Here is a 66,151-nt window from a genome sequence, read left to right as displayed (position 1 = left end):
CGCCTAGCGGCGCTGGCACCCTGGGTTCTAGTCCTGGTCGGGGCGCCGGATTCTGTCCCGGTTGCCCCTCTTCCAGTCCAGCTCTCTGCTGTGGCCCGGGAGTGCAGTGGAGGATGGCCCAGGTGTTTGGGCCCTGCACCCGCATGGGAGACCAGGAGAAGCACCTGGCTCCTGGCTTCGGATTGGTGCAGTGCCGGCTGTAGCAACCTTTAGGGGGTGAATCAATGGAAGGAAGACCTCTCTCTCTCTCTCTTTCTCTCTCACTGTCTAACTCTGCCTGTCTATAAATAAATAAATAAATTTATAAAAAAAAAAAAGTCCCTTCAAGGGGGGAGGGCATACTGGGGACCCCGGAGTCCTCCCTCCCCCAGGTGACCACTCCTGTGTTCCCTCGTCAGCTCTCGTTTCCACCCGGGTCCGGTAAGAGAATGGTGAGACGCTGACTATCCTCTGAGGGCAACACGAGCGGGGCCCGGGGACGCTGATCAGATCCCTTGCAAGGACTGACACAGCGCCTTCTGATAACGGGAAAGCTGGGGGAGGAGCAGGTCTGGGGGAAGGTAAGCCTGGGGGCGGGGCGAGCTTGCCTTGGCCAGTAGACACCAGGGGGAGGGGCCAAGTAGGCGGTCTGAGAACCCACAGAGGAGGCCGCCCCTGCAGGTGTGCACAGTAGGGAGGTGGGGACGGCCGGGAGCCGGAGGAGCCCACCTGAAGCGGGAGCGGCGCGGTGCGGTGCTGACCGGGGAGATGGCAGCGGCCGCGCCTACCCGGGGGGCTGGGGCCGCTCCAGGTCACACAGCCAGCAAGCGGTAGAATCAGGGTTCAGAAATCAGAATTCAGATCTTGTTTTCCATGGGGCTGACCTGCGCGGGCTGCTGTCGATCTCATCCGACTCCCAATAGTTACAAGACCTGCGAGTGTCTGCTCGGCCCTGAGGCTCTGTGTCGTTTTTTCTCCAGCTTTTGAGAAGAAACGGAGAACCCGGAGGGGCTGTGGCATAGCGGCATCCCATATGGACGACGGTTTGAGTCCCGGCTGCTCCACTTCCCATCCAGCTCTCTGCTGTGGCCTGGGAAAGCAGTAGAAGATGGCCCAAGTCCTTGGGCCCCTGCACCCACGTGGGAGACCCAGAATAAGCTCTTTGCTCTTGGCTTCGGATTGGCGCAGCTCTGGACGTTGTGGCCATTTGGGAAGTGAACCAGCAGAGGGAAGATTCTCTCTCTCTCTCTCTCTCTCTCTCTCTCTGCTCTGTATTTCAAATAAATAAATTAAAATATTGAAAAAGAAAAAAAGAATTAACCTGGGAGGCCTTGGGATGCAGCAAGTTAAACCCTGCATCCCCCCTGGAGTGCTAGTGTGAGTCCTGCCTCTCTGCTTCTGCCCCAGCTTCCTGCTGGTGCATCCTGAGAGGCAGCAGGTGGCTCAAGTGCTGGGGTCCCTCCGTCCATGTGGGAGAGCAGATGGAGCTCCAGGCTCCCGGCTTCAGCCTGGCCCCGCTCTGGCTGTTGCAGGCATCTGGGGAGTGAAGCAGCAGATGGAAGCTCTCTCTTGCTCGCTCGCTCTCTTACTCTCTCTGTTGCTCTGCCTTTTGAGTCAATGAAAATAAATAAACAGACATTAAGACAAGAAGTAACATGATCCCTGGAGAAAGGCAACAATCCCTCTTTTTTTCACTAAGTTGTTTTATTATAAACGAAATAAAACAGGGGGCTACACGAGGGGAGCCAGGGCTGGGAAGGGAGGTGGTTTGGGGTTGATGGGTTAGAGAAATCTCTTGTCTTGAATGCCGCGTGCACGGGAAGACTGGTCCCCGATCTGACGCAGGGCTGCTGCCTCCTCCAGGCTGTCTGCCATCAATCCCTGTTAATAACCTGAGTCACCTCTTGAAGGCCTCAGCCCCTCTCATCATCGTTATATTGGGGACCGAATTTCACATGAAATGCAGAGGGAAATTCAGGCCCTAGCAACCTGCAAGAGAATTAAAACACACACACACACATGCACACATACACACGTGTATATGCACACATACATGCACACACATGCAAACATGCATGTGCACACATACACACATACACAGAGACATACACACATACACATGCACACATACACAGAGACATATACATATACACATACACACATACACATGCACATATACACACATGTATGTACACAATACACATGCAAACATGCATATGCACACACAGACACGCATACACACATACATGCACACATACACGCATGTATATGCACATATACACACGTGCGCATATGCACACATGCAAACATGTATGTGCACACATGCACACGTAAGGCACGTATATACACACATACATATACACACATGCACACACATAACACATACACACACACACAAGCTGGCACCCGAGTGTGTCCAGAGGCCTTGCTTGCAACTGTCAAAAAGAATCAGCCCCCGCGTCCATCAGCTGATGAACGAGCAGACAGAACGCGGAGCAGCCACACATCAGGTGTCATTCGGCTGTCGGAAGGAAGGGAGGAAGCCACGGTCGCACGCGACAGCAGCTTGCAAGTGGGGCGCTAAGTGCAAGAGGCAAACCCCAGAGCAGAGTGCCCTGTGTTGTTTGAGTCCATTTCCATGAAATGTCCAGGAAAGGCAAATCCACAGAAACCGTTGTTACGGGCTGGGGAGGTTAGGGGAGAACCTGCGGATGCTGTTCCTGCCTTTTCATTCTATTTTATTTCTGAAAGATTCGTATATTGATTTGAAAGGCAGAGAGAGAGAGAGAGAGAGAGAGAGAGAGAGAGGTCTTCCATCCGCTGGTTCACTCCCCAGATGGCCACAACGGCCAGAGCTGGGCCGCTCCAAAGTCAGGAGCTTCTTCAGGGTCTCCCACACAGGTGCAAGGGCCCAAGGACTTGGGCCATCCTCTACTGCTTTCCCAGGCCACAGCAGAGAGCTGGATCAGAAGTGGAGCAGCTGGGACTTGAACTGGTGCCCATAAGGGATGCGAGCACTGCAGGCGGCAGCTTTACCTGCTACACCACAGCGCTGACCCCGAGACTGTGGGGTTCTAAGAAGTTAAGCCTTTGGTAGCTGTCCCCCACCCCAGGATCCCTTCCAACAAATAATTTCTTTTTTTTTTTTTAAAGGTCTTCCCTCCATTGGTTCACTCCCCAAATGGCTGCTGCGGCCGGCGCTGCGCTGATCCGAAGCCAGGAGCCAGGTGCTTCCTCCTGGTCTCCCATAGGGTGCAGGGGCCCAAGGACCTGGACCATCCTCCACTGCCTTCCCTGGGCCACAGCAGAGAGCTGGACTGGAAGAGGGGCTACCAGGATAGAACCTGGCGCCCATATGGGTGCCAGCGCCCCAGGCGGAGGATTAACCAAGTGAGCCACGGCGCCGGCCCCCAACAAATATTTTTGAGTACCTGCTACGTGCAGGGCGAGGGCCTCATTGCCGGGATTCTGCCTCCCGGGGGTTCCAGTTCTCACAGAAGCCCTGCAGCAGCGCCCGGGACAGAGAGTGGACCTGTGGGGACACACAGCGGGGAGCCCCGCCACATCTCGGGGGGTCAGCAAAGGGAGGAGGGAAGAGCTACAGCCAAGGAGTGGGCAGCAAAGAGCCTGTGGCGAGGAAGGCGCTCAGGGTGGCAGGAGCACGCCGAGGGGACGTGGACGCCCAGACCTGCGGCTCCTTGGGAAAGCTGACCCCTGCCCTGCCAAGCTGCCCGCTCTGCCGACGTACCCCTTGCAAACATCAAGGTCTTCATGCCTTCCCCGCACCGGCCACGTTCAGCTGGCGCATGCGCACTCGTCCTGGGGGGGGCGCGGGGGTGTCTCAGGGGTTCAAGTACGGAAATCGCTTTGCACCACTTGGTAAATGGCCACTGGCCCAAGCGGCCCCTTCAGGTCCCTTCTCCCTGGTCAGCCTGCCCAGTTCTTCAGGAAATGGCACATGCCAGCTACTCAAAGGTTCACACCCACATAAGAATAGCACGTCCCATCCGGGGTTAGCAGGACTACGGCCTCGTGCGTCACCAAGGCAACCAGACCAAAGCCCATTCAAAGTCCCACAAAACAAACCTCCAGTGGGCTCCCGGAAGGTGTCCCAGGGCCCGCCTCCTAGTAGATGCCACACTAGCTGGTGGCAGCTGGTGGCAGCAGTGTCACAGGGAGCCCATGGCCACGGTTGCTTCCACCCCTGCCGCTGGCCGGCATTGCAGAAATGCTGACAACACAGAGAATGGCGCCCCCTGCTGACCTCTGTGGAGAACTTCGGGGACATTCGTGAGCGTGGAGCTCCCACCACCACCTCCGAGGTCTCCAGGCAGCTCACGCTGGGACACGAGGTGGGGCTGGGCTGGGGAGCAGCGTGAGGAGCCATAAAGCTGGGCTGGGTTTCCACCCGGAATAGAGAAGCAGGGGCCGGCTGTGCCCGTCTCTCTCAGACAAGTAAAAAGCCATGCAAATCTAGGTCTTACAAGACCCTGGCCCCCAGGCGGAGCAGAACAGGGGGCCCTAAGAGAGAAGAGACCCGGGAGATGGGGCCCAGGACGGCTCATCTGCTACGGAGCTCAGAATTCAGGAAAAGTCAGGGCAAGTAGAATTTGCAGGGCAGGGTAAGGCACGCGCGCACACACACTCAGACAACACCAGGCATCTGCAGAGCCTGCATCAGCCCTCAGCTCAGGGCAGATCAGCCCATGTGAGGCCGGCAAAGGACAACCAGAGAAGAGCAGGTGGAACAATCTGTGGTTCCCACAGAGCGGGATCAGGATTAGCGCCGGGTCCCACCAAGCAGAGTGGAGAGATCACTCCCCCCCAACCCTCCACCCCCCAACACACACAGATTTCCCTTTTGCTGATTCATTTGTCAAATGCCCACAACAGCCAGGGCTGGGCCAGATGGGAAGTCAACCCAGGCCTCCCATGTGGGTGGCAGGGACCCAAGGACTTGAGCCAACACCTGCTGCCTCCTAGGGTGCGCGTTGACAGGAAGCTGGAAGCCCTGAGGACTGCCGGCCTCATGGGGTCCACCCAACCTGGACAGACAACTGACACCCACGCCCATGATGTTGTCAGCGGAGGAGACCCCCCCCCCAGGTGGTAAGCAGGTGGGGAGAGCTGCTGGCCAAACTAGCCCGATGTGGCTGCAACTTGCGGCCAGTGTGGAGCTGGCCGAGGCCGTGTGCGCCTGCAGCGGGGAGACCCTGCAGAGGATCGCAGCGAGAAGCCAAGCCAAGGCAGCCTGGAGACCACCCACAGCCAGGTCCCCTGAGAGAGGACAGAACTCCCCCTAGGGCTCAGGGTGACTGGGCACAAACCCTCTCCCATGACTGGCCGATCATCGTGCCACACAGACACAGGGTGCTTCTAGGAATTCAAGCTGACAAATAAAAAGGAGGATTTTTAAAACGGACGAGACGTCAGGGACCACACATCGTGGGGGACTCATCTTTAATCAACAGGAAGCAGCAACACCAACAACTTTCGGGAGCATCTGAGAATCCGGTCTGAACGCAGTGGGGAGACGAAATCAGGAGAGACTGTGTCTGCGCATACCCAGACGCCATGTTTAGCACAGACGTTGAAGCGGCTATTACAGATATGTCCATAGGGCCGTCGTCTGGCACGGCAGGCTAAGGCTGCACCTGGAATGCCCACATGCCCTGTCAGGGCGCTGGCTCAAGTCCCAGCTACTCTGCTTATGATCCAGCTCCCTGTTAATCTGCCTGGGAAGCAGCAGAGGATGGCTTAGGTGCTTGGGCCCCTGCCACATGTGGGAGACCCGGATGGAGTTCCAGGCTCCTGGCTTCCACCTGGCCTAGCCCCAGATGTTGCATGGGAGATTCTCTCTCTCTCTTTCTCTCCCCTCCTCTCATTGTCACTCTGCCTTTCAAATATATAAATATTTTTTTAAATGTTTATAGCATTAAAATAAACCATATTTAAAAACTCAAGACAGGGCGATAACAATGAATCAAAAACAGAAAATAACGAGTTTTTTTTTTTCTTTTAGAAAATGAATGAAATTGTGATACCTGCTACAACAGCAGAAGACAAGTCTTGAAATCATTATACTGGGGCCAGTGGTGTGGTGCAGTAGGCTAAGCCCCTGCCTGCAGTGCCAGCAATGCTGGTTCGAGTCCTGGCTGCTCCACTTCCAATCCAGCTCTCTGCTATGGCCTGGGAAAGCAGTAGAAGATGGCCCAAGTCATTGGGTCCCTGCACCTGTGTGGGAGACCTGGAAGAAGCTTCCGGCTCCTGGCCTCGGATTGGCCCAGCTCTAGCCATTGCAGCCTTTTAGGGAGTGAACCAGCAGATGGAAGATCAATCTCTCTCCCTCTCTCTGTAACTCTGCCTCTCAAATAAATAAAGTCTCTTTTTATTAAAAAAAAAAAGAATAAAGAAAGAAATAGATGAAGATACAAGAGGTTACTTCAAAAAGTTTGTGGGAGAATGGAATTGGAAGATGTCTATGGGGCCAGCATTGTGCCACAGTGGGTTAAGCCAAGTCTGCAACACCATCATCCCATATGAACACCAGTCCAGTTCCTGGCTGCTCCACTTCTGACTCAGCTCCCCACCAATGTGCCTAGGAAAGCAGCAGGAGACGGCCTGAGAGCTCGGGCCCCCACACCCGCATGGGACACCCAGATGGAGCTCCAGGCTCCTGGCTTTAACCTGGCCCAGGCCTGGCTGTTGTGGCCATTTAGAGAGTGAACCAGGGGATGGAAGCTCTCTCCCTCTCTCTCTCTCTCTCTCACTCTGCCCTTCAAATAAATAAATAAAGCTTTTTTTAAAAGTATCCACTTTAATGACAAAAATGTTAAAATCAATGCATAGTTTCATCATTAATATACATTTTCCATTTTTGAAGACCCCTTCATATGTATGGATTTCAACAATTTTTTTCCACCAAAATAAATTTATATATTTTTAAAGATTTATTTACTTGAAAGAGTTACACAGAGAAAGAATGAGAGGCAGAGAGAGAGAGAGAGAGAGAGAGAGAGAGAGGTCTTCCATCTGCTGGTTCACTCCCCAGATGGCCGCAATGGCCGGAGCTGCACCGATTCGAAGCCAGGAGCCGGGAACTTCTTCCAGTCTCCCTCATGGGCGCAGGGGCCCAAGGACTTGGGCCATCCTCCACTGCTTTCCCAAGCCACAGTAGAGAGCTGGATCAGAAGTGGAGCAGCCAGGACTAGAACTGGTGCCCATATGGGATGCCGACACTCCAGGCGGTGGCTTTATCCACTACATCACAGTGCCGGCCCCTAAATTTATTTATTTATTTATTTTTGACAGGCAGAGTGGACAGTGAGAGAGAGAGACAGAGAGAAAGGTCTTCCTTTGCCATTGGTTCACCCTCCAATGGCCGCCACAGCCGGCGCACCGCACTGATCCAATGGCAGGAGCCAGGTGCTTCTCCTGGTCTCCCATGGGGTGCAGGGCCCAAGGACTTAGGCCATCCTCCACTGCACTCCCGGACCACAGCAGAGAGCTGGTCTGGAAGAGGGGCAACCGGGACAGAATCCGGCGCCCTGACCGGGACTAGAACCCAGTGTGCCAGCGCTGCAAGGCGGAGGATTAGCCTAGTGAGCCATGGCGCCGGCCTAAATTTATCTTTTAATTCCATTTTCTACTAACTTTTTGATGTACTTTCACAGAAGGTCGATTGATGCTTGCCAGGGGAGCCAGGGGCAGTTCAATAGAGGAAAGAATCGGCTTCCTAACAAATCGTGCTAGCATGGTGGGGCAGCCACATGCAGGAAAATGTGTATCATAGACAAAGTTAAGCAAGCTACGTCATACTTTCACACAACTTCGAAATTAACTTATCTTTTAATTGCGTATTCCATGAAGTTTTAAAGTGCATCAGAGATCTCAATGTTACAGCTAAAACCAAAATGTCTAGAAGGACTGGGTACCTGGCCTGGTGGGTAAGGGGTCTGCATGCCTGTGTGTCATATGGGTGCGCCTGGGTTGGAGTCCTAGCTCCACTGTCCACTCGGTTTCCTGCTAATGCCCACCCTTGAGGCAGGAGGTGACGGTCTGGGTGGTTGAGTCCTGCCACCTGTTTGGGGGACCTGGCTTGAGTTCCTGGCTCTTAGCTTTGCTCTTGTCCAGCCCCAGCTGGACATAGGAGAGGGAACCAGCAGACAGGAGCTGTCTGTCTGTCTGTTTGGCAAATAAGTTATTTCCAGGGTGGGTGTCTGGTGCAGTGGTTAAGACATCACTTAGGGGGCCAGCGCTGTGGCGTAACAGGTAAAGCCACCACCTGCAGCGTCGGCATCCCATATGGACGCCGGTTCGAGTCCCGGCTGCTCCACTTGCGATCCCACTCTCTGCTATGGCCTGGAGAAGCAGTAGAAGATGGCCCAAGTACTTGGGCCTCTGCACCCGCGTGGGAGACCCGGAGGAAGCTCCTGGCTTCTGGCTTCAGATCGGTATAGCTACAGCCACTGCGGCCATGTAGGGGGTGAACCAGCATATGGAAGACCTCTCTCTCTCTCTCTCTCTCTCTAACACTGCGTTTCAAATAAATAATAAATAAATCTTTAAAAAGAGAGAGACAAGCCATGGACTTCAAGGGAATGTTTGCAAGACAAGTACGTGACAAAGGACCGGGGTCAGAAATTCAGGAAAGTCTCGTAACAGGCAAAACAAAACCAGGAGCAGGTATGTCCCCAACAGTCCTGACTGGGTTTCAATTCTGGTTTCCCCACTTTCAGGTGTGCGACACGGGGTGGGCCGATTCACCTGCTCCGGGATTGTTTTCTCTATCAGCAAAATGGGGACAATGTGTAAGTAGAAATATTGAGGGAAACCCTGGAATCTCCCAGAGGCCCTCCTCTGCCCTCCACAGGGAAGCCTGGGTGGGATCAGATGGAGGGGAAGCGGTGACGCCGGCAGGGCTGCAGGGCAGAGGCGGGAGGTGGCGGCCGGAGCCTGCAGACCCCCGGCCAGCGGGAGCCGGGTCTGATGGCATCAGGACACGGCCCGCATCGGCCACGGGCAGCCCGGGTCTCACCTAAAGGGTAGGCTGGACTGGACAGGGCTCCAGGGGGGAGGGGCAAGGCGGCTGCGACCCCCAGCCAGCCACCTGCTGTGCAGTGGGGGAGAGGTGGAAGGGGACTGGGGTCCTGACCCCAACTCGGAAGAGGCTCCCGGGGACCTGGGGTGTGAGGAGCGCCCCCATAGGGGCTTCGGCCGAGGCGACGGACTCGCCAGAGCAGGGAGCGCAAACTCTCAGCCTTGCGATCAGCGTCTGAGAGGAATCCCCGTCAAAGGCCAGCGCTGCCGGGTCTCCAGCCAGCTATCCAGCCAGCTATCCAGGCAGGTCTAGGCGGGCGCGGACTGCGACTGCGCAAGGCGGTGGAGAAGGGGCGGGGTCAGCCGGCCGGCGGGGGCGTTCTGAGTCTGCGCAGCTGGGCCCCCGACATAGGCAGAGGGGCGTGGCATCCCAGGACCCCGCCCCCTCTGCTGGGCTCCTCCCAAGGCCAGCCTGAGCCCCTGGCGCCATCCGTTGAGCTCAGACTCCCGCTGGCCGAGGGCAAGGGGCTGGGTTTCCCGGGGCCAGGTGTCCCGAAGGCAGCGCTGTGCCCTGCAGCTTTGCCCTTGAGTCCTTCCTGTAATTTGCCCATGACTCAGCCTTGTCCCCGGAGGAGAGAGTCACAGGTCCAGACACCCACCCACGCGGGGCCGCGCTAGCCGGGACACAGCCCCCAACTTTCGGGCTGCCTCACCCAGGGGCTGTCCCCTGACCCCCCGGGGCCGGGAAGGAGCTGACTCACTCCCACAGTCACTCACTCCGCTGTCCCGGGCCGGCTGTGGGAGTCAGACCGGGGAGACACCTGTGCCCTAGGCACTGTGAGGGAAGCAGCGGCTGGGCTGGGAAGCTGGGAGGAAGAGGAGGGCTGAGGCTGAATCACACAGATCAGTAATTGGTCTTTGCCAGACACACAGGGAAGAAAGGCGCTTGGGCCAGGCCAGAGCTGGAGGGTGGGGGTGGAGAGTAGGAAAGGGGAAGGAGCAGTGGCCCCCCAGCTTCGAGCCTTTGACCTTTACCGTGGGGCAATGGGGAACCACTGAAACTTTTTTTTTAAGAGTTCTTTATTATAGAGAGGGAGGGTCGGAGAGCGACATCTTGCACCTGCTGGTTCACTCCCCAGTTGGCCCCAGTGGCCAGAGCCAGGCCAGGCTGAAGCCAGCAGCTGCTTCCAGGTCTCCCACGTGACTGGCAGGGACACAAGCCCTTGCGCCACCCACTGCTGCTTTCCCAGGCCTTCAGCAGGGAGCTGGATGGGAAGGGGAGCAGCCAGGACTCGAACCAGTGCCCTTATGGGGATGCCAGGGTCACAGGCAGCAGCTTTACCCGCTACGCCACAGCACCGGCCCCTCATGGAGGGTTTTAAGTGAGAGTGAGGGCCTACACCTTGGTGGTCTTCCCCCCCAAAGCCCCTGAAACCCAAATGTAATTGTTACCGGAGAAATTGCAGGGTTCTTGTCTTCGCACAAGAAAGAATTCAGGCGTGAGACAGAGAGTAGTGGGAGGTAAAATAGCAAGGTTTATTAGGGAAGGGACATCCGTAAGGATGGATGGGCACCCCTCCAGACAGATCCTGAGAGACTGGGGGGGTGGGGGGGAGTGAGGTTACATGTTGAGAGGAGAGATGACACCTGACCAGGCCAGGCGGGCGGCTCAGCAGAGAGGCAGAGGGCTGAGCGTGCAGTCTGGTTGAGGCCGGGGGTTTTTAAGGAGATGGGTCTCTGTCTTTACACATTTTCTCCTGAAACAAAGGATTTTATGGCTGTAAATACTAAGAAGCTCCTATCTGAGTTTTTCCTTGAAGGTATCAGGAAGGAGGAAGCCTAGCTGGTGCCATCCTGGGTTCAGAGGAAGGGTGAGCAGGACCCCCTAGAGAATGGGGATCTGGAGCAGGGTGTTTGAAATGCAGATACTGGGCTGCATCTGGGAGATTGTGGAAGATTTGTCAGGCAGAAGGGGCAGGGATCTCCGCCTGGCAGGTTATCAGGTAGAAGGGGGCAGGGCAGGATGCGAACACCGGGCTGCCCCTGAAGCATTATCGGGATAACTTTGAGATGTAGATGCATATGCTTGACGCAGAAGTCTTCTCCGGAGGCCTTTGTCACACACACATAAGCTCATACCTAACTTCCTGCCTAACATAATCATGAGGAAAGATCAGGCGAGATCAACTTTTAGGAATTTTCTAGAAAGTTCCTGAACAGCACTCTGCAAACCATCAGGGCCAGCAAACCTGCCAGGCCAGAGGGAGCTAAGGGACACGATAAGGAACGTGATATGGCCTCCTAGAAGGGACCTGGAACAGAACAGGGTACTGGGCGGGCGGGCGAGTGGGAAATACTAAGATCCAAATAAAGCGGAGAGTTTGGCTAACAGTAACCTCCGGGGGTGGGCACGGGGCACAGCAGCTAAGACCCCACTTGCCTGGGTTTGAGCCCCTGCTGGGCTCCTGATCCCAGCTCCCTGCTAATGCGCACCCTGGGGGGCAGCGGGTGACGGCTCAAGGACTTGAGGGGGTCCCTGCCCCCTACATGGGAGACCCAGATTGAATTCTGGGGTCCTGGCTCTGGCCTGGCCCAGCTGTTGTGGTTATTTGGGGGAGAGAACCAGCAAATGGAAACTCTGTCTCTCTGCCTTTCAAATAGATAAAACTATTTTTAAATTAATGTTTTTGAAAGGCAGTTATAGAGAGAGAAGGAGCAGGGGAGAGAGAGAGAGAGATGTCTTCCACCTACTGGTTCACTCCCCAAATGGCCTTAACAACCAGACTGAAGCCACGTCAGGAGCTTATTCCAAGTCCCCCATGTGGGTTCAGGGGCTCAAACACCTGGGCCGTCTTCCACTGCTTTTCCCAGGCGCATTAGCAGGGAGCTGGGTTGGAAGTGGAGCAGCCGGGACTCGCACTGGCGCCTAAATGGGATGCCGGCACTGCAAACACTGGCTTAACCTGCTACAGCCAGACACAAAGGGCCACCTGGAGCAGGATTCTGTTCATCGGAAAGGCCCAGGCAGGCAACTCCAGGGACACGAAGTCACTGAGTGGCTGCCAGGGCTAGAGGGTGAGGTGCTGTGGGGAGAATGGGAAGGGGTTACCAAGGGGTCAGGTTTCTTTTAGGATGAAAAAGGAAAAAAAAAATCTATAATTAGATGTTGGTGATGGTTGCACAACACTGTGCCCATACTGAAACCCAGGAGGTGTGCACTCGCAGTGGGTGGATTCTAGCTAAGGAAAGCTGTTACAAAACAGCCATGTTGGGGCAGGGGTTTGGCCTCTGTTTCCAGCATATCAGAGCACCTGGGTTCAATATCTAGCTCATGCAGCTCCATTCACAATAGCGAAGATATGGAATCAACCCAAATGTCCATCAACTGAAGACTGGATAAAGAAATTATAGGATATGCAGAAAAAAAATTATGGGATATGTACACCATGGAATGCTACAAAGCAGTAAAAAAAATTGAAATCCTGTCATTTGCAACAAAATGGATGCAACTAGAAAACATCATACTAGTGGAATAAGCCAGCACCAAGACAAGCACCACCTGTTCTCCCTGACCTGTGATAACCAATAGAGCGCCTAATAGGTAATCTACAGAAGTGAAATTAACACTCTGCGATGCAGCGACTTTGAACAGCCCTTGTCCGACTGTTGAGGAACAGGTGTTTTTTTTTTTCCAAACTTTTTGTTGAATTCTTAATATACAGTTAATCTTATGTGTATAAAGTTGATTGACAATAGATCTTACTTAGTAAAAAAATAAGAATGGGAATAGGAGAGGGAGAGGAAGGGTGGCAGGGGGGGCAGGGTGGGAAGAATCACTATGTTCCTAAAGTTGTATTTATGAAATGCATGAAGTTTGTATTCCTTAAATAAAAGGATTCGGGGGGGGGGGGGGCTGGCTCAGGCTCCTGCCTGCAGCTTCCTGCTAAGGCAGACACGGGAAGCAGTGGCGATGGCTCCAGCCATCATTCTCTGCCTCTCACTCTCAGCTTTGACCTCGCCCCTCCTGGCCACTGAGCATTTGGGGGAGCAGACCAGCAAGCGGATGAGAGCTTGCTCGCTCGCTCTCTAATAAATACAAATAAATTTTTTTTTTAGGTTTTTGTTTACTTGAAAATCAGAGTTACAGAGAGGCAGAGGCAGAGAGAGGTCTTCCATCTGCTGGTTCACTCTCCAGATGGCCGCAATGGCCAGAGCTGTGCAGATCCAAAGCGAGGAGCCAGGAGCTTCCTCTGAGCCTCCGATGCAGGTGCTTCTACTGCTTTCCCAGGCCATAGCAGAGAATTGGATTGGAAGTGGAGCAGCTGGGACTCGAACCAGCACCCATATGGGATGCCAGCACTGCAGGCAGCAGCTTTACCCGCTATGCCACAGTGCCGGCCCCTAAACACAAATAATTTAATGGATAAAAAGCTATTAAAAAAAAAACATAGCAATGGTTCTCGCTGGTTGGGCCATTGTAAGATGTTAATAGAGGAATGGAATGATTTTTGTAAACTTCCTGTAAATCTAAAACAACTGTTCTAGCATATAGAAAACTTACTCAAATAAAAACAAGCGGAAACAAATGACAATGCATCTCAAGGCTTAAAGCAACATGAATTAGCTTCCCCTCCCAGAGGTCAGAAGTCCAAAACGGCTTCTGCTGGGCCAGGGGTTTTGTCAGTGCCGCCTTTCCCTATGAGGGCCTGGGGAAGTCTGTTCTCCTGCCTTCTCCAGCCCCTGCGAGCCACCCGCATCCCTGGGCCCCGGGGCCAGCAGTGCCAGGTCCTGCACCCTCACTTCCACCTCTGCACCCGAGGCACCTGCAAATCCCTCCTGCCACGGGCAGTCACCTAGTCGCCGGGTTCTAGGGCCAGCAGAGGGCGCACGCAGGCGGTGGCTGTGAGGGGAAGGTGAGGTCAGCTTTGGACAGGTTGAGTCAGAGGCACCTGGCCTGTGGCTTCCACCCATTCCCCACCTACGAAGCACCTCTCAGACACACCCGCTGGGGAATGAAGGCAAACCCTGTCTCTGGCGTCCCACAACCCCCACGTGCTCTTCCTTCTCAACGTTCCTGACAGCAGATCAAGATTAGCCTTTGGGTCAACAGCACTGGCCAGGTTTCTTCTGCCTTAGCTTCTCTCACCACCAACGGCTTCTTCTGGTCTGGTCTGGCACTATAGTGGGACCTAGCAGGCGGCTACTTCCAAAAGTTCATGGGGGAAAAAAGTACTGTTAAGTGTTCTGAATGGGTCCAGCGCTGTGGTTTAGCAAGTAAAGCCACCACTTGCCGTGCCTGCATCCCACATGGCCGCCAGTTTGAATCCTGACTGCTCCACTTCCGATCCAGCTCCCTGCTACCGTGCCTGGGAAAGCAGCAGAAGATGGTCCAAGTCCTCGGGCCCCTGCAGCCCCATGGGAGACCTGGAAGAAGCTCCTGGCTCTTGATCAGCCATTGCAGCCATTTGGGGAGTGAACCAGTAGATGGAAGATCTCTCTCTCAAATAAATCTTTTTTTTTTAAAGTGTTCTGAGCAAGAAATTTTGAAATTCATGCGGTTCTTGCATAATACACACTTGCCGTGAACTTCCGGAGCTCCCCGGAATGCATGGATTTCAAACACTTTTTTGCAACAGGGTGAACTTGTATTTCAACTTCTTATAGAAGTTGAGGGGTAGGGGCATTTGCTGGATGGTTAAAGCATCCACACAGCCCCCCAGTCTCCCAGTGCCTGGCCTAGCTAGGGTGTGGCCCTCAGAGGCTCCATTGTCACTCAACTCCACACCTCCAGCAGGGTCCTGCCTGGCTGAAACTAGGGACCCAAAGAAAAGACCGGAGGCCTGGCCACAGCCTGGATCAAGCCAATCGGAGCCCAAGGGGGAGCACTGCTCGGTGCCCAAGCAGATTCCAAGGGGCAGGCACTGTGGAAAAAGGCTCAATCTACGCTGGCGCACGCGAGGAGAGGCCAAGGGCAGCTCCAGTGGGGCTGGTGGGGGGGAGGGGTTGTCAGGGCCAGACTCCATGATCCCCTTCCAGCAGACGCAGAACCCCGGTTATCTGGGCTTCCTCAGGCGCCAGCCCTGGGCCAAGCACATTGTGGGCGCCCGGGGGGAGGAAGCTGCCACGCCTCCAAGGCCAGGCAGAAGCGGCTTTGTGCCAAGAGAGGCCTGGGAAAGGAACTCACTGGGTGTGGGCCAGCCCTCTGTGTGTCCTCCGATGCGTCACTGCCCCTCTCTCGGTCCCTACAAGGCAGGGCCGGCCCAGGTGGCCCGAGGGGCTCTTCCAGTGGACGTGAAGTTCACACCCCAGCGACGGGAACCCCCAACGCCGCAGACAGACGCATCAGGGAAAATGTTGGGGCTTGGGCTGACCTTGGCTCACCTAGCCCCTTCCTAAGAGGGAGGAGAGCCAGTAGGGGGATTCCTGGGGCCAGCGCTGTGGTGTAGTAGGTTAAGCTTCCACCTGCAGTGCCGGGATCCCACATGGGCACAGGTTCAATTACCGGCTGCTCCACTTCCGATCCAGCTCTCTGCTATGGCCTGGGAAAAGCAGCAGAAGATGGCCCAAGCCTTTGGGTCCCTGCACCCACGTGGGAGACCCAGAAGAAGCTCCTGGCTCCAGATCGGCTCAGTTCCAGCCATTGTGGCTATTAGGGGAGTGAAACAGCGGATGGAAAACCCCTCCCTCCCTGTCTGTCTGTAACTCTGCCTCTCAAATAAATAAACCTTAAAAAAAAAGGGGGGGGGGGGGGCAGCGCTGTGGCACAGCAGGTTAATGCCCTGGCCTGAAGCGCCAGCATCCCATATGGGTGCTGGTTCTAGTCCCAGCTGCTCCACTTCCAATCTAGCTCTCTGCTATGGCCTGGGAAAGAAGTAGAAGATGGCCCAAGTCCCTGGGCCCCTGCACCCACGTGGGAGACCCGGAAGAAGCTCCTGGCTCCTGGCTTTGGATTGGCTCAGCTCCAGCCGTTGCAGCCAACTGGGGAGTGAACCAGCGGATGGAAGACCTCTCTCTGTGTAATTCTGACTTTCAAATAAATAAATAAATCTTTTTTAAAAAAATTAAAAAAAAGAGAATTCCTGCTCATCCTTGGTCTTCGAGACGTCCCACTAACACCTGCAATTCCTGGGCCCGGGGCTCAGGTCCCCAGCGGCTGTGAGGACAGAGGAGGCGAGGTCAGCACAGCGAGAAGCCCGCGCAGGCGCAGATCAGGGCGGGGCCCACACAGGACACCTGCCAGTCAGGGAGGCGGGAAACGAAGGTGAGGAGGGTTCAAGGCACCGGGGAGAGACCACGGCAGAGGAAAAAGCGTACAAACACATAACAGTCTGAAGGGCTGTGGAGACGGCCCCCGGCTCCTGGCCGTCAGCACAGCCGAGGCCCTCGCACACCACTAAAGGCATTTTATTGGGAAAAACAGAAATTGAAAAGTAGCCTCCAATCTTCTCCCTGCCCAAGGCAGCTGGGGGCCGGCTCCCCCAAAGTCCAGCAGAGAACGGGGGAGGTGGGGGGGGCGCCCAACTGGGCCCTCCGCAGGCTCAGGTGTAGAGGTCGAAGTCGATGCGTTTGGAGTTGTAGAACTGACCACCCGGGGGATCCAGCTTCCGGCAGTAGACTCCGTCTGGGAAGTAGCCTTCGCTCACCCAGGTCTGCAGGTAGACAGGGCGGGGCTGACACGGCGGGGCGGGGCGGGCCGGGGGTGGGGCGGGGCGTGCGGGGGAGGGGGGGGGGCGCTCACCTGCATCTGGGCACTGGTGAAGGGTCCGTAGAGCTCGGCCTCCCCGGTGTTCTCCCACTTATATTCCCACATCACGTCCACCAGGCCGTCGCCCGCCGACTCTGCCTCTGCAACCAGAGGCGGAGCCGATTGGAGCTCCACTGCCCGGCCTCCAGTCCACACCGCTGCCCCTCCTCTGCCCTCCAAAGCTCACCTTCTCTCTGGGGAGGGGTCGGGGTCTCCAGCTCCCCCTCAGCCACCTCCTCCGCAAACATGTCCAGGGAGGGCGGGGGCGTGGAATCCTGGGCCCCCTGGGTCCGACACCCCAACCCCTTCAGCCGCATGGCCAGGCGCTCTCGAGTTTCCTGGTAAACGCCAAGGTTGCCCCGGGCCACCATCTGGTCAGCCAACCCAGACAGCCGGTCCAGGCGCTGGGGGGAACTGGGCCGCCCGGGCCCCTTGCTGTTCCCTTTGCCCCCTCCTCGGGCCCCCAGCCGCCTCAGTGCCCCGGCCACTGTCTCCCTGGGCAGCAGCAGCTCTAGAAGTCCCTCGAGGAGGGCTTGGGCGCTCAGTGGTGTCTGGCCCAGGCTGTCCTCCTCCTCCGAGTCTGAAGCCCGGCGCTGATCCGGGGGCCGCTCCCTGATCTTCACCTAGAATGCAAGAAAGGGGTCAGGGTCGGGGGCTGCAGGGGGTTGTTTCCTACAAACCTGCTCCAGGAGCCCAGATCCAGCCCCCCCACCCCACCCCAGCCGTGCTGAGCCCTGGGCCGCACCCAATCAATATTGTCCAGCCAGCTGTCCTGGATTTGAGCGTCCCGGTTCAGGAAGTAGTTGCCATCGGCATCAAAGTGGCCTTCCTCCATCTCCTCCTGCAGGTTGAAGGGAGTGATGCGCACCCCTCCCTCACTGGGGAGCGTGGCTGCTTCCTGACCTGCATCAGAGACAGAGTCGCCCCATGCGAGGCATGCAAAAAAAAGAGAGAGACAGGAACCTCCCTCCCTCAAGTCCCCACTCGTCCCTCCCTGGGTGCTACTCACCTTCCACATCCTCTGAGGCCAGGATGTCATACTTGCTGGACCCCTCGTCGTCATCATCCTCTTCATCGCTGTCCAAGGAGTGCTTGCCTTTGAAGCGGCTCCCGGGACCCCCGGGCCCAGTCACGGGGTCCACCAGCTGAGAGCAGGAAGGGAGAAATGCAGAATTCTCAGCTCCTCCCAGACTCCAGCATCTGCACCCAAGCTGAGCACCCTCCAAACCCAGTCCTGGGGGACCTGCCCTCCTCTTCAGGCTCCGCTCTGCCTCCCCTCCCCCCAACAAAACGGTCTGGCCCCCTCACCTTCTTCCTGGGAACACTGACTTCATCCTCATCCTCGTCTCCCACGCCTTGGAAGGTCACTTTCCGCTTTGGCATGACGGGCCAGGGGGGCTTCCCTTAACCTGATGGGGGAAAAGTTGCAGAGGAAGCGGCCTGAGCGGGAGGCCACCCACTGCAAGAGAACCCTGGCCACAGGACACGCTTCCTGGTGCGTGCCAGGTCCATTGGGAGGGAAGAGCACAGAGAATCGGGGGCCAGAGCGGGAGCTGCAGCCCGGAGGCTCCCACGGCCTCGGCTCGCCATCCCAGAGCTAACGGAGCTGGGACGCCAGGCCAGACGCGGGGAGTATCCCCACCCCGACGACAGGGGCCCGGCTCCCCCACGTGACCACGCCCATATCCGGCCTCCGCAGTCTGAGCGCTACCGGGCTCGGCGGGCACACACACCCGCTCCCGCAACCCCAAAGCCCTCGGAGCCCGCGGGGCCCGGGCCGACCCAGGACCTGGCGCTCCCGGCCGCTCTGCTCCTCCTCCTCGCGCCGAACTCCCAATTCCACGTGGTTGACCCCCCAACTGTCCCGGGGTGTGTACAGATTAGAGGGCGGCACAGCCACGGGGACTCCGGCAGCCAGCCCCGCGCGCGCTCACCTGGGGATCTAGGGGAGGCAGGGGAAGAAAAGGAGAGATGCTTTCACCAGGGCTGTATCCGGGGCACCTGGCCGCCATCACCCGGAAGCGTACGGCGGAGGCCGGAAGTGGCTTCACTCCACTTGAAGGACTAACAGGAAGAGCGGGCGGAAGTAGGTAGTGAGCTAGGCGGCAACCTCCAACCCTGTCCCCCGCCAGGAGTGACGTGAGCCGCGCGGGTCTGCAGCGGCGAGGAGTGTGCGGGCGCCTAGACCCTGATCGGCGCGGAGGATGCCCCGAAGTGGCTTCGATGCCCTCACGCAGCCTCTGGGGGATGCAACTCCACTTAGAGGGGAGCCCAGGGTCAGGATGGAGGGGCAGAGGAGGAGCAGAGCCGATGGGTTCCAGCCCCAGGTGCCCCTTCCGGGGTTCGCACCACCGTTTCCCGCAGACTGGCCAAGTGCCTTACACTTGTCAGAGCTGCGCCCTCTCCTAGCGTGAGGCGCGGCCCTGCTCTTCTCCCTAAGGGAAGCCAGGCTCACCTGATGGCCTCTGAGGGCACTTGGGACACTTTCAGAACCCAGCCGCCTTTAGGACCCAGGGGAAATCACGTGCTCCACGCCTGTCCGCGGAGCCAGTTCCTGATTTCTGAGGCGGGGCAGCCACTGCTGCAGAGGTGGCATTGTCGCGGGTGCCCTGTGGCCAGCCCAGAAGCCCCTGTGCCTGCTCTCAGGTAGGCCTAGGAAAGGGCAATGGTCCCTCCGGCACCACAGCGGTGGGATGAAGCCCCCGCCCCCTTAGCAATCAGGGCCCAGCGACCCTGCCTAGGTGATGGGATTTGAGGCGGGGAGGTGGGCGGGCCTGGCCCTGGGTGGTGGGACAAGACAGCTAACGCCCAAGGGTGTGCAGGCCAAGACTGTGCCCAGGCAGAGCCTGCTGGAGCTAGGAGGGCGTGAGCATCCTCCCAGGCAACCAGGGGACCACTCCTCTCTCCCCCAGGGTCCCTCCAGGGCCACCACCATGAAACTGCACCGCAAGTCTGTGCTCAGTTTCTTCCAAGGCTGCAGAGCCCAGGCCCCAGACCAGGAGGGCATCTTGCTGAAGAAGGGGGCCCGAAACAGCAGCTACCAGCGCCGCTGGTTTGTCCTCCGTGGAAACCTCCTCTTCTACCTGGAACACCAGGAAGCCCACACTCCCCTGGGCCTCATCCTGTTGGAGAGCTGCCGGGTGGAGCCTCGCCTTAAGGCCGCAGAGCCCTTCGCCTTCACCATCGTGACCCCCGGGGGAGAGGGCACAGGGGGGCGGGCCTACAAGCTGGCCGCAGAAAGCCAGGAGGAGCTGAGGGCTTGGCTGTGGGCGCTGGCCGGGGTGAGCTGGAGGCGGCTGGCTAGGCTGCTTCCCCCCATGGAGGCCCAGTACCGGGAGCTCTGCCAGGCGGCTGGCCAAGAACCCAGGTGCCCCGCCGAGGACTGTGGCTTTCTAGCCATCCTCGGGCCCCACTCCAGCTTCCAGGAGCTGCACGAGCGCTTTGGGAAGGAGATCCGGGTGCTGCTGGCAGTGCACAGAGGACTCCGGGAAGCCAGGTCCCAGGCAAAGCTGGAGCAGCTCAACCAGTGTTTGTCGAGTGACTGAGAGGCAGACCAAAGGCCAGGGAGTACCCGTCTGCAGAGATCACCGGAGACCCAGGCCCTGGCTCCTTCCCACCCTGCACCCTAATCCCGGCCCCAAACCCCTTCATCAAATAACACGGCAGGAGACGGCCCAGGGACAACAGCAGGTTCTTTTCCGGTTCCTCAAAGCGCCACAAGGGGTGGGGGCAGAGACAGAAGAAAAATGTAAACATTGGGTTCCACCCCCTGAAGGCCAAGGGAAGACCCCTTACTCAGGGGTTGGAAGGGATGGAGGTGAAGGGGGGGTCCTGGTAAGACGAGGCAGGGGAGGCCTGAGAATACAGAGCGAAGGGGGAGGGGTGGGGGTGTGAGGGGAAGTGGGAGACGTCCTATCCCAGTGCACGTCCCCTTAAATAAACCAGAGCGCAGAGCATTATGGAAACCGAAGGACAGAAGTGGGAGCGGGCACCCCCACCCGCCGGCCCCGTCCTCCATACATAATTACAGCACAGCCTCAGAGACCAGGAGCGAGCCGGGGCCCGGGCTGGCAAGTGGGGGAGACCCCAGGTCCGCAGAAAGGGAAAAGAAACCCAGCTCCCCCCGCCCCACCGTGGGGAGGAGGAGCCACTGGAGTGTAGGAATCCGCGAACTGCTGCCGCCTGCCCCAGGTGGCGGCCCTGTGGTGACAGTCAATCAGGGCAGCACTTGGGGGGGCCGGGGGACTGGGGCAGGAGTGACGGAGACCCCGACTAGTCCTGACGGGGCAGCGGGCTCCAGCCCGGCACGGCCGCCCACGCGCGGCGGCTGCCCTGGCCGCTTTCCTCACGGAGGGTCGGCCGCGGCCCGCTGAGGGGCTGGGGCAGCCTCCCCGGCCAGGCCTGCTCCTGCCCAGCGGCAGAGGGGGTCGCGCAGTCCAGCGCGGGGTCAGAGGTCAGAAGTAGGCGTCCTGCCGGGGCTCGGCGGCCGAGGCCCTGTCCCCGCCGTCCGCGCCGTCCTGGGAGGCCGGGGGCCCGTCGGCCTTGCGCCGCAGCGAGAGCTTGCGGGCCTGGCTCTTCTTCTCCTGCCGCTCCCGCTCCTGCTCCTTCTCGCGCCGCTGCCGCTCCTTCTCCCGCCGCTCGCTCTCGCGCTCCTGCTTCTGCCGCTCCTTCTCCCGCTCCTTCTCCTGCCTCTGCCGCTCCTTCTCCTGCTTCCGGCTCTCCTTGCCGGAGCCCAGGGCGGTGCTGTTGCCGGTAGGTGAGGGCAGGGATGCGTGCAGTCCCTCAGCGGTGACCACGGGCCCTGGCGCCGGCCCGGCACTGGCCCTGCGGGCCGGCGGAGGTGGGGAGGGGGCCCCTGCCGCGGCCCGGGAGCCTCTGCTTTTGAGGCCGGGGAGGCTGAGGAGGCTGGAGGAGGGGCCGAGGGGCGGCTGCTGCCGCCGGCGCTCCTCGTGGATGGCCCGGGAGCCGTGCAAGCGCCGCGAAGGCCGGTACTGCAGCTCGCCCCTGGTCTCTCGCCACTTCTTGAGTTGGGCTGCGTTTTCCCGCTCGATCAGGGCTTCTGTCACCGGGAGATTGGTCACCTGGAGGGAGAGGAAGGGGGTGCTGGAGGAGGGGCAGGGCGGGGACGGGCTGCAGCGGGGGAGGGGCGAGGCCCGCGCCTACCTCGTGCACCAGGAAGTCCTCCTGCATGCACTGCTGGGGCAGGCTGCGCAGCTGCTCCATGGTCTCATACATGCCCTGGCAGGAGCGCAGCTTCTCCACCGAGCCCAGCGTGTGCCGCAGCAGCACCAGGGCCACTCGGAAAATGATCTTAACGCCTGCAGGGTCAGGGCACGGAACGAGGCGGGGTGAGACCCAGGATCTCAGCCTCGGCGCCCCACGCCACGTCACTGAGGGGGAGACCGAGGCCTCGAGCAGGGAGATGAACTGTTTGGGGTGTCAGACCCCTGGGAGGGAGCGACAGAGCCGAGATCAGGCCTCCTGACGACGAAGCCCCGGAGCAAGGACCTGTGGTCCACGGCCCCTGCGAGGGCACAGAACCTCCTGGCAGCCCCCGCAGAAAGCCCAGCCCCCTCCTGGCCCGGCCGGCCACCGAGTTACCTTCACAGAAAAACATGTCCCAGACGCGCAGGACTGACGCCCAGGGCAGCGTGCGGGCAAAGATGCACATGAACCACTCCGTCATGTAGAGCACGGGGTCGATGCGCTGCCGCCGCAGGTGCCGATGAGCCAGCGGGGAGGCCCGGCGCAGGAGCGCGAAGAAGATCTCTCCGTCCAGCTGGATGGCCTCCTGCAGGTGGGGTGAGCCATTCGAGAGGGCCTGGCCTGCTGCAGCCCCCGGGCTCCGCGGCGGGGGGAGGCCCAGAGAAGACAGACGGGCCAGGGGGTAGGGCAAGGCCCCCCCGCCACCTGGGGGAACAGCCACGGCCCCACGCGCCCAGCCTGCACACTCACCAGCCCTGCACTGTAGTAACCGGGGAGGTACTTGTCACAGATCTGCACCAGGCACCAAAAGGCTTGCTGAGGGGGGCAAGGGTAAGGGGAGAGGTGGGGCTGAGACATGGAGCTCCCCCGCCTCCAGCGCAGGCCAAGAGCCCCGCCCCGCCGCGCCCCAAGACCACAGATGCTGACCTCAGCGGGCATGTGCATGAGCAGCACGGCGGCCACGGGGGCCTGGGCCTGGCAGTAGCCCTCGTCGGGCCGGTAGATGGTGTAGGCCTTCAGGATCCGGTACAGGTCCTGCTGCCTGTGGGGATTGCGGGAGAGCTTCAGGGCTGTCGGGGGCTCTGGACCCCCAACCACACTTGCCCCCACAACACACACTGCAGGCCAGACCCCCATGCCGTTCCAGGTCAACCTCAGGGCTTCCCCACCGCATGTGTCCTGCCTATCCAGCGTGAGCCAAAGGTTCAGACCCTGGGCCTCTGCCCGTGGCTGCGCACCCACGTGCTCCAAGCCCAGAACAGGCTGCACCCTCTCCCTGCTTCATCTGCCACCATCCCATAAGCCTCCAAGGTCGTTTTCTCCAGGAAGCCGTCCACAGCCGCAGCATCTGCCTCCTCTAGCACTGCCCGGAGGATGTGTTTATCGCCGCAGGGCAGAGCCCGCCTTATCTCTCCCACTGGCTTTGGCCAGTTCGCCCCGGCCTGGAAGCAGCCGTGCCTCCCGTCTTCCCGGTCTCTGCATCCAGAAGAACCTCTGCCCTAGCCCTGGTCCTCTCCCTCACAGGGGCCCCTCCGCCGGGTCTGGGACCTGCATCCACTCAGCGCCCCACCAGGACAGAGAGCCTTCCTCTCTCCCACGGCCAGTCACCGGGGCCAAGCAACACCACACGCTGAACCCCCTCACGTCTCTTCCTCTGGCTCCACGGCCACTTCCAGCTTAGACCTCCACCTCCTGTCCAGAAAAAAGTGATGCCCCCAGGCCCCGTCCCAGCCTGCATCTCACACACTCCTAACAGGACGGCTTCCCCCAGAAGCCGGCGTGCGCACGTGACCCTCACCTGTGTTTTGCCTGCATCCCACCTCTGCTACTATGAACTGAGCATCTTTTCCCGCTCGGCCAGCGCCTTCTTCCAAGACCAGTTACACAGGTTGGTCTCTAACTCCCACAGGTGCCCACGCGCCCCCCAGCCTGCTGCTTCTCATTCCCGTCTGCTGCACTGGTCCTCCTTATCTCCCCACTCTCAGAACGCTGGAGCAGCAGGGCTCATTCTTGGACATCTACCCTCGTTGCCCCGGAAACCGCATCCAGCCCCGTGGGTAAGGTTCAGTCCCTCTTGAAGTTGACAGCTCCAACTTCCAGTTTCTCTCCAGTTTCACCTTCTCCCCTGAAACCCAGACTTCTGTGCGTGACCCGGCCGAGCTGCTCCCCGCTCCATCTGCGTGTCCAAGGAGCATTCTGAACCAAACACCCAAAGGCGAGCTCCCAATGCACCCAGGCCCACCTCTGCCCGCTTTCCCAGGCGCACCCGCAAACAGTCACCCCATCCTTCTCGACTCCTCAGGCCCCAAATCTCACAAGTCAGATTTAACCTCTCTCTCTCTTACACGCCACGTCTAAACCATTAGCAACTCCTCGAGTCTACCTCAAAATACACTGGGAATTCAGTCACTTCTCCCGACTTCCTCCGCAACCCTCCGGGTTGACCCATCGTCATCTCTCTCCTAGACTAGGAAAGAGCCTCCTCCCAGCTCTCACCCTGCCCTGGCCCCCAGGAGTCTGTTCTCAACGCAGCCGCCACACGCCTGGAGCCTCACCCCCATCGTCTCCTGCTCTGGCGCCTCTTCCACCCCCACCCCCACTTCACACACAACACCCTGCCCTCCTTCTCTGGCGCTAGAATATGACCAACCCCGCGGGGCGGGAGCTTTTGTCTTTTCGACCACTGCCGTCATGGATGCCTCGACCCAGACAGCAGAGAGCGAGCGCTTGGTAGGCCCCGGGAACGGATGGACTTCTTGCTGGAAGCCGGCCACCTGAGGCTGACCTTGTGCGCTCCTCGAGAGCGGTCTGCCAGCCCGTCTTGAGGAAGCTGGGCCGACAGAACAAAACCCGAGTGCCTTGGCCCACCGCCAGGGGCTCCTGACGACTGAGCTCTGCACAGCGCCACTGCCCAGACACACAGCAGCTACGTAACGCCTCGGCCAGCAAAACCCTGCCCCCGGCTCCGGCTCGCATCTCTTTCAGACCACAGCTCCACACACACCCCTCCCCAGACCCTTCATGTGACAGGAGCTGACAGTCCACGACGATCCCTCTGCCAGGCGTCCGGGAGGGCGAGCGCTGCTCTCAGCCCGCCCCGGGTCCCCCTGGAGCCTCGCTCACCACCCGGTGCAGCCAGGCCGCCTTACCCGTGCCCGCCGCGAGCAGCAAACATCTCGTGGAACGGGAACTGGCGGTGCAGGTCCTTCTCAATCACGTCCAGCCACTTGGGGTCCCCGGGGGCCCGTTCCAGCTCCTGCAGCGGACAGCAGGGGTCAGCTGAGGGTGGGGGAATGGGCGCCCCTCGCAGACAGGCCCGCAGGTCCGCACGCACCTCAAACTTGCCCGGGTTCTGCTCCAGGAGCTCCTTGCTGTTGGACAGGTACTGCCAGGCCTTGGCGCGCAGGGAGGAGGGGATCCCTTTCCGGCAGCGCAGCTTCACCTGGGGCGGAGGGGCAGCAGGGCCGGCTTCAGGCCCCGGGACACGCCTCCCACACCCCACCCCTGCACTGTGCTGCCCGCCCCTCAGCCCTCTCAAACCTTCTGGAAGCGCCGCAGCAGCCACTTATCCCAGCTACTGAACATCTCCAGCCACTTGAGCTCCCGCTGCCGCGCCACATCCACGGGAATGGAGCTCTCTCTGCGGGGGGGGGGGCAGGAGGAGGTCAGTGGCCGTGGTATAAAGCCGGGATGGCGGGGAGCCGGGGCCAGCCCCTCCCCGGGCTCCAAGGAGAAGCTGGTCCCTCTACGCGCTGTCCCACACGGGGTGCCTGGCCGTCTGGCCATCGCGGCCCCAGTTCACACCCAGAAAAGGGCTTCCTCCCCAGCTGTCAGCTATACGGAGATGGTGCTCACTCCCACTGTGACACATCCGAATCTGGGGAGTCACGTTTTGGGGACCAGTGTTGTAGCGTAGCCAGTCCAAGTCCCAGCTGCTCCACTCTGCTCCAGCTCCCTGCTAATGGCTCGGAAGGCGGCAGAAGATGGCCAAGCGCACTGCAGCCATCTGGCGAGTGAAGCAATGAACGGAAGCTCTCTCCCCCTCGCTCTGGAACTCTGACTTTCAAATAAATATGTAAATCCTAACCAGAAGAAGTCTTGTTTTGCACTAGACTGGCTTCCAAGCCCTAGTTTCAGCACCTTACTCCCTGTGTGACCTTGGGCAACTCATGTCATCCTCCCAAGCCTGAGTTCCTGGTCTGTAGGGCGTTAATGACAGCACCCACCTGAAAGGGCGTGTTGGCACACAGGGAGCAGCGCAGAGGGCGAGCTGAACCGCCATCATACCAGATCTGGCCTCCTTACAGCCCACTGTTGGCGCTTCACCCACCAGACTCAGACCCCTTGGCCTCCGCAGTCTCCTCTACCCCTCCTCCAGGAAGTCATCCCAGATTTCAGGGGAACAAAGTTCTCCTTGCCCCGTCTGCCCACGGCTGTGTCAGAGCTTGGCCGAGCTCAGCCACCTCGAAGGAGCCAGGACCAGGGCAGAGTGGAGTGGAAGAGCGCGCCTGAGAGCAAACCCAGGGCTGCCCCTTCAAGCTGAGGAGCCTCGGCAGGTGGGGACCAGCCACATCCCAGTCGCGAGGACCACTGAAAACCACAGATCAAGGACCACTAAAGAGCAGGGGCTAGAACTCCCCAAACACAGGCACCCTCTCTCATTCATCCCGACCGCAGGTCAGTTCCAAACTAAGGGCTGGAGGCTAAGCTACTTTTCCTGCCCGCAGGAACGCCCAGCCTAAGAGGGAGACAGCTGCACCCCCCAAGACACACAGGAGAGGAAGCTGATATCAGGGCAGGCTTCCTGGAGGCAGGAAGCTCAGCAGGCACTGAGGACTGAGAACCGAGCGGGAAAGAGGGCAGGAGGGCTCTCCTGGCAGGTAGGAGGCAGGGCCACGCGCACAGTGCCGGGCAAGGAGTGCTGGGAGAGCAGAGGCCGGCAGGGCTGGACAAAGAGGAGTCTGTGTGCAGGCTAAGGAGCTTGGGCTTCGCCCTGGGGACAGTAGGGAGCCGCAATCAGCTTTGCTCAGAGGTGGGCTCCTCGGGCATGGGCGATGGGCTTATAGGGATCCAATGACGAAGCAGGGCAAGAGCACCCCCGCAGCACCTGGCGCACAGGCCGGGCTCTGAAACCAGCGACAGCGCGGTGCTGGGGGGCCGCCGGGACCCAGACCCGGGCTACCCTAGAGCGGTTTACTGAGCAAGTGCTCCGTCTGGGAAAGCACCAGGGTCAAACTTCAGGACCCGGGCGCTGCCACTCAACGGAAGGTTCTCCAGTTTTTACTGCCTTATAACCCCCACCTACAGTCCCCTCCCACAGCCCCCCCCCCTCCCAGGCTCACACAGCCACCTGCTTGGGCTCCACAGTTTAAATCAGCTTCAGCTGAGGTCCCAGGCCAGCCAAAAAGCCCCCTCCCCGTGTGCTCCTGGAACCGTCTGCCGGCCTCTGGGATAAAGCCGGGTATTGCAGTGCAGGCGACTGTCCGAGCACCAGTGTCTGCCCCCAGGTGACGCGATCCTGGGAAGCCGGGTTCATCCTTGGGACCAGGCTCAGGGCCTGGCCACCTGAGGGGCCAGGGGCATGGGGTCGCGGAAGTGACCAGCAGGTTAAAGGGGCACCAGGCCACGGGCAGGATCTGGAGGGAGGCCAGCAGAGGTGAGCAATCCCTCCCTTCTCCCGGTGACTCAGGCCCCCCGGAGGGCACTAGGAAAGAGTCAGCCAGGCTGCAGGAGGTGAGGAAATGGGGAAGAGGACTCGGCCACCCCCTCTCCTCCGGGGAAAGCACAAGCCCCCGCCCCCTCCGTCGCTGCCTGCAGGGTCTCCCTCCATCAACCAGGCTGCCCTCCCCCGCCACCCCCTGGCCGCTGCATCCAACCTGGGGGATGCAGGCCGCGGGCGCCAAGGCCCGTCTCACAGCACAGCGCCAGGGGCAGTGACCTTCCAGTATCACCACACCCGACTCCACCGAGGAGGAAATGGAGGTGCGGGGATGCGAATGCCCCAGAGGTGAGCTCTAGGCTCGGCCCCAGCGCTCCCCACCTCGGGGCTGAAACTCCTGCCAGGATGCTCCCGCTACTCATCGCCACCCCCTGCACCCCCCGGGGAGGCTGCGCTGCCCCGGGCTGGCCCAGGTGTGCCACCTCCCCTCCCCGGGACAGGGACGTTGGGTGGGGGGTACTCACAGGCTGCCCGAGTACTGGCTGCCCCCAAGGAAGCCATACTTGTCCGTCTTGCGCAGGGCCAGCCCGTTGATTTCTGAGTCCGAGCCCATGGAGCTCACATCATCCGCCAAGGACTCCAAGGTCCCGGACATGAGGCTCACGGAGTCCAAGTAGCTGAGGGTGTCCGGGGCCTGCCCCCGAGGCCCGGAGATGCCGGGCCCCAGGCTGGACGTAGAGCCAAGGTCTTGAGAGTTTTCGGCAGGTTCCGGAGCGGGGGTCACCGTCACGACGGCCACGGGAGCCTCACACGTCCCCGGAGGGCCCGCGCCTGGCGCCGAGGGGTCCTCAGGAGCCGGCGATGCCGACGCGGACGGCGCCGCTGCGGCCCCGGGTCCACCTGTCACCACCTGTCCTGCTGCACCCCGCGCGGTCCCTCCGGGGGCCGCCGTGGTTCCCGGCTTCGGGGCAAGCGGGGGTTTGGCGGCCAGGGCCCCAGGAGCCATCCTGGAAGGGGTTCTGGTGGGAGTCCCGCTGGGGGTCCCCGGTGCCGGGGCGGTTCCAGCCTCTTCGGTCTTCGGAGGGTCTGTCCCGGAGGCCGAGGCCATGGACGTCTCGGCCGCGGGCGCGGGCGCGGGCGCGGGCGGCTCCGCGCCGGGGGAGACCTGCTTCTCCGAGGCTTCAGCTGAGGCTTCCAGGGTGAGCACCACCACCGTGCTGCCCGCCGCGGCCGGGGTCTGGGCCGGCCCTGGGACCCAGGCGGGCCGCGCCTCCCCGGGGGCCACCAGGGTGACCGGCGCCGAAGTGGCTGTGGTCACCGGCGGTCCCGGAGCCACCACCAGGACCGGCCCGGCCCGGGAACCCCGGGGCGGCGGCGAAGGGGCCGCGGGGGCGCCGTGACGGCGCGGCGGGGCCACCAGGGGCGCCGGGCCCGTCTCCATGGCCGCGGGCCGCCCCTCACATCCCCCCCGCCGGGGAGGCCGCAGCAGGCACCGCCCCTCAGGCCTCCCCGAGCGGCCCGCCGCGGAAGGGGAGAGGGCGAAGGGCGCGGCTCGGCGCGCGCCGGGGGCGGGGCGGCGCGCGAGCGGCGGCGGAGCGCGCGGAGGCGGGGCAGGGGTCGGGGGGCGCCTGGCGCCGGGGTCTCGCTCGTGCCCTCTCACCCCCGCGCGCGCTCTCGCCGCCGCCCCCTCCCTCTTGCTTGGGGCGAGCGGCCGACGTCGCGCCTGCGCACACGCCGCACGGCCGGCTAAGCGGCCAGCGTCTCCGCGTTCCACGCCTGCGCGCCGGCCGGCCCATCGCGCTCCTTTTTTTTCTCCCGCCTCGTTAGAGGATTTGGACGAATGATAAGAGAGGAGGAACTGGGGTTCTGCCAATCGTTGGAAGGGTGGGTGGGATCGGAGGCGGGAAGGAGGTGGGTAATCTGGAAGGAGGAAACGGAGCTGGCAAAGGTCTAAAGGGCCAATCAGGGGGTGCGTCCAAACAGGAGGAGGCGGGACTAAAGGAGTAACTAATAGCAAAGCGGAAACCTGAATCTTCTGGCCAATAAGCATGGCTGAGGAGGGAATGACCGCGGAAGGGCGGGGACGGGGGCGGGTACTGTGCTGTAGGAGGCGGGGCCTGCGAGTCTCTCGCTAACGAATGGTAGAAAGTGAGCCAATGAAAAGGGGAGTAGGCAGAGGTCGAATGAACAGACAGTGAGCTCTATTTGGGTGGTGACAGACAGCATCCGCAGTCAATCGGAAGAGCTGAGGAATTCTTTAGGTTTCCCAAGATGGTCAAGAAGGAATGACAGCCGGGAGAGGGCGGGCCAAACTTGTGATTAATTTTCCAACGCAGCCAACGGTTGCGTTCTCCTACTTGAGCGCCAGGGTGCGATGATAGATAGCTGTCTCAGCCAATGGTAGCATCGAAAGGGCAGGGATGCTACCAGCAGGCGGTGCCAGCCGGGAGATAGTCGGTGACAACCGGAGACAAGAGCGGGATGGGGGTGACAGTCGGAGACAGCGCGGAGAGCCGGGGGGCACTAGCGCAGCGCTTAACCAATAGGAGCGCCGCTCTGTCCTTCCCGAGTCCTCTCTGGGCCGCGTTCTGCCGTCAGCTCGGGAGCCCCCTCGGCTCTCACCCCGGTGGGCTGTGCGATCCAAGGCCGTGGTCCATCACGCCTGACTTCTCACCGTCCTTAATTCTCCAGCCCCGGCGCCCCGCCAAGCCCAGGCGACTCCAGCCAGAGCCCCCCAGTCCTCTAACCGGCCCATCCCTCTGGATCCCTCATTTCCTGCGGGAATCCGCAGCTGCATCCTCCTGGGTTCCTCCCCAGAATCCAGGCTCCCAGCCCTCAGCCCTGACTGCCCCGCACCCCTTCTGGATCCCAGAAACCAAGTCCGTGAACCCCCAGCACCAGGAGCACCCCATATCTGCGTCCCTAGTCTTTGGGGGAGCTAGGACCCCAGTCCCATCAGTCTTCCCTCTTTGCCACATCTCTACTCCCCATTTTCTTCTAAGAACTCAATACCAGAGGCCCCACAGGACGCCCTAAGGACCTGACCATAGGAGCTCCAACCTTCGGGTTCCTTAACACCTGCTTCTCTCTCTGACCCTGCAATTCTCCCGAGGCTGGGGGCTGCAGCTTCGAAGTTCCCCAGTCCCAGTGCAGGCGCAGCTCCTGGCCTCTTCGGTTCCAAGTCCGACCTCCTCCTCTTCAACTTCCCCACCTTCCACTTGGCCCCCGCTTCCTGAGCACGCCCCCAGTCCTCTTTTTGGAGTCCTGCTCCCCACCACCCAGGAATCAGTGGGCCCTTCCGGGGCCTGGACCCCCCACAGTAACCATATAAGGCGAGGCAGCTGCCATCCAAGGCCGGGAGGGGCTGGAGCAGGAGGCCAAAGGCAGCTGCTAAGTTTAGGGCAGCTCCTTCTCTCTTCTTAGACAACAGGTGGCTAGGCCCCAGTGCTCAGAAAAGAAAATGTCTTAGAGGCATTGGCATGGGGCGAAGGAGGGGGAAGGGAGGAGGCCTCTTTCTCAGGACATCAGGTCCTAGAGGGAGCAGGAGGAGGAGGAGTGTCCTTGCCAACCCGGGGCTCCCTCAACCACCGTTTCCCACTGCAGGGAGGGAGTTGGGGCGTTGAGGCCTGGCGGGTAAGATAGGGCACCCCAGAAGCACCAAGAGTGATGACGAGAGAAACCATGGCCATCCCAGCCAGCCAGGATGCCTCCCACCCCAGGACCCTGAGAGACGAGACCATGTCCTTCTCCTGGTTCAAACCTTCCCAAGGCTCCCCAGGGGCTCCTACGGCCCTCCAGCATCTGGGCGCTGGCTCAATTCTCACAACCTGAACACCTCTGACTTTTCCAGGCCTTGTCCACGCCATGGCCTCTGCCTAGCTGGCCTGCCCCTCCACCTCCACCTGACCTTCAAGGAGCCATTGTCATACCCCCCCTCCAAGACAGGGCTGCTCGGCCCCCACTTCTGGGCCCCCGAGCAGAACAGCTGGGATGTCACTTTATGCATTTATTTCTGTCTCTGGGGCAAGACTGTAAATCCACCTCCACCGCCACCGGGGCCAGGCCACTTGTTAATTGTAATGCGAGATCTACGGGATGGCCATTTCATCCCCATTTTATAGGGAGACACCGGGGGCCCACGGAGGAAGAGAAGCATCATTACTCAAAACTCCCCCTGACCTTGATAGGTGATGTGGAAGACCCTCTCTGGACCCCCACCTGCCACCCATAGCTCTCTCCACCCTTAGGCTCTACCCCGGGCCCCTCCCTCCCACACAGACACATCCATGCACTTGACTTCCAACTCCACAATGTGGGGGAATGGGGGGGAGTGTATTTGCTGAAGTGCACCCCAAAAGCTCAGCACACTGCCTGGCACGCCGCCAGTGCTCACAACACTTCTATGGGGTTTAGATCTGGGCCCAGCACACGGAGTAGGTGCAGGATCCTGGTTCTTGTCTCTCTCAGCGCTGGGCCTTGGTGTGTGCCCCCCCTGTAGGAGGAAAGAACCCCTCTTCCTGCCCTGGTCCTAGTAAGAAACACATCTCAAGACCCACTCCCTCCTCCCTCCCTCTGTGCGGCTCCAGCTGCTGTGGGCCCTCCAAGAAAGGAGAGGCCCTGAGCTGGGCTATTTTGGTATCTGGGGTGGGCACCCACAGGGCTAAGGTTACCCTGGTATGCTAAGGGCTCCCTGGGGCAAGAGTATAAAACCCCAAAGGGAGCGCCCTACACCGACTCTGCCTCTCTGCTCCTCTCCAGCAAGAGCCACTGCCTTGCCCCCAGGAGACCGAAGACATGGTAAGTGTGAATGCCCCCTGCCCCTGCCCTATCCCCTAGTCCTCAGGGCAGCCTCACCCTTTGGAAGAAAAGAGCTGGTTCCTAATTCAACAAAAGGTAAAAAAAATTAAAAAAGACTATTCCCTCTCTAGCTGTCCCTAAAGGGGAAAAGAACAGATGGACAGTCACCTGTCAAAGGACCCAGCCACTCTCACAAGGGTCCACTCCATCCCTTACCGCCCTCCACCTTCTGGGAGTAGCCAACCCAGGGGCCCCTCTACCTCCCGTTTTATACTTGAGAAAGGGGAGGTTCAGACAGGGGAAAATGAGTTGGATCAGGTTCAAACAGCAAGTTGGAGCTCAGGGGACCAAGAAGGGAAGGAAGCTTCCGCCGATCCATCGGCCGCTTGGGCAGGGTGGAGGGATGCAGACTTAGGGCATCCAGATGGGGAGCCGGGAGACACAACCTATCAGCCCCTTCCGCAAAAAAAATAGTCCCAAGGAGGAGGCGCCCCAGGCCAGAGAAGCGCTGTAGCAGAAGGGACTCAGAGACCCCTGAATCTAATCGCTCGCCCCCACAGAGAGGTGTGTGGCCCCGCTCACGGACCCCTTTGCCCAACCCTCACCTCCCAGGCACCCAAGAAGGCCAAGAGAAGGGCAGCAGCAGAGGGCGGCAGCTCCAACGTCTTCTCCATGTTCGACCAGACTCAGATCCAGGAGTTCAAGGAGGTGAGTGGGGGGGGGGGGGGTCGGGGTGAGGGGGATTGAAGGCTGCCTAGACACACGGCCTCTGCTGCCCCTCCCCCCCACAGCCCCCTCCCTGGAATGTGCACCTGTTGGGGGCGGGGGAGGGGAAGGGTTTAGAATTCCCTCCTCCCCTCCCTGCTGTGGGGTGGCGGAGGACAGCTGGCAGGGGGCCAGGATCTGATCTGCCCAGGGTAGGGGGTGCTGGAGCCCGGCCTTGCGGGACCCCCACTCCCTCACGCCATTGCTCTCCGCAGGCCTTCACCGTCATCGATCAGAACCGCGATGGCATCATCGACAAGGAAGACCTCCGGGACACCTTCGCAGCCATGGGTGAGCCGCCTGCCCCCACCCGCAGAGGGCCCGGGCATTCCGTGTGGCCCTGGGGTTCGGTTTCCACCCTGTGCGGTCCATTTGGGGCCTCAGTCTACCAAGCTGGAGAAATGGGCGGGATGATCCAAAGTGATGGGAGCAAGCAGAGCCCTGGCAGCCCCAGGACCCTGCTCCAGCTCGTGCCCCCCTCCCACCCCCACCCCAGGCCGCCTCAATGTGAAAAATGAGGAGCTGGACGCCATGATGAAGGAAGCCAGCGGCCCCATCAACTTCACGGTCTTCCTGACCATGTTCGGGGAGAAGCTCAAGGGTAAGCCAAGTGTCCGGGGTCCAGGCTCCTGGCTGCGTCTCCCTGGGTGTGGCGGGGTGGGGGTGGGGGACGCCCGGGGCTCATGTGCCCTCTGACCCCCGCCCAGGTGCGGACCCTGAGGATGTCATCACTGGCGCCTTCAAAGTGCTGGACCCCGAGGGAAAGGGCACAATCAAGAAGCAGTTGTAAGTGACCGCTTCCGCTGCCCCCATGCGGCCGCCTTCGCGTCCCACTTAGGGCTGGGCACTGCTAGAGGCAGGGAGGGACCGTGGACAGGGCGACACGGCCACATATTCACAGCCAATATGGGACAAGCGCCAAAGTGGGGAGGCCGGCGTGTTTGGGAGGCATCCAGAGTGAGCCCGGCCTTCCTCACTCCCCCCCTCCCCCTGCAGCTTGGAGGAGCTGCTGACCACGCAGTGTGACCGCTTCTCCCAGGAGGAGGTGAGCAGGGAGGGGCCCCGCAGCGGCGAAGGGGCGGGCGGGGAGGGGTCGCGTCGGGATCGCTGCGAGCTGCTGCCCGCGTCTCTCTCGCAGATCAAGAACATGTGGGCGGCCTTCCCCCCGGACGTGGGCGGCAACGTGGACTACAAGAACATCTGCTACGTCATCACGCACGGGGACGCCAAGGACCAGGAGTAGGCGAGCGTCTGGCGCCTCCGCTGACCCGCGCTCCCGGCTAGCCCGAGCCCCCGCCCCGACTCCCAATAAAATTCGGCTGGTCTCTGTTTCTTATGGGTGGCGTCCCCCGCAGTGTCTGGCGGCCGGGCTGGGGTGGGGCGTGCGGGCTCGCGCCCCGCGGAGGCTCGTTCCCGCTCGCAAGGAAGCTCGGGGCGGGGGCTGGGGTGGGGGGCGCGCCGTCTTTATTCAGTCAGCGAACGCTCGGGCCCGGAGGGGCGGCGCCGGGGGACGGGGCGGGGCGGGGGCGGGGCCGCCAACTCCGGGCCGGGGGAGAGGCAGGCGTTCGGCCCGGGAGCCCGCAACAAAGCGGACGCCAGGGCGGGTCTGCCGGCGGGGGGCTCCGGGCTTAGGCGCTGGGCAGTGTAGGACCCGGGATTGGACGAGAGAGAGACCGAAGGCGGAGCCGAGGTAAGTCAGGGCCGGGGCGGGGGTCCTCAGAGAGCGTCCGACTGCTCGCCCTGAGCCTGGCTCTGCTGCATCTGGGCCTGCATCTTCTCCAACATCTCCTGCATGCGGCGCAGCTGTGCGGGACGAGAGTGCGGGCGGTGGGACCGCGCGAGGCCGGAGGCGCCCTTCCAGGAGGACCTGGGGCCTCGAGTCGGGGGGAGTGGGGGGTGGGAGGCGAGGCGCCGGCTCACCTCCTCGTCTTTCTCGCGGATCAACTTCTCCGTCTCGGCCAGGGGCAGCATGGGCAGAGGGATTTCCGTGGCGCTCTGGCGGGAGAGCTTACTGGGGGGCAGCGGGAGAGGGGCATGGGAGTCAGGGGTGTCGAGGCCGAGAGGCGGGGATCTAGCCGCCTGAGAGCCGGACCCGAGGCGCAGTGGGTGGAGAAAGTCGAAGAGCGAGGCCTGGGCGACACAGGCGGGGCCGGGGCGGGGGCGGGGGCGGGGGCTTGGCAGCGCTCACCTGCGGCTGGCTCGGGCCCCGGGCCGGGCCAGGCTCTGTAGACAGCGGGCCCGGTAGCCCTCGTAAAGCAGATCGTGCGTCACCTCCTTCAGGTCCTGCAGGTGCGTCTGCACCAGCATGCGTCTCAGGTTCAGGAAATCGCAGTGGTGTGGGTTCTCCACTGGGGGGCGGGCCAGCGAGCGACAAGAGAACTCGGGTCTGCCCAGCCTGCAGCCCTAGGGCCTCCTGGGGAGCGCAGCCCACCCCGAAAGCCCGTGTCGGGCCCCGCGGATTCGCAAGTGGCCCGGGGGTCACTCACCTTCCACGGTACCCCAGGAGTAGCGGCGTCCCCTCACTGGTCGGGTCCCGCCATCCCTCACCACCTCGCAGGAACCCACAACCGCGAAAGGGATGCTGTTCTGGAGGGCGGGGGTCAAGGGGTCACCGCTGGCCCCTGTGGGGTGGGGGGAGGAACCCCTTTCCCGGCGGCCGCTGCCCCCCATGCCCCCGGCACCTTCATTTCTGCATCCTGCCTCTTGAAGTCTTCGTCCTCATCGGAGTCGCATTCCGGGAACTGGTAGATGTTGATCTCCTCCTCCTGCAACTGGTCCCGGATCTCCAGGGAGACAGAGGCAGAGACAGCGAGGAACACGGGGCATGAGTGCAAGACAGTGCATGGCCAGAGACCCAGAGTTACACCCGGTGGTCAGAGACCAGAGAGGGACACGCAGAGACAGAGATGGTGAAATCTGACTGTAGGGAATGACCAGCACCAGAATCTCGGGCACATAGAGGTTTGAGAAACAAACAAAATCCTAAGATGAGGTGGTCACTTGTGTAAACAGCGGAGGAGGGCTCTGAAGACAGTGGGGAGTGGGGGGCAGAGCTTCATGGGGCCAGAGAGAGGTCAGAGGTCATCATGGCTATGCCCCAGCCTCCAGACAGGCCTGCGTATTCACCGGGTTCTCAACCTCCAGAGACGAGGCTTTCCCCTGGCAGCTTCGTGCCACCCTCCTCAGTCACCCCCACAGCCCGCCTAACTGGTCATCCTCCCAAACAGCCATCCAAGATCAAAGCCAAGCCAAAGCTCAAGTTCAAGCTTGATCAGGACTTTGGCTTTGCTTGGGGCCCCAAAAGGCCAGGGGTCACCAGCAGCCATACCTTCTGCTTGAGGGCCTGGGTCTCCTCAGGCGTCAGGGCGTCTGCCTTGCCAATGACAGGGACGATGTTGACTTTCTCGTGCACTGCCCGCAGGAAGGCCACGTCCAGGGGCCGGAGCCTGCAGCCAGGCGTTGGTCAGGGCCCAGCCCCGGGGTGCAGAGACATCCCCCACCCCCGCCCCCAAAGCCCTCTCCAAATGCCCCAGCTCCCAGGGGGTTCCCCCAGACCCCCGGCCGAAGGGCGAGATGAAGTAGAGGCAGCAGTGGACTCGGGAATCCTGGATGTTCTTCCGGTTCAGGCCACTCTCGTCCCGGAGATACTGTTCAAACTGCTCCTCGATGTAGCGCACCACCGGCAGCCAGCTGGGAGGTGGGAGATGGTCAGAGGTCAGAGGTCAGAGGCTGCAGGCAGGGAAGGGGGCGGGGCTAGCAAGGACTGTAGGGGGAAGAAGTGGTTTCTCAGCCTCCATTAAAAGGCATTGAGAAGGGGCTGGCGCTGGCGCAGCAGGGTGCAGGCAGCGGGTAAGGAATGGCTCTGAGTACGGGGGTCTCTCCATCCATCATCCTCTGGCCCACAATGCATGTCCAATTACTATGTGTTAATTAAAACTAAATATATGTTTAAGACTTCTGCTCATTTTATTTGACAGACAGAGATCTCTCATGCAGTGGTTCCCTCCTCAAATCCCTGCATTTGAGGACAGGGCCAGGCTGAAGCCAAGAGCCTGGAGCTCCATCTGGATCTCCAGGTGCCAGGGACCCAGGCACTTGAGCCCTTACCCGCTGCCTCCCCGGTGCACTTTAGCAGGACACAATGAGAAGCAGATTCAGGGCCCAAACCCAGGGGGATCCTGGGCCTCCCAAGTGGCATCTTTAACCACTGCACCAAATGATTGCCCATATATATATATTTTTAAATATATATTTAAAGCACAGGGCACCTTGGGCCAGATAGTCCCCAGAAACAGGTGTCACCTTTTGGGTCAGGGAGCCGGGACAGATCGGCTCTGTAACTGCTCCCTAGGTGCCCACCCCACCCCCTGGGCCCCCTCCCCTCTCCTCCCCCTCACCAGTCGGAGCAGTCCACTGCATCCCCAAAGCCAGGCGTGTCCACCAGGGTCAGCTTCACTTTAACACCGCCCTCCTCGATCTCCACGCCCCGGCGCTCGATGGTCAGTGTTTGGGCCAAGCGAGCTGTGAGGACGAGGGTGGGGGGTAGGGGTGGAGGTCTGGGAGCTGTTTAGGGGTCTGAGCAGTGCTCATGTCCTTTCCCAGCATAACCGCTGCCTCCACCCATTTTCCCAGAGAGGAGAAAAAAGGGGGGGGGGCAGTGGTTGCCCAAGTCCCCGGATGGAAAGGCAACACTTGCAACGTGGGGCCTCTCACCGCTGACTTCTGGCACCTGCCGCTCCTCGTAGAGGTTGGTGAGGAACAGGCTGTTGATGAGGGTGGATTTCCCCAGGCCTGATTCCCCTGTGGACAGCACAGACCCACTTGGTTGTTGAAGGGACAGCCGGGGGGGGGGGTGTCTCTTAAGGGCAGCCCCCTCCCCCACGCTTCCTCTGCAAACCTGCCACCATGAGTGTGAAGTCAAACCCCTTCTTGACGGACTTGCGATGCAGCTGGTTGGGGAGGGCGGCGAAACCTACGTACTCCTTGTCCTGCTGTGGGGTGGGGGGACCGTTGAAGGCGCTAGGAGTGGCAGGCAACACCCCCCGCATCCCTTAAGCTCAGAGGCTGGGGAGAAACACCCCCCTGTAGATCAACCTGGGGCTAGCGACCCTGGGGGTAGGGGCCCAGGGGCCGAGACGCCTGGGTTCCTGGGCACAAGGACTCACCATGGCTCCCCGAGCTGTCGCTGCACCTGCTGTCGCACCCCACTTCCTCTGGTGGGACAGGAAGTTGAGTGCAGCCAGCGAGGGGGAGGGCAGGGTAGGCAGCTCAGATGCTCAGAACCCGCCCAGAGCAGAGAGCTGGGGGAAGCCAAGACCAAGGGAACCTGGGGGTCCCCCCACCTGCACCCTGTTTCCCATCATCCCTCAGGCAGCTTCGGCCCCTCCATTCTCCACACAGCTTTATTTCAAGCCCCTCAGTAGCCCCCCTTACCATGGTGAGAGGCGGGGTGCGGGCAGAGAGGAAGGAAGCCAGCCGCTGTCCGTAGCAGGTGAGAGGAAGGCTTTGACAGGATGGTTTAGAAACGTTCCAGGGTGGGCGTGCTGGGCATGCTGGTGCAGCTGGGTAAGCCGCACCTCGCCTGTCAGAGTCCTTGGTCTCCTCTCAATCCAGCTGCCTGCCGACCTGTGCCTGGGAGGCAGCAGGGATGGCTCAGACAGCGCCCTTCCTGCACGTGTGAGATCTGGGTTGAGCTCTGGGCTGCTGGCTTTAGGTCTGCCTGGCTATGAATGTTGCAGGCATTTGGGGAGTAAACCAGAGGACGGATGAAAGATCTCTCTCTCTTTCTTTATTTGAAAGGCAGCCTTACAGAGAGAGAGAGAGAGAGAGAGAGGGAGGGAGAGAGATCTTCCATCTGCTGGTTCACTCCCCCAATGGCCGCAACAGCTGGGGTTGGCCCAGGCTGAAGCCAGGAGCCTGGAACTCCATTTGGGTCTCCCATGTGGGTGCAGGGGCCCAAGCACTCGGGCCATCCTCTGCTGCTTTCCCAGGTGCATCAGCAGGGAGCTGCATCGGAAGTGGAGCAGCTGGGACCCAAACCAGGATGCTAGCATTGCAGGCAGCATTTTAATCCACTGTGCCACACCACCAGCCTCTCTCTCTCTCTCTCTCTCTCTCTCTCTCTCTCTCTCTCTCTCTCTCTGCATCACTCTGCCTTTCCCAGTAATACTAATAATAAAGTCCCCAGGGTCTGAGTGGACCAGAAGCTATAAATGGGACCAAGGTGGGAGGGACCAGCAATTTTCTTGCTTGTGCGGTAGATTGAATGAATTCTTGAAAGGACTCCAAGTCTTGGGGTTCCGCAGCCAGAGACCTTGCTTCAGAACCCCCTAGCCCGGCCCAATCAGACTCCTTCAGGGCCTGCCCAGTGACCTCAAAGTCAAGTGCAAGCTCTGGGCCTGTGGCAGCGGAAGCCTCCGGGCGCTGGCTTCCTCACCTGTCTCTCATCACCCAAACGCGCTCAGCTCTCCCAGGTGCGCGCCTCGCGCCTCTTTATCCAAAGGGGCTCTGCCTCCTCCCCTGAAGTGGTCTCCGGCTGTCCCCCACCCCCGCAGAGTCATTCTGCTTCCTGTAGCCTCCCCAGCACTGTCACAGCTCCTGCCATGCCCACCCAGGCTGAGCACTCCGAGGGCAAATGCCCCATCTTCTGCTTTCTGGATTCCCCGGTGTCTTGTGCAGGGGGCCTGGCACATAGAAAGACCAAGAAACAGTATTTTAGATGCACAGGGTGCCTGGAAGAACGGCTATAGGGAGTTAGCTGGAGGCTGCAGAACATACAAAAAGAACCAGTGCTTGGTTCCGGTCCCAACTCTTCCATGCTAAATCCCAGCTGCCTGCTGAAGCCCCGGCAGGCCAGCAGATGATGGCCCAAGTACTTGGGTTTCTGCCACTCACGTGGGAGACCCAGATGGAGCTCCTGGCTCCTGGCCAGGGACTGGCCCAGCCACCCCCGCCCCTTCACTGCTGTTGCAGGCATTTGGGGAATGAACCAGCAGATGGAAGATCTCTGTCTCTCCTTCCCTCTCTGTCACTTTGCCTTTCAAATAAACAAATACATCTTAAAAAAAAAAAAAAAAAACCTACCACTTTATAAAGAACAGGAAACATATCTCTAAAAGGAGAGAGAGAGGGAGACGGAGAGAGAGAAAAAGGAAGAACTCCCTAGACCTCAGCTCTCTGCTTACTTGCTGTGTGACCTTGGGTAAGTAACATGACCTCTCTGAACCAGTTTCCAGCTTGTAAAATGAAATGCATTTCAGCTCTGTTATCGGCGCTCCATTTTCGAAGGAATGACTTTGGCCTTGGAGGCCAGCGGTTATTTATCCAACTGTGAGTTTAGCATTGAGGAGCTGGGTTCCCTTTGGTGTGTGCGTTAACCTCAGAGCCCCTGATGCTGGTCTCCTTTACCGCGGCTTCATCTGGATCCCGCCTGCCTCACCAACCCCATTTTCTTTACTCCTCTCCTTTCGGTTCTATTTATTATTCCCCTCTTAGCTGTTATGCACTGAACTGTGTCCCCCGCCCCCACCACTAAAGCCCTGTCTCTTGGAGTAACTGGTAGGAAATCAGCCCGGAGCCAGGTGTGCGGCGCAGCCTCGAAGCCCACGTCCCTCGGTCCCTCTACAGGGAAGAGCCTGCTTCTGGTCCCAGCTCTGCCTCAGGTGCCAGCTGCCCGTTAGCACACGCCCTGGGAGGCAACAGGATTGTGGGAGCCCAGGGCCAGAAAGCAGGGACATGGAACCTCATACAGTGCATGGGAGGAGGAGGCTCAGACAAACAGCAAAGCTGAAGTTGATCCTTGGAAAGAAAGTGCGTCCTTAAGCAGTAACCTGAGCCCCATTGGTGGCTGAATCTTTTATAGGGGTGATCAGGGGTGGGGGGGCGGCTTAGCCTGCTTCTGGGAGCACCCAGACCATCTGGTCATTATCATATCAACACCTACAGCTGCTAAGGGGAGGTTTTCCAGCTTTTTTTTTTTTTTTCTTTCTCAGCTTCCTCTGGTAGCCCTTCTCGGTCTCAAGGTCAAGAATAAGGACAGGGAGGCAGAGACCCAGGAAAAGAAACAGACGGAGGAGACTCCTAGGAGAGAGACTTCTGGAATGTGCTTCTCTCAGCTCCCCCAGTTAACCCTTGGCTGTCTCCTGCCCCAGCACTGTGTTAGACAACTGGATTGGCTTAGGAGTGGACCAGCAGACGGGAGGTTTCTCTTGCTCTCTCTTTCTCTCTGCAGCTCAAAGAGATTAAATCAATAAATTAAAAATATTTTTAAAAGAGAAAAGGCTTTCACAGAGATCAGTAAGGTTACGTGGAGTGTTGAGCGTGCAGCTTAATTCAGTGGTACAAGAGGGAGATGCATCGTGTGTGTGTGTGTGTGTGTGTGTGTGTACGTGTACACAGAGCCACGTGAGGACACAGCAGACGGGCAGCCATCTGCAGCCCAAGGAGACAGGCCCAGCTGGACACCAAGCCTGCTGGCCTTGACCTTGGACTTGAAGGCTCCAGAGCTGGGAGAAAACAAGCATCCGTTGTTCCTGCTGCCCAGGCTGTGGTGTTTTGTGTGCAGCCTCAGCCAAGAGGGAGAAAGTCCCCCAGCTCGCTCCCCTCCCCTCCCCTCCCCCTCCCTTTCCCTCCCTAAGGCAGGCTGTGGAAGGTACTCAGAGTGCACTTTTCTGTTGCACTTTGAACATCATTTCCTGTACAGAAGGGACATTTTAATGTCCATAAACAGTATATGCTTGCAACGCCGGCAGCCCGGATCAGAACCCCGCTTCCATTCCCCGGCTGATCTAGTTCCCTGCTAATGCACCTGGGAAGGCAGCGGAGAATGGCCCAAGTGCTTAAGCCCTTGCCACCCACATGGGAGACCTGGAGGAAGCTCCTGGCTCCTGGCTGCAGTCTGCCCCAGCCGCAGCCACGGTGGCCATTTGGGGAGTGAACCGGCAGGTGGAAGTTCCCTTTGTCTCCCCTGCCACCCCCAACCCATGCTAACTCCTCCTTCTAGTACTCTGCCTTTCAATGAAATAAATAAGTGAACATTGTTTTAAAGTATATGCCTATATATATATATATGTATTTTACAGGCAGAGTGGACAGTGAGAGAGAGAGAGAGAGAGAGAGAAAGGTCTTCCTTTTGCCGTTGGTTCACCCTCCAATGGCCGCCGTGGCCAGTGCGCTGCGGCCGGCGCACTGTGCTCATCCAAAGCCAGGAGCCAGGTACTTATCCTGCTCTCCCATGGGGTGCAGGGCCCAAGGACCTGGGCCATCCTCCACTGCACTCCCGGGCCACAGCAGAGAGCTGGCCTGGAAGAGGGGCAACCGGGACATAATCCGGCGCCCTGACCGGGACTAGAACCCAGTGTGCCGGCACCGCTAGGCGGAGGATTAGCCTAGTGAGCCGCGGCGCCGGCTCACCTATATATGTTTGTTCAGCATTATTAAATACATATTTATTTATTTATTTATTTGAAAGTCAGAGTGACCAAGAAGAGAGAGACAGAGCCTCCACCTGCTGGTTCACTCCCCAGATGGCCACCACAGCCAGCCCTGGACCTGCTTGAAACCAGGAGCCAGGAACTCTATCCCAGTCTCCCACGTGGGTGCAGGGACCCAAGCACTTGGACCATCTTCCCGTTGCTTTCTCAGACACATTAGCAGGGGGCTGGCTCGGAAGTGGAGCAGCTGGGACTCGAACCGGCGCCCACATGGGACACCAGTGTCACAAGCAGCAGTTTAACCTGCTGCGCCACAGCACTGGTCCCACATCCTTCTTCTATATATATTTTTAATTTTAGCAAAAACAAAACTATTTATTTATTTGAAAGTTAGAGAGACAGAGACAGATAAACAGATCTTCCATCCACTGGTTCACTCCCCAGATGCCCACAACAGTTGAGGCTGAAGCCAAGAGGCCAGAACTCAGGAAGGTGGAATCGGAAGTGGAGGCAAACCTTGGACCCAAACACACCAACATGGGATACACACATTCCAATGGCGTCTTTCTCTCTTTTTTAATGTATTGATTGATTTGAAAAACACAGTGAGAGAGAAAGAGAGAAAGCTTCCATTCGTTCACTCTAGGCCAGGCTGAAGCCAGAACCCTGGAACTCCATCCTGGTCTCCCACGTGGGGATCAGCAGCTGGACTGGAAGCTTGGAGTAGCTGGACTTGAATTAGGTACTCTGATATGAGATACAGGTTTCCCAGGCAGCAGCTTAACCCACTGGCCACAGCCTGCCCCCATACCTCCCTCTATGACAATAAATTAGTCAGATGTGGTATCTTTTGTATTTGAGAGGTAGAGTTACAGACACAGAGAGAGGTCTTCCATCCACTAGTTCACTCCCCCAGAGGGCTGCAATGGCTCAAGCTGTGCCGATCCAAAGAAGGAGCCAGGAGCCTCTTCCTGGTCTCCCATGCTGGGGCAGGGGCCCAAGCACTTGGCCATCTTCCACTGCTTTCCCAGGCCATAGCAGAGAGCTGGATCAGAAGTGAAGCAGCTGGGACTCAAACCTGCTCCCATATGGGAAGCTGGCACTGCAGTTCGCGGCTTTACCCGCTACCCCACAGTGTCGGCCCCCTACCTAGCTGGAGGTCTTCATCAGCCCCCACTCCAGCCAGGCTCTGGACCTCGGTGAAACCTTTGCCATCCTGCTAAGGCCAGCACAAAAGCCACCTTGTCCTTCGGTGGTTCCTCCGGCCAGGAGTCCCTGCTGAGTGCTGTCCATGCCTTCATCCCCGGCCATCCTGGTCGGGTTTGATCACTCCGATTCTATAGTTCAGGAAAGAGAAGTTTAAGTAACTTCCCAAAGCCCAGACAGCAATTACATGACACGGCAGGGAACCAAACCGTGGGAGTGACCTAACACAGCACCCACGCCGCTGAGCTCTGCGCAGCTCTCCACGCACGGCGCTTCTGCAACGACCCGCTCCTGCAGCCAGTGTAGACAGGGTAGAACTTGTCACGGCATCTACACTGCTCCACATCCCACTGGGCCAGGTGCTCTTGGGGAGTTTTTTTGTATTTTCCGAAATAGCCTCCTTTTGGTTGGTGATCAGTAAGTGTGTGTGTTGGCTGATGTGCGACCCCCGTCTCTGTCTGTCTCTAAAGTCCCTGGGTATGAGCTATAATCTGGCAGGATGGGAACCCGGATGCCATAATCCCGAATGGTGAAATCCCCAGAAGATTAAATCCTGAAAATAATTCTGAAAAAAAATTCCTTTTTTTAAAAAAAAAATTTATCAGAGTTGTAGAGGAAAAGGCAGAGAGAGAGAGAGAGAGCGAGAGCGCGCACACTTCCATCCACTGGTTCATTCCCCAAATGGTCGCAGTGGTCAGAACTGAGTTAGGCAGGAGCCAGGAGCTTCATCCAGGCCCCCCATGTGGGTGCAGGGGTGCAAGCACTTGGGTCATCTTCCTCTGCTTTCCCAGGGGCATTAGCAGGGAGATGGATTGAAAGTGGAACAGCTGGGACTCAAACCAGCACCCATATGGATGCCAGCATCACAGGCAGTGGTTTTACCTGCTGTGCTGGCCCCTTGAACAAAAATTTTCAAAAGACTATTTCAAAGTCATGTCTTTTCATTTTTAAAGAGGGATTTTATTTAAGAAACATTAAAAACGCGGCAATTCCCTAGGCCACTTTACAAAATAAAATATAGATATTAATAACATACATATTTTTGCAAACAGACACTCAGGTATACTAATGATAGCCATGTAACAGTTATGAGCAGATGAAATGTGTTCCTTAAAAAATAGTCCAGGGGCTGGTGCTGTATGTAGCGCAGTAGGTTAATCCTCCGCCTACAGCGCCAGCATCCCATATGGGCGCCAGTTCTAGTCCTGGCTGCTCCTCTTCCAATCCAGCTCTCTGCTGTGGCCTGGGAAAGCAGCAGAGAATAGCCCAAGTCCTTGGGCCCCTGCACCCGCATGGGAGACTGGGAGGAAGCTCCTGGCTCCTTCGGATCGGCGCAGCTCCAGCTGTTGTGGTCATTTGGGGAGTGAGCCAATGGAAGGAAGACCTTTCTCTCTGTCTCCCTCTCACTGTCTGTAACTCTGCCTCTCAAATAAATAAATAAATAAAATCTTTTTGAAAAATTATAAAAAATCGTCCAAAAGTGAAACATATGAACGTGTATCACCATGGTTGGCAGTTGCAGCTTTTTTTTTTTTTTTTAAGATTTATTTATCTGAATGTCAGAATCACACAGAGAGAGGAGAGGCAGAGAGAGAGAGATAGAGAGAGAGGGGTCTTTTTTCCATCCGTTGGTTCACTCCCAAATTGGCTGAAAAGGCTGGAGCTGCCCCGATCTAAAACCAGGAACAGGAGCTTCTTCCAGGTCTCCCACATGGGTGCAGGGGCCTAAGGACCTGGGCCATCTTCTACAGCTTTCCCAGGCCATAGCAGAGAGCTGGATCAGAAGTAGAGCAGCCGGGACTCAAACCGGCACCCATATGGGATGCAAGCACTGTAGATGGGGGCTTTAACCTGCTGCGCCACAGCGCCAGCCCCAATAGCATACTTTTAGAGAGTCTAGTTTGCAAAAGGTGCGTAAAAACAATTAGAACTGTGTAAGAGTCTACACACTATATACCTCCAGTATTGGAAATGCTATGAAGATGAAATACACAGCAGATTATAAAGAATAATGCTGGGGCCGGCGCTGTGGTGTAACAGGTAAAGCCACCTCTAGTTCATGTTCCGGCTGCTCCATTCTGCTCCAGCTCCCTGCTAATGCGCCTGGGAAAGCAGCAGAGGATGGCCCAAGTGCTTGGGCCCCTGAACCCACATGGGAGACCCAGATGAAGCTCCTGGCTCCTGGCTTCAGTCTAGCCCAGTTATGGGTGTTGCAGCCATCTAGGGAGTGAAGCAGCAGATGGAAGATCTCTGTCTCTCCCTCTCTCTCTCCCTAACTCTTTCAAATAAAAGAAAATAAATCTATTTTAAAAATTAAGACTAGTGTTGATTGGAACGGGTGCTTAGCCTAGTTTTAAGACACTGGTGAAGTTGCCCACATCCCATGGCCCAAGTACTTGGGCTCTGACACCCACATGGGAGACCCTGGGTGGAGCTTGGGGCTCCTGGTGTCATCCTAGCTCAGCCCTGGCTGTTACAGGAATCTGGGAAGTGAGCTAACAGATGCGAGATTGTCTCTGTCTCTTCTCTGCCACTTTGCTTTTCAAATAAACAAACAAATCTTTAAAAAAAAAAAAATGATTGCATCACACATGGATGTAGCTGGCTTTGATTCCCGGCTCTGGCTTTCTGCTATTGCAGACCCTGGGAGGGAGTGGTGATAGCTCAAGTGATTGGGTTCTTGCCACTCGTATGGGAGACCTGGATTGAGTTCCTGGCTTCCAGCTTGGGCCCTAGCCCAGCCCCAGCCGATGTGGGCATCCGGGGCAGTGAATCCGTGGATAGGATCTCTCCCCACCCCCCTCCCGGCATGGCAGTGGAGCGGGAAGCCCCCATCCCATGTCAGAGTGCCTCATCCCAGTCCAGGCTACTCCACTGCTAATTCAGCTTCCTGCTAATGTGATCCTGGGAGGCAGCAGGTGATGGCTCATGTGGTTGAGTCCCTGCCACCCACGTGGGAGACCCGGACGGAGTTCTGGGCTCCTGGCTTTGGCCTGGCCCAGCCCTGGCTGCTCTTGTGGTCTTTTGTGGGGAGTAAAGCAGCAAATGGAAGATTGATTCTCACTCTTGCTTCTTCCCTCTCCAATTCTGTCTGAATAATGCTGACCATTTAAAATAGTAGGGGAAAAGCTGAACACATAAAAACCACTAAAAGCCAGGAAAAGCTAAAAAGGAAAAAAACAAGTTAAAAAGGGTATTACAGGGGCTGGCCCTGTGCCGTAGCAGGTAAAGCCACCGACTGCAGTGCCGGCATCCCATATGGGCACTGGTTTGAGTCCCGGCTGCTCCACTTTGACCCAGCTCTCTGCTATGGCCTGGAAAAGCAGTAGAAGATGGCCCAAGTCTCTAGGCCCCTGCACCCATGTGGGAGACCCAAAAAAACCTCCTGGCTTCGGATCAGTGCAGCTCCAGCCGTTGGGGCAATTGGGAAGTGAACCAGTGGATGGAAGACCTTCTCTCTGCCTCTGCCTCTCTGTAACTCTGACTTTCAAATAAATAAGTAAATCTTTAAAAAAAATTTTTTTTAAAAAGTGTACTACAGAAGTGGCCATTTGGCCTAGCAGTTAGGACTTGGGTTGTGAAGCTAGGAGTGCCTGGGTTCAGGTCCTAGCTCTGCTCCCAATTCCAGCCTTCTGCTAGCGAATATTCTGGGAGGCAGCAGGTTGATGGTCATAGTTGGGTCCCTACCACCCAAGTGAGAGACCCAGATTGGGTTTCTGGCTCCTGGCTTCTGTCTGGCCCAGCCCCAGATGTTGTGGGCACTTGGCGGGGTATAATAGCAGATGGGACTCTCTTTCTCTTTGTTTCTCTGCCTCTTAAAAAAACCAATGATTTATTTATTTATTTATTTATTTGGACAGAGTTAAACAGAGAGAGAGAGACAGAGACAAAGGTCTTCCTTCCGTTGGTTCACCCCCCAAGTGGCTGCTACGGCCAGCGCGTTGCACTGATCCGAAGCCAGGAGTCAGGTGCTTCTCCTGGTCTCCCATGGGGTGCAGGGCCCAAGCACCTGGGCCATCCTCCACTGCCTTCCCAGGCCACAGCAGAGAGCTGGCCTGGAAGAGGAGCAACCAGGACAGAATACGGTGCCGAGACCAGGACTAGAACCTGGGGTGCCAGCGCCACAGGCGGAGGATTAGCCTAGTAAACCACGGCACTGGCCAAAACCAATGATTTTTTAAAAAGAGAGAAAAGTATATTATAGGGAGAGGTTATGAGCAACAGCACCACACAGGCTGGCCAGCAGTCAAGGTCATTAACTTCTTGCTTTCAAGGTGAATAGTTGCTATTCTTTCTTCCCCTTTGAGGGCATAGCTCTCCTTAGAGAAGATGCTCACATTCATTCTCTATGTGTCTGTGCACTCTGAAATTCTCCTGGCCTTCACTCTGTGCCAACACAAGCATTGCTGGCTCCATTTTCCCATCCCTGCACCATGTTTTTAATGTTGCTTTGGGTGCCGGAGATCCATTCAACACACACTCCTGTAATAAGAGCACAGAGCACAGATTTGGCAAAAGTCCTGTGGGTGATCAGACAGCAGCACAGCCGCCTACCGTCCCCCGCACACAATGACCTTCCAGCCCATCCGGAACTTTGCTGGCGTCTTGAGACACACACAGCTTTAACTCTTTCAGGCCTCCTGAGACTGCACAGCCAAAGGCATCAGGCTGAATGGAAAAGAAACAAACGGTTGCTGACATCTTAAAAATTATATATTAAGCCAGTGGCCAAGTTCTAGAATTTTCAGATCCAAAAGGGGCGTGAAGTGTTGTTTATTGAACACAAATTGAAACAACAAACACACAGTGGGGACGGGGTGGCAGCCTTTGGCCCAGTGGTTGGAAGCCCCTGACCTGTATCACGAGTGCCTGGGTTCAGGTCCCTGCTCAGCTCGCAGGCCCAGCCTCCTGCTCAGGCGCACTCCGGGAGGTAGTGGTGCTGGCTGCAGTGACTGACCCTGCCACTCAGGCGGGAAACCTGGGGTTGGGTCTCCTGGCCCAGCCCCAGCTGGCATTTGGGGAGTGGACCGGGATAGGAGAGCACATTTTGTCACACTCTTTGTCTATCTTCCTTGTCCGTTCCCCCCCTCCCCCCCGCCCCACACACCATGTGTCTGCCTTTCAAATAAATAAATACAAATTACAAATGACAAAAACAGTGGGGACAGTTTTGAATATGCCCTCCATTAGCCAAAGTAAAGCATGTGCTTGTTTTTCTAGGTTGGATTTAGTGTATCATTGTTGACAAATTTTTCTTTTTAAGATTTATTTGCAATTCAGAGTTACAGAGAAAGAGAGAGAGATCTTCCATCCACCAGTTAACTCCACATATGGCCACAACAGCCAGGGCTGGGCCAGGCCAGAGCTGGGAGCCAGAAGTTTTATCAGGGTTTCCTAAGTGGGTGCAGGGGCCCAAGCACTTGGGCCATCTTTACTGCTTTCCCAGGCCATAGCAGAGAGCTGGATTGCAAGTGGAGCAGCCGGGACTTGAACCAGCACCCATATGGGATGTCAGCACTGCAAGCAGCAGCTTTACCTGCTACGGCCACAGCATCAGCCCCTAAAGAAATCTTTAAAAAAAAAAAAAAATAGGATGTGATAATTTATTTGAAAGGCAGTGTTACAGAGAGAGGGGGAGAGACCCTTCTGTCTGCTGGTTCACTCCCCAGATGGCCACAACAGCCAGGTCTGGGCCAGGCCGAAGCCTGGAGCCAGGAGCTTCTTCCAGGTCTCTTTAGTGGGTGAAGGGGCCCGAGCACTTGGGCCATCTTCTACTGTTTTCCCAGGCACATTAGCAGGGAGCTGGATCAGAAGTGGAGCAGCTGGGACTCAAACCGGTGCTCACATGGGATGCAGGAGTCACAAGCAGCAGCTTAACCCACTGTACCACAACGCCTGCCCCTTCTCTTGGTCTTCCAGCAAGGGATTAATATCCCACTCTTGTCTATTGTGTTGTAAAGACTACAGAAAGAAGGAATGATACCCTGCTTTCCCCAGTACCACATCTGTATTAGGGTTCTCCAGAGACAGGCTAATGGCATATGCATGTAGATATAAGGGTGCTTCCAAAATGGAATTATAAGTTTTATTTTGGTGCAAAAAAACTGAAATCTATATGACCAGACAGTCTTCAAAAAGTTCACAGAACTTTTAAGTTAACTTTTAAGTTAAGTTGCCCTTTGGGGCCTACATCCTCTATCAGAGCGAGCGCTGGTTCAAGTCCCTGCTCGTCCACTTCTGATCCAGCTTCCTGCTTATACCAGGAATGCAGTGGATGATAGTTCAAATGCTTGGGCCCCTACCTAACTCACATGGGGCACCCTGGTGCAGTTCTGGGCTCCTGGCTTTGCCCTGCTCCAGCCTGTCTTTAAGAGCATTTGCAAGGAACTGAACCAACAGATGGAAGATCTCTCTGTCACTTTGCCTTTGAAGTAGCTGAAAATAAATAAAACATTTTTTCTTCCAAAGTTCATGTGGAAAAAAGAAATCTGCATGATTTCAAAAAGTTTTTGCACAAAGTGCGTAAGTTTAGATTTTTTTTTTTTTAAGATTTATTTATTTGAAAGGCAGAGGCAGAGAGAGGTCTTGCATTCGATGGTTCACTCCCCAGATGGCTGCAATGGCCAGAGCTGGGCTGATCCGAAGGAGCCAGGAGCTTCCTCTGGGTCTCCCATGCCAGTCCAGGGGCCCAAGCACTTGGGCCATCTTCTACAGCTTTCCCACGCCACAGCAGAGAGCTGGGTGGGAAGTGGAGCAGCCGGGACTCAAACTGGCACCCATATGGGATGCCAGTACAGCAGGCGGCACCTTTACCCGCTATGCCACAGTGTTGGGTCCATAAGTTTAGTTTTTCACGAACTTTTGGAAAGACCCTCGTGTATAAAGAGGGGTTTATTAGGGGAATTGGCTTAAGTATTTATAGAGGCTGAGACAGGTCATGTGCAACCTGGATATCCCAGGCCCCAGGTGGCATCACTCAGTCAAGTCCAACCAGGGGACTTAAGTAGGAAGCAGAAAGACGGGGGACCTGGGGTGGGGGACAGGGGCTCTGATTTATGCCCTGGAGTCCAGAGGCCAGCGAACCTGGGGCTCTAATGTCCAGGGCAGTAAGAGGAAACTCGCCCCAGCTCTCAGGGAGGGGCAGCCTGCCTCCCACAGTTGTCCGCTCTGGCCCCCTCCCCAACACTGGATGACCCTGACCTTCCCCACACACACTCATTTCCTGCAGGGACGTCCACTGTGAATGCTTCACCAGGTGTCCCAGGCGCGCATGGCACCATCCTCACTAATGGCCCCCTGGAATTCTGCTTTCTTCTTCTCAGAGAGTTGGGGTTTAGAACATTCCAGGAGGCTCATCTTTGCAGGATCGTGATTGGGGGGGGGGGGGGGGTTCTACTTCAGAGGTTTTGATCTTTTGGAGATTTCCGCATTCAAGTATCACAAGCATTTGAGACTGTCTTCAGAATTAGGATCAGCAAGGGAACATCCATGCACCACCCCGCACACAAAAACCAAGCAGACTCGTTCCACAAATAGACCTCTCCCTGCTCCGTCTCCAGGCGCTCTTGGTAACTCTTTCATGCCCGTGCAGTTCTCTATGTTTAATGATTTTTTTTTTTTTTTTTTACTTTTGCCCCTTCAAACCAGTAGCACCCCGGAAGGGGGATGGGGGACAAACGTTGCCTGCGTTCCAAGTCTGGATCCCAAACTCTGGGCTCAGCGCTAAGGTGCTAAGGCAAATTAACAAGCCGAGCCTCAGCCACCCCTCCCCGACGGCCAGGCCTGCCAAGGGTCCAGATGCTGCCCGTCACGCCGCCGGGGCCCCGGGAACGCAGCCTGAGCCAGAGCCACAGATGGGAAGCAGGGGTTGCTTCCTCCTCCCTGGCCCGCGCGGGGCTGCAGACCCGGCGCTGGCGTCGCTGCCTCTTTGTCTCTGCCTCTCCTCGCGGACGGCTGCCTTTTGTGCCGCTGGCCCCGGGGCCCGGCTCTCTCCTCCTCTCTTTCCGGACGCCCATCCGCGTCTTATCTGCGCCCACATCTCTTTGTCTCCGGCGGCCACCCCTCTCCCCGCCGCCGCCTCCTGGGCCCCGACCGCGCCCGTTAGACGACCCCGCGAGTCCCGGGGACCCCGCGCCCCTCGGCCCGCGCCGGCCTCGGGCTCCCCGCCCCCTCCCCGCCCCCGGCCCTCGGCCCCCGCGACCCAGCCCCGGCTTTGTTTCCCGAGCCGCGGCGCCCCGCCCCGCCCCGTCTGGGGTCTCCGCCGCCCTTTGTCTGCCGCGGTCTCTTCCCCCACCCCTTTTCCCTGGGTCCGGCTTGGGCTCCCTCTTTCTTTGTCTCTCTCCGGCCGGGGCGGCTGGCGCTCCCGGTCAGCCCCCGGGAGCCGGCGCGGGTGGCCTGGGACGGGTCTCCGGCCCTCGCCGGCCAGCGGCGGCCCAGGAGGCACACGGTTAATACCACCGAGTCCGGGCCGCCGTCCCGCGGCTTAGAGCAGCCCCCTCGGCGGGCAGGCGGCGGCCCGCCGGCCACCGAGCTCCCGCCGGCGCGGGCGGCTCCTCCCAGGTCCTAGAGAGGCTCCGTGCGGCCCGGCGCTTCCGCTTCCCGTCCCGCCCCCCACCGCGGCGGCCACCCCCGGGGCGCCTGGGTCCGGGCCCGCTTCGGGTTTGGCGCGGAGCTCGCATCCCGGGGCCGCCGGCGGCTCGGGCACCCGCACCCGCGCGGAGAAGCTCCGGACGGCGCCGGGGTGGCTGCTGCCGAGGTGAGCGGGGGTGGCGGTGGGGGGCGGGCTGCGTGCCAGCGAGGGAGCGGCAGGTGCAGGGGCGGGCGGAGGGGGGGTCCCCGGGAGCCGCGCCCGGTGCCCGGGACGCGACGCTGGCCGGCGGCCGGGCCCCGCGGGCCGCACATGGCCTTGTGGCCGCTGGATCTGGTGTCTGTCTCCTTGCCCCCAGGGCGGCGAGCGGGCGATGGAGCGCGCCGAGGAGCCTTGGGACCCAGATCTCCGCGACCCGGAGGAGGAGGAGGAGGAGGAGGAGGAGGAGCAGCAGCTGAGGGGCGCCCGCACAGGTGAGGGCCGCGGCCGCGCGCCACCTGGATGGGTCATGGCCGGGTGGGGCTCGAGTGCTGGGCCCTGCCTGGCAGGGACCCGGGAACGGGAACTTGAGCTGGGCCGCCAGGGGAGGGGGGAGGCGGTAGAGCGCCGAGGGCGCAGCCCCCCATCCCCGGGCCCGGCCCCTGCTGTGTGCCGGGCCGCGAGGGGCACCTTCTCAAGGACTCGCTCCCCTCCCCCACTGCCGCCTCTGCCCGGCTGGAGGCCTCCTTCCCGTCCCTCAGCCCTTCTGTCTTCCACGGGTGGACTCCGCAGGCAGATTGGTCTAGATGCAGATCTAAGCCTGGCTCTCCTCTAGAACCTTCTGTCTACTAATTAAAAGCCTCAGCCTAGTGTTCAGTTGCCAGTCTTGCAAGCTCAGGCGGGCCCAAGCGCCCTCTCCCATATTCCAGTTCTCCAGAATTTTCTCTTTGCTGGGAATGCCTGTCCCGGCCTCCTTACTGCCTATCGCTCTTGGGACGGTTCTGAACCCATGGTTAGAAGTTGTGAGGCTCCTCTCTCTCCTGCTGCCCACCACGCACCTTGGACGACTGCCAGTGTGAGTCCAAGTCCTCTCGAGTCTCCTCCGTGGTTGTACTAAATTACCCGATGGGCTGATGCCAGGGGGCTTCCGAAAGTTCAGGGAGAAACAAATGGAAATATAAGTTTATTTGGGTGCAAAAAAAACCACGTTGAAATCCATGCATAGTATTTTCTTTTCTTTTTAAGATTTGCTTATTTATTTGAAAGAGTTGCACAGAGAGACAGAAAAGGAGAAGCAGAGAGAGAGAGAAAGAGAGATCTTCCATCTGCTGGTTCACTCCCTAATTGGCCCCAATGGCCGGAGCTGCACTGATCCGAAGCCAGGAGCCAGCAGCTTCTTCCCGGTCTCCCACACGGGTGCAGGGGCCCAAGGACTTGGGCCATCTTCTACTGCTTTCCCAGGCCACAGCAGAGAGCTGGATTGGAAGTGGAGCAGCTGGGACTTGAACCAGCGCCCATATGGGATGCCAGCACTGCAGATGGCGGCTTTACTCACTACGCCACAGTGCTGGCCCCATGCATAGTGTTTTCTTTTTCTTTCTTTCTTTCTTTTTTTTTCTTTTTTTTTTTTTTTTTTTTTGACAGGCAGAGTGGACAGTGAGAGAGAGAGACAGAGAGAAAGGTCTTCTTTTGCCATTGGTTCACCCTCCAATGGCTGCTGTGGCCGGCACGCTGCGGCCAATGCACCACGCTGATCCGATGGCTGGAGCCAGGTGCTTCTCCTGGTCTCCCATGGGGTGCAGGGCCCAAGCACTTGGGGCATCCTCCACTGCACTCCCTGGCCACAGCAGAGAGCTGGCCTGGAAGAGGGGCAACCGGGACAGAATCCAGCACCCCGACCGGGACTAGAACCTGGTGTGCCGGCACCGCAGGCGGAGGATTAGCCTAGTGAGCCGCGGCGCCCGCCACATAGTGTTTTCATAATGTGCATTTTCCATGAACTTAAACAAGGTCTCTTGTATAACAAGATAGAATGGACATAGCAGACACCAGGCTTTCCAAATGGAAACACCTTAGTGGTGTACACAGGCTCCAGTGTCAGCCAGCCTTGAGTTAGAAACGTCACTTGGCTACTTTGTAACCTTTAAAAAGTTATTTGGTTTTAATTTAAAGGCAGTCAGAGAGGTTTATCAGCGAGGGCTGGGCCATGTTGAAGTGGGAGCCTGGAGATGCCATCCTGGGCTCTCAGGTGGGTGGCAGACCCCAGTACTTGAGCCATCACCTGCTGCCTCCCAGGCTGCTCATCAGCAGAAACCCGGGGGAAGCCGGCAGGCCTGGAGCCACACCACACTGACTGATACGGATGCAGGCCTGGGCGAGGGCGCCAGTCTCACCCGCTGGGCCACAACGCCCACCCACCCCTTTCTAACCATCTACAACCGTGAGCAAGTGATGCGGGGCGTGGAAGATGGGGCAGCGATGGTCTCGTAGGACTGGCTGCGAGGATCACCAGGCTCAGTTGAGTCACTGGCATGTATTAGGTGTAGAGTGAGAGCGAATTGGGAGGGAGGGAGAGAGAGAGAATCCTGCCCACAGACTGTGTTCCTGGGGAAGTTGGTATCAGAGGTAGTGGCTGGGCAGTTCCAGCCTCTCCCATCCAAGTACCTGGGTTCAGTTCTGGCTCCCGCCTCCCGCCCCCACCAACGCCCACTCTGGGAGGTAGTGGTGATGGCTCAGTAAGTGGGTTCCTGCCACCCACACAGGACCCCGGGATTGCACTCCCTGTTCCCAGCTTCAGCCCAAGCACAGCCCTGACCCACGCGGGCATCTGGCGAATCAACCGACAGATGGGGGTCTATGTCTCAAGTTAATAATAAATTACCTCCAAATTTTTTTTGTCTTAAAAAGGGGGTGCTGAGCCCGAGGGCAGGGTCCACAGCTGCCTGTTCCTTTCCTCAGGTCTGGAGAGTGAGAACGTGGTGGTCTGTCAGCCGGATGAGTTTGAACAGACTTCTCAGGATGAGGACTTGGAATTCAAGGAAGAGGAAGAGCTAGGCCCGGGCCACGAAGTGGGAAGTGCCGCTCTGAAACCCGAAGGCATCGAGAGCTGGGATGACTTGTGGGTCCAGAGACAGGGGCTGGGAAAGCCTCAGGCTCGGGACCGAGGCCTCCGGATGCTGGGCGAACCCCGCTGGGGCCAGGCCAGCGGGGATCGGGCTGCGGTGTGCGGCGAGTGTGGCAAGAGCTTCCGGCAGATGTCTGATCTGGTGAAGCACCAGCGGACGCACACCGGGGAGAAGCCCTACAAGTGCGGGGTGTGCGGCAAGGGCTTCGGAGACAGCTCGGCCCGCATCAAACACCAGCGAACTCACAGCGGTGAGAAGCCCTACAGAGCCCGGCCACAGGCCCAGGGTCCCCCAAAGATTGCTCGGCCCCGGATCCCCGCCGGCGAGCGCCCCACCATCTGCGGTGAGTGTGGCAAGAGCTTCCGGCAGAGTTCGGACCTGGTCAAGCACCAGAGGACGCACACAGGCGAGAAGCCCTACAAGTGCGGCATCTGTGGCAAGGGCTTCGGCGACAGTTCCGCCCGCATAAAGCACCAGCGGACACACCGCGGGGAGCAGCCCCCCCGGCCGGTGGTCCCCCGCCGGCAGCCCTCGCGGGCGGCCCCGGCCACCGCCGCCCCGGGATCAAAGGCCCAGGACAAACCATACATCTGCACCGATTGTGGCAAACGGTTCGTGCTCAGCTGTAGCCTCCTGAGCCACCAGCGCAGCCACCTGGGGCCCAAGCCCTTCGCCTGCGACGTGTGCGGGAAGGAGTTTGCCCGCGGCTCCGACCTGGTGAAGCACCTGCGGGTGCACACAGGCGAGAAGCCTTACCTGTGCCCCGAGTGCGGCAAGGGCTTCGCCGACAGCTCGGCTCGCGTCAAGCACCTGCGCACCCACAGCGGCGAGAGGCCGCACGCCTGCCCAGAGTGCGACCGCACCTTCAGCCTCAGCTCCACGCTGCTGCGCCACCGCCTCACGCACATGGAGCCTCAGGACTTCAGCTTCCAAGGCTACCCCTTGGCCGCCCTGATCCCCAGCCCGCCCCCACCTGCTCTTGCCACCAGCCCGCTGCTGACGCCCCGCAGCCCCTCGCACTCAGGGGAGGGGCCCTTTGGCCTGCCGGGCCTGGAGCCGGAGCCTGGGGACCCGCAACCCGGGGAGCCGCCGCCGCCACTGGCGGGCGACAAGCCCCACAAGTGTCCCGAGTGTGGCAAGGGCTTTCGTCGGAGCTCCGACCTGGTGAAACACCACCGTGTGCACACCGGGGAGAAGCCTTACCTGTGCCCCGAATGTGGCAAGGGCTTTGCCGACAGCTCGGCTCGCGTCAAGCACCTGCGCACCCACCGCGGCGAACGCGCCCGGCCGCTGCCGACGCCGCCCACTCTCCTGCGGCTGCATAACCCACCTGGCCTCCTGGCGCCGCCAGCGCCTCGTTCCCGGGTCCGGGCCCAGACCTCTGGACCCAGCCAGCCCCACGTGTGCGGCTTCTGTGGGAAGGAATTCCCGCGGAGCTCAGATCTGGTGAAGCACAGGCGCACCCACACCGGGGAGAAGCCATACAAGTGCGCCGAGTGCGGCAAGGGCTTCGGAGACAGCTCGGCCCGCATCAAGCACCAGCGCGGGCACCTCGTCCTGAGGCCCTTCGGCATAGGGGACGTTCGGGCGAGGCCTCTCAAGGAGGAGCCGCCGACAGAACTGGAGTGACTGGGAAGACCAAAGGGAGAGCCGTCTGCTGCCTAGGCGCAGCAGAGGGCCCGGGAGGTGGTGGGAGGGAGGAGGAGGGGGAGGCATGGGAGACAGGAGCGACTAGATAGAAATCGAGACTGGACAGCGTAACCTTGAAGCTCAGGAATCGGTCCTGGCTGGGCTCAGTCAGGACCTGGCCAGTGTGGGCTGTGCCGCAGCTTCTGCCTGGCACAGTTGGCACTCAGTAAACACTCGCCTGGGGACGCCAAACCCTGAGTTCCTGCTGCCTCTTATCTGTCCGGAACTGACTGCTCCCCGGGAGACCAACACCCTGAAGTAGGCTTTGTGCGACCTCAGGGCTGTAACAATGGGACTGGAGGAACTTGGGGATCTGCAGCCGGGCAGGGACGCCTTGATCGTCCTGCTAGCGGGGAGGCATCGCTGTGTGGCCCAGGCGGTACCCGCCCCTGACCCAGGGGCCACGGGATCTGGTCTTGACCAGGAAGCGCACCCTTGGGACAGGGCTCAGGCCTGAGGGACCTGGAGGAGCCTCAGCCCACCCTGGCTTCTGGACCGTGACAGCAGGCACGGCGTTCCTGGTACCCGGTGCCGGGCCAAGCACAGATCTTGGTGGGCAACAGCAGAGATCAGTTGGCCGGGAGAGGGAGTGCAGAACGGAGCTGCTCGAAGGTCCACAGCCATGTTTTCATTGTCTCCTTGCTAATAAACTGCTTCTTGTCTGAGGGCTGGACGTGTGTGTGTGTGTGTGTACACAGGGGCACTTCAGTAAGTTCGTGGAAAATGGTGCAAAGTTTTGGAACCCATAGGTTGTGTGAGTGTGAGTGATGCGCATTTTCATGAACTTTTTGTGCGCGGATCTCAAGAATTTTGCACACCAAAACGTTTTAATTGCAACTTCCCCGCGAAGGTTTTGAAGCAACCCCGCACGCATCCATGGCAAGAGTCGAGAGAGGGGTCGCCACAGGCAAAACACTCAAGCCTGCGCAACCTTGAGCGGGTCCCTAGCGCTTTCGAGCCCATGAAATAGGTCCTCCCGCATAGTCAGTGGTTTTCTAGTTTTTGACACTTGGTTAACAGAAGGGGGTGGGGCAGCAGGTCCATCAACTGAAGCCCTCGGTCCCAGGCCTGGCTGCTCCAGGGGCCAGCGGAGCCGCACCCTGAAAAGTAAGGCTGCGCCGGGGAGCGGGTGTTCCGTGAGACCCGTGCTTCTGGAGAATCAGGTCAGCTGGCTGCACGGCCCACAGAGGGCCGCGGGGGCGCCTCCATCTCGGAAAAGGCCGTTTCCCAGCGACCCGTGCGTGCTCAGGCGCCGGCCTGCAACTCCCAGCTTTGTCAGAGGAGAGCGCCAATAGGGAGGGAGGGGAAAGAGGAACTGGCCTGATTGGCCAAGGACAAAATAGAGGCAGTTCCCCCATCCCTAAGCGATCAAGTTCTCTCGCTTGCTTTGCAAGTTCGCCTGTGCCAGCCTCTCCGCTCCTCTGCGCGCGGGGCTGGTCCGCCCTCGGCCGGAAGTTCTCGCGAGATCTTAGCCATCTGATTGGCTTCCTTGGAAAGCCAATCAGAGCTCGCTGCGGCGCGGCGCGGCCGGCCCTCCTTCCCTGGCCAGCTTGCCCGCGCCCTGGAAACCCTGGGCCCCTGCTCCTGGGCGCCGGGGTCGGGGGCTTCCGCCCATTTGTGCGCATCACCCCCTGGCCAGGATGGACGTTCTCTTTGCCGGTTACCTTGTTTCCCTTCCCTACCAGTTCAGACTTCAAGTTGATCTCAGTGAACTTTGTAAAATTACATCGGGCCGTGTCACTCCCCCATTAAAAATCCTGCTATGGAGAAAATAATCAATTCAGAAGATAGCTGCAAAAAGATGACTTTGCCGATAGAGTTTTTTGTTTTTTTGTTTTTTGACAGGCAGAGTGGACAGTGAGAGAGAGAGAGAGAGAGAGAGAGAAAGGTCTCCCTTTGCCGTTGGTTCACCCTCCAATGGCCGCTGCGGCTGGCGTGCTGCAGCCGGCACACCGCGCTGATCCGAAGGCAGGAGCCAGGAGCCAGGTGCTTCTCCTGGTCTCCCATGGGGTGCAGGGCCCAAGTACTTGGGCCATCCTCCACTGCACTCCCGGGCCACAGCAGAGAGCTGGACTGGAAGAGGATCAACCGGGACAGAATCCGGTGCCCCGACCGGGACTAGAACCTGGAGTGCCGGCGCCACAGGCGGAGGATTAGCCTAGCGAGCCGCGGCGCCGGCCCGGGTACATTTTCTTAAAAACAAATAAAATAGGCCGGCGCCGCGGCTCACTAGGCTAATCCTCCGCCTGTGGCGCCGGCACTCCAGGTTCTAGTCCCGGTCGGGGCACCGGATTCTGTTCCGGTTGCCCCTCTTCCAGGCCAGCTCTCTGCTGTGGCCAGGGAGTGCAGTGGAGGATGGCCCAAGTGCTTAGGCCCTGCACCGCATGGGAGACCAGGAGAAGCACCTGGCTCCTGCCTTCGGATTGGCACAGCGCGCTGGCCACAGCGGCCATTGTGGGGGGTGAACCAACGGAAAAGGAAGACCTTTCTCTCTGTCTCTCTCTCACTATCCACTCTGCCTGTCCAAAAAAAAAAAAAAAACCACCTGAAGAAAAAATAAATAAACACATAAAATAAGATTTATATATTTTACTTGAAAGGCAGAGTGACACAGAGGAAGAGGCAGAGCAGAAAACAGAGAGAGGTCTTCCATCCACTGGTTCATTCCCCAAATGGCTGCAATGATCAAGGCTGGGCCAGGACAAAGCCAGGAGCCAGGAGTTTCATCCAGGTCTTCCACGTGGGTGCAGGGGCCCAAGAACTTGGGCCATCTTTCACTGCTATCTCCAGCGCATGAACAGGGAGCTGGATCAGAAGTGGAGCCGCTGGGATTCGAACCACCATCCATATGGGATCCAGGCACTGCAGATGGTGGCTTTACCTTCAATGCCACAGCGCCAGCTCCCCTAAGTAATTTCTTAATCATAGCACCAAAGGCCTGCTCCAATATATTCATATTTTTTAAAACCACAACTTCTTTATTATGAAAGGAACTAGATCCGGTTGTAAGTAGTTACCTGTGCACGTTTGTGGAATGAGGGATGGAGCCCTTTCCTTCCCTTTGCAAGCACCTAGATTCCAGCCAGAGCTGACTCCTTCCAGGAGGGGCTGTCACTGCCCCCAGCACAGGGCCCTGGCTGAGTCGCCTGAGTTCGGGCGCACCAGCCTTGCTTTGGCTATAAGTGGGGTTCCAGCCATAACTGGGCCCTGGGCTCCCTCTGTTCCATTTCTCTATTACTTTTTCCTTTTCTGGCACTCTCAGATCCAGCCAACAAGGCGCCAAGAGGCCAGGCTTGTGCCCCGAGGACTCTGCAGCCCTGTCCCAAACACTCTGCTAGGTTTTCAAATAGCTAAGGTGGAGGGTGGCCCCAGGGTACTTGGTGGAGTCCCCTAAACTAGGGAAGATATCAGCTCCCCAGATCCACCCAGAGATGCAAATCATCTCCTGGGCCACAGGAAATTCACGGTGGGGAAATATTGCAGGGACAAGTACGCTTCTTGGATTGTAGTTCTTAGTGCGATGGACAGCCTGTCCCTGCTGCAGGTGACACCAGCCCCCCTAGGAAGGGGCTGCCACTACAGCAGCACCCTTCAGATCGAAGCCTGCAGTAGGACTCACCCTGTCCCCAGCTGTCTTGTCAGCTGCTTCCCTCAGTGAGCTTGACGACTCTAATTTTGCTCACTCTCTATGCTGGTGAATTCTTTTTTTTTTTTTTTTTTTACAGGCAGAGTGGATAGTGAGAGAGAGAGACAGAGAGACAGGTCTTCCATTGCCATTGGTTCACCCTCCAATGGCCCGCACACTGCGCTGATCCAATGGCAGGAGTCAGGTACTTATCCTGGTCTCCCGTGGGGTGCAGGGCCCAAGGACTTGGGCCATCCTCCACTGCACTCCCTGGCCACAGCAGAGGGCTGGCCTGGAAGAGGGGCAACCGGGACAGAATCCGGTGCCCCAACTGGGACTAGAACCCGGTGTGCCGGCACTGCAAGGCAGAGGATTAGCCTACTGAGCCGCGGCGCCGGCCAGCTGGTGAATTCTGTCAGCACCCGTGACCTTTTCTTGTCATTCAAGTGCCAGTTCCCCAGGGATTCCTTCCCTCTCCACCTTAAGCAAGACTTCCAACCACAGCCACTCCCTACTGGGCCATCTTCCCCATCTCCTTCACTGCACCTGCCATTAGCTGAAATCACCTTTTTTTTTTTCATTATAAACTTTCACTTAGTGTAATGCCTAATTACAAGTATTTTTGTTACCGGAGAAATGCAGGGTTCTTGTCTTTGCGCAAGAAAGAATTCAGGCATGAGACAGAGAGTAGTGGGAGGTAAAATAGCAAGGTTTATTAGGGAAGGGACATCCGTAAGAACGGATGGGCACCTCTCCAGACAGGACCTGAGAGAGAGATCAGACGGGCGGCTCAGCAGAGAGGCAGAGGGCTGAGCGTGCAGTCTGGTTGAGGCCAGGGGTTTTTAAGGAGATGGGTCTTTGTCTTCACACATCTCCTCCTTAAATGAAGGATTTTATGGCTGTAAATATTAAGAAGCTCCTATCTGAGTTTTTCCTTGAAGGTATCAGACAGGAGGAAACCTAGCTGGTGCCATCCTGGGTTCAGAGGCAGGGTGAGCAGGACCCCCTAGAGAATGGGGATCCGGAGCAGGGTGTTTGAAATGCAGATGCTGGGCTGCATCTGGGAGATTGTGGAAGATTTGTCAGGCAGAAGGGGCGGGGACCCCCACCTGGCAGGTTATCAGGTAGAAGGGGGCAGGGCAGGGCAGGATGTGAATACCGGGCTGCCCCTGAAACATTGTCAAGATGACTTTGAGATGCAGATGCATATGCTGGACATAGATGCCTTCTCTTTAGGCCTTTATGTCACACACACATAAGCTCATAACTGACTTCCTACCTAACATTTCCCCCCTCAAGAGGCAATACCCAAAATTCTTCTTTGGGATTATGGGTGGAGTTCCGTTTTCTGTAACTTCTTCGAAGCTGGCATGTGGGTGTCGAGGAGGATTCGGGTATTTCCTCTTGCTATCTGTCTTATGGTGTGCAACAGTGGCCTTGGAAAGACTGTCCTGCTCGGTCCAGAGGGCTGTTCAGGTCGTCCAGTGGAATGGGCTGGAAGCCTTGTCTGACGACCATTTGGAGTTCTTTGGAGTTCGACAGCTTTTATTCTGTTAGAGACAAAACAAACAAGGGCATTAAAAACACATGGTCCAAAGAGAAGCAGCAAGATTACAGAAGTTATTGGGCCAAGGAGAGGGGATAGGCAGGATTTCCATGACCAGATGTCAGGCCAGAAGTCCCAGCCCTGCTTGGCCTGGTCCTGGAGCTGTTTGGCTTTATCCAGCAAAAGTACGAATTTGGGTTTGTACCTGTCTAGTCTGATTGACCCAGAGACAACATTCTTCCTGGAGCATGGCACAGATACCTCTCGGAACAGCACTTAGCATGTCCAATATTTCTTTTATAACCTTTTGTGACTTCCACACACCCTCTTCAACTTACTTGAAACATTCCATCATTTCCATTCCAGTCTAGAGTAAACTAGTCATCAGGATAATCATTCTTACAAACCATGTCCTTTCCTTATTTAAAAAACTCTTTCCTTCTTAACCTTTCTTACCAAGCACACATTTCTATACTTGTGATGTTTTTCATAGAGCCTGGTTGGCTCTTTCTACCTTACTGGAAGACTGAGGTCTCCATGCAGAGTTAAGGTGCCAGGTTATTCCTAGGGCCTTACAAATCCCTTGTGTAACCTGGGAGATGAAGGAAGACCCATTGTCGCTTTGTAAAGATTTTGGAAGACCAAAGCGTGGGATAACTTCCTTCAGGAGAGTTTTGGTCACTTCCTGAGCTCTTTTAGTTCTGGTTGGGAAGGCTTCTACCCATCCAGTAAAGGTGCCTATAAGTACAAGCAGGTTGGTACCTATAGCATTGACAGAGGCTGTGTAAAATCTGTTTGCCAGCCTTCCTTGGGGTAAGTTCCCTTTTGCTGTTTAGACCCCTGGGAGTTATTTTCTCCTGTCCTTACCTAGTTCTAGAGCTCTAGTTAAGTGATCAGTTCTGCTAACTGAGCAGAACTTCCTGGGGGCAGAGCATGCCGTAACTGCTGCATACCCTGAGAAGCAGGTCCCGTCTGACGAAGCTGCTTCTATCTATGAACCTGTCCCGTCCCGTGGGACGTCAACTGGGGCCGAGCACCTAGAAGGAGAAATGAAGGGACAGGAGACACAAAGATGGCTGCAAGACAAGGGTCCTGATCAAGCTGCAATTTTTATTTTTCAACCACACACTTATATATCATAAAGGCAGGGTGTTGGGCTGGGAAGGAGGGGCGTTTAGGAGGGCAGGACGTCGGGCGGGGGAAGGAGGGGGAGTTTATTTTGTAGCTGCAATGCTTGTGCAAGTAGGGGAAAGGTTACAAGGTCTTAAGGCACAAGGTCACACAAGGTTGCGTTATCAGTACTCTCCGGCCTGGGCTGTCTGGCCCTGCCTCAGTAGTTTTCCACTAAGAGGCCACATGCTGCGTGGTCCCTGACAAATCCCCCTTTTTTTATTAATTAAGTAGAAATGGCTATCGGTTAGGCCAAGCGTGATGAGCAAGCCTGTCTTAGGAATCGACCCGGAGCTCCAGCACCTCTTACCCGTCATTGGATATCCTTGCCAGTCCCCAAGGACTCCTGTCTAGGTGGGTGAGGTTCCGGGAAGGTGCCCGTCATTGGCTTACTGCTCGTCTTATTGATAGGCCTGGGCCCCCCTTCCTGGGCTCCTGACTGGGGCAGCGGCAGACCGAAGGGGAGAGTCAGTTGTTGGAGGGACCGTGACTTCACCGGCCGGACCTCACTGGCCAGAGAGAGAGGTAAGTTCTCCATGGGATCTTCCATGGCCAGACTTTGGTAATGTATCTGAATTGGTCTGGCTGCTAAATTATCTACTTGCTGTTTGATAAAAGTCATCAGCTTATTGAAAAGACAAGGACCTACAGATAGTATAACAAGCAAACCAACAATGGGGCCTAAAAGCGGTAGCAAATAGGGAAGCAGTCCATTCCATCCCGTCCAAAAGGGATTTTCAGCCATGGCACGTCGACGACGCTCCAGATCTTGAGGTGTCTTGATTTTATCATGAACAATGCCGGATTCGTTAGTATAAAAACAACATTTTTCCTGTAAAGCCAAGCAAATACCTCCCTGTTCAGTAGTAAGCAAGTCTAAGCCTCTACAATTTTGTAAAACCACTTCCGCTAGGGAATCAATTTGATCTTGAAGGTCCTGAATGGTGGTGGATAGGGTTTGTACATCATTAATAAGTTGTTGGGACAATTCTCTATATTTTTGGACCACAATCCCTAGCCCTGTGGATCCTGTAACCACAGCTGTGGAATTTCCCAATGTGGCCACCCTGCAATTTCTCCGGTAACATTCCTACCTAACACATCCACTGGTCGAGCGAGCAAGAGAGAGGTCTTCCACCCACTGGTTCACTCCCCAACTGGCCACAATGGCCAGAGCTGGGCCGATTTGGAGCCAGAAGCTTCTTCAGGGTCTCCCACGTGGGTGCAGAGGCCCAAGGACTTGGGTCATCTCTTACTACTTTCCCAGGCCGTAGCAGAGAGCTGGATCAGAAGTGGAGGAGCCAATATTGGATGCCGGCACTGCAGGCGGCGGCTTTTCCTGCTACGCCACACCGCTGGCCCCAGAGTTCTAAGTTTTCTTAAGTCCACCATTCTGGGTGATCGGCTTCTCATACAACAGACACCAGGAAGCGTCTGCCTAGAAACTGTTGTGCTTCACTGTAAGCTCTCCTCTCTCAGCCTTCACTGTTAGAAAACACAAGCCCAAGCCGGCGCCGTGGCTCAATAGGCTAATCCTCCACCTTGCGGCGCCGGCACACCGGGTTCTAGTCCCGGTTGGGGCACCGGATTCTGTCCCGGTTGCCCCTCTTCCAGGCCAGCTCTCTGCTATGGCCAGGGAGTGCAGTGGAGGATGGCCCAGGTGCTTGGGCCCTGCACCCCATGGGAGACCAGGAAAAGCACCTGGATCCTGGCTCCTGCCATCGGATCAGCGCGGTGCGCCGGCTGCAGCGGCGGCCATTGGAGGGTGATCCAACGGCAAAGGAAGACCTTTCTCTCTCTGTCTCTCTCTCTCACTGTCCACTCTGCTGTCAAAAAAAAAAAAAAAAAAAAAAAAAGAAAACACAAGCCCAACCAAAAAAAGAAAAAGAAAAAAATTAAATAGAAAAGAAACAAAAAACAAACAAACAAAAAAACCTACAGTGTCATTCATGAGTTAAGGTGCAGAGACTGTTATAAAAGCCATGAAGCCTGGCCGGCGCTGCAGCTCACTAGGCTAATCCTCCACCTGTGGCGCCAGCACACCGGGTTCTAGTCCCGGTTGTGTTATATCTTAATGTTAGCCGTCGCAAAGCACACCAGACACTGGAGTAAGGGAAAGGGTTTATTGGGGAACACCATACAGACCAGAGTGAAGGGGCGGCGAAGGGAAAAGAGAAGGAGACTGTAAGGGAGAGGAGGAGAGGAGCCAAGAGAGGCCAAGAGAGCACTTGTTCAGGAACAGACCCCCTATTTTTTTTTTTTTTTTTTTTTGACAGGCAGAGTGGACAGTGAGAGAGAGACAGAGAGAAAGGTCTTCCTTTGCCATTGGTTCACCCTCCAATGGCCACCGCGGCTGGTGCGCTGTGGCCGGCGCACGGCACTGATCCGATAGCAGGAGCCAGGTGCTTCTCCTGGTCTCCCATGGGGTGCAGGACCCAAACACTTAGGTCATCCTCCACTGCACTCCCTGGCCACAGCAGAGAGCTGGCCTGGAAGAGGGACAACCAGGATTCGGGACTAGAACCCGGGGTGCCGGCGCCCCAAGGCGGAGGATTAGCCTAGTGAGCCGCAGCGCTGGCAGGAACAGGCCCTTTTAAAACTTTGC

At 58.1% G+C, this 66,151-nt stretch overlaps 6 protein-coding genes and 1 long non-coding RNA gene across 17 annotated transcripts in view; 4 read left to right on the top strand and 3 right to left on the bottom strand.

Annotated features, from left to right (window-relative positions):
• Window positions 1–1,292, top strand: part of LOC138847121 (uncharacterized) — a 2,096-nt gene extending 804 nt beyond the window's left edge. Inside the window, exon 2 of the long non-coding RNA XR_011384733.1 lies at window positions 960–1,292. This is a non-coding gene — a long non-coding RNA (uncharacterized lncRNA). The remainder of the gene's footprint in view (window positions 1–959) is intronic.
• A 15,047-nt stretch (window positions 1,293–16,339) lies between these two features.
• Window positions 16,340–18,826, bottom strand: CD2BP2 (CD2 cytoplasmic tail binding protein 2). 3 transcript variants are annotated; one of them, XM_008248745.4, is made up of 7 exons: window positions 18,697–18,826; window positions 18,071–18,171; window positions 17,772–17,907; window positions 17,508–17,665; window positions 16,950–17,385; window positions 16,757–16,863; window positions 16,340–16,667 (listed from the first exon to the last, which is right to left on the bottom strand). In XM_008248745.4, exons 2-7 carry the CDS (start codon window positions 18,143–18,145, stop codon window positions 16,557–16,559), a joined length of 1,023 nt encoding a protein of 340 aa, XP_008246967.1. In that variant the 5' UTR covers window positions 18,146–18,171; window positions 18,697–18,826; the 3' UTR covers window positions 16,340–16,556. The 3 variants fall into 3 exon arrangements, with proteins under 3 accessions (XP_008246967.1, XP_008246968.1, XP_017193247.1); XM_008248746.3 differs by having other exon boundaries at window positions 18,552–18,751; XM_017337758.3 differs by lacking the exon at window positions 18,697–18,826 and having other exon boundaries at window positions 18,071–18,440.
• Window positions 18,827–18,887: 61 nt separating this feature from the next.
• On the top strand, window positions 18,888–26,062 carry LOC103345202 (sesquipedalian-1). Of its 2 annotated transcripts, XR_011384732.1 has the most exons (3): window positions 18,888–19,408; window positions 19,675–24,024; window positions 24,434–26,062. XR_011384732.1 is itself a non-coding variant. In XM_008248744.4 (2 exons), exon 2 carries the CDS (start codon window positions 19,696–19,698, stop codon window positions 20,305–20,307), a length of 612 nt encoding a protein of 203 aa, XP_008246966.1. In that variant the 5' UTR covers window positions 18,893–19,408; window positions 19,675–19,695; the 3' UTR covers window positions 20,308–20,443. The 2 variants fall into 2 exon arrangements, 1 of the variants encoding a protein (XP_008246966.1); XM_008248744.4 differs by lacking the exon at window positions 24,434–26,062 and having other exon boundaries at window positions 18,893–19,408; window positions 19,675–20,443.
• On the bottom strand, window positions 20,437–29,406 carry TBC1D10B (TBC1 domain family member 10B). The gene is made up of 9 exons (XM_002721739.5): window positions 28,151–29,406; window positions 25,508–25,607; window positions 25,302–25,409; window positions 25,117–25,223; window positions 22,895–23,009; window positions 22,718–22,783; window positions 22,364–22,553; window positions 21,926–22,080; window positions 20,437–21,843 (listed from the first exon to the last, which is right to left on the bottom strand). The coding sequence occupies exons 1-9, from the start codon at window positions 29,065–29,067 to the stop codon at window positions 21,217–21,219; spliced, it is 2,385 nt and encodes a 794-aa protein (XP_002721785.3). The 5' UTR covers window positions 29,068–29,406; the 3' UTR covers window positions 20,437–21,216.
• A 2,939-nt stretch (window positions 29,407–32,345) lies between these two features.
• MYL11 (myosin light chain 11) lies at window positions 32,346–34,524 on the top strand. The gene is given in 7 exon segments (NM_001082761.2): window positions 32,346–32,423; window positions 33,036–33,131; window positions 33,404–33,479; window positions 33,685–33,789; window positions 33,896–33,974; window positions 34,185–34,233; window positions 34,327–34,524. Coding segments are annotated over 7 exon segments (513 nt in total). The 5' UTR covers window positions 32,346–32,420; the 3' UTR covers window positions 34,432–34,524.
• Window positions 34,525–34,630: 106 nt separating this feature from the next.
• On the bottom strand, window positions 34,631–38,738 carry SEPTIN1 (septin 1). 4 transcript variants are annotated; one of them, XM_051834994.2, is made up of 11 exons: window positions 38,622–38,738; window positions 38,086–38,179; window positions 37,902–37,988; window positions 37,586–37,709; window positions 36,744–36,878; window positions 36,517–36,634; window positions 35,870–35,971; window positions 35,675–35,774; window positions 35,377–35,536; window positions 35,109–35,199; window positions 34,631–34,991 (listed from the first exon to the last, which is right to left on the bottom strand). In XM_051834994.2, the coding sequence occupies exons 1-11, from the start codon at window positions 38,622–38,624 to the stop codon at window positions 34,905–34,907; spliced, it is 1,101 nt and encodes a 366-aa protein (XP_051690954.1). In that variant the 5' UTR covers window positions 38,625–38,738; the 3' UTR covers window positions 34,631–34,904. The 4 variants fall into 4 exon arrangements, with proteins under 4 accessions (XP_051690954.1, XP_051690953.1, XP_069920970.1 ...); XM_051834993.2 differs by lacking the exon at window positions 38,622–38,738 and adding an exon at window positions 38,354–38,492; XM_070064869.1 differs by lacking the exon at window positions 38,622–38,738 and adding an exon at window positions 38,354–38,432 and having other exon boundaries at window positions 38,086–38,176.
• ZNF48 (zinc finger protein 48) lies at window positions 34,715–57,872 on the top strand. 5 transcript variants are annotated; one of them, XM_051834987.2, is made up of 3 exons: window positions 34,715–34,878; window positions 52,771–52,885; window positions 55,350–57,872. In XM_051834987.2, the coding sequence occupies exons 2-3, from the start codon at window positions 52,786–52,788 to the stop codon at window positions 57,143–57,145; spliced, it is 1,896 nt and encodes a 631-aa protein (XP_051690947.2). In that variant the 5' UTR covers window positions 34,715–34,878; window positions 52,771–52,785; the 3' UTR covers window positions 57,146–57,872. The 5 variants fall into 5 exon arrangements, with proteins under 5 accessions (XP_051690947.2, XP_051690945.2, XP_051690946.2 ...); XM_051834985.2 differs by having other exon boundaries at window positions 55,299–57,872; XM_051834986.2 differs by lacking the exon at window positions 34,715–34,878 and adding an exon at window positions 40,254–40,389 and having other exon boundaries at window positions 55,299–57,872.
• The last annotated feature ends 8,279 nt before the right edge of the window (window positions 57,873–66,151 follow it).

This window comes from Oryctolagus cuniculus, chromosome 19, assembly GCF_964237555.1.
Source record: "Oryctolagus cuniculus chromosome 19, mOryCun1.1, whole genome shotgun sequence".
NCBI lineage: Eukaryota > Metazoa > Chordata > Mammalia > Lagomorpha > Leporidae > Oryctolagus > Oryctolagus cuniculus.
Note: the sequence above shows the minus strand (reverse complement) of the source record. Positions and strands in the feature narration are given on the sequence as shown.

Bases quoted from the DNA above. Each gene is read 5' to 3' on its own strand.
- CD2BP2 (XM_008248745.4), bottom strand. From the start codon at position 18,145: ATGCCAAAGCGGAAAGTGACCTTCCAAGGCGTGGGAGACGAGGATGAG. The intron at 17,386-17,507 runs GTGCGGCCCAGG...CTTGCATTCTAG, and splicing joins GGCTGGACAATATTGATTGG to GTGAAGATCAGGGAGCGGCC. The intron at 16,668-16,756 runs GTGAGCGCCCCC...GTCTACCTGCAG, and splicing joins TCACCAGTGCCCAGATGCAG to ACCTGGGTGAGCGAAGGCTA.
- SEPTIN1 (XM_070064868.1), bottom strand. From the start codon at position 38,236: ATGCGGGGGGTGTTGCCTGCCACTCCTAGCGCCTTCAACGGTCCCCCC. The intron at 37,710-37,901 runs GTGAGAGGCCCC...TCGTCCTCACAG, and splicing joins GCAGGTGCCAGAAGTCAGCG to CTCGCTTGGCCCAAACACTG. The intron at 35,200-35,376 runs GTGAGCGCTGCC...GCTGCCCCCCAG, and splicing joins GGGGCCCGAGCCAGCCGCAG to TAAGCTCTCCCGCCAGAGCG.
- ZNF48 (XM_051834985.2), top strand. From the start codon at position 52,786: ATGGAGCGCGCCGAGGAGCCTTGGGACCCAGATCTCCGCGACCCGGAG. The intron at 52,886-55,298 runs GTGAGGGCCGCG...TGTCTTAAAAAG, and splicing joins GCTGAGGGGCGCCCGCACAG to GGGGTGCTGAGCCCGAGGGC.
- TBC1D10B (XM_002721739.5), bottom strand. From the start codon at position 29,067: ATGGAGACGGGCCCGGCGCCCCTGGTGGCCCCGCCGCGCCGTCACGGC. The intron at 25,410-25,507 runs GTTTGAGAGGGC...CCTCCGCCCCAG, and splicing joins TGCTGCGGCGCTTCCAGAAG to GTGAAGCTGCGCTGCCGGAA. The intron at 22,784-22,894 runs GTCAGCATCTGT...TGCCCCCCTCAG, and splicing joins TCATGCACATGCCCGCTGAG to CAAGCCTTTTGGTGCCTGGT.
- LOC103345202 (XM_008248744.4), top strand. From the start codon at position 19,696: ATGAAACTGCACCGCAAGTCTGTGCTCAGTTTCTTCCAAGGCTGCAGA.